At 36.4% G+C, this 72089-nt stretch overlaps 1 protein-coding gene and 1 pseudogene across 2 annotated transcripts; one reads left to right on the top strand and one right to left on the bottom strand.

The window, feature by feature from the left end:
- Positions 1-31380: 31380 nt before the first annotated feature.
- Positions 31381-31477, bottom strand: LOC145278597 (U6 spliceosomal RNA; annotated as a pseudogene).
- Positions 31478-34750: 3273 nt separating this feature from the next.
- LOC145277909 (uncharacterized) lies at positions 34751-47599 on the top strand. Of its 2 annotated transcripts, none has more exons than XM_080129965.1 (2): positions 34751-34892; positions 43383-47599. In XM_080129965.1, the coding sequence occupies exon 2, from the start codon at positions 43757-43759 to the stop codon at positions 47417-47419; it is 3663 nt and encodes a 1220-aa protein (XP_079986091.1). In that variant the 5' UTR covers positions 34751-34892; positions 43383-43756; the 3' UTR covers positions 47420-47599. The 2 variants fall into 2 exon arrangements, with proteins under 2 accessions (XP_079986091.1, XP_079986092.1); XM_080129966.1 differs by having other exon boundaries at positions 34771-34896.
- Positions 47600-72089: the final 24490 nt, after the last annotated feature.

The raw sequence follows: 72089 nt of genomic DNA, 5'->3' as shown, positions 1-72089 counted from the left end.
GCGTTTAGATGGCATTTAGCTACGTCTTTGTACCGGAGTTTTTGCCCACCCACCCTTCTAGTGCCATTCTGTAGCTCTCCATGGAGGAGCATTTTCAGGAAATAAACATACTATATATATGACATTTCTACTACCCCTGGATAAACATACTATATATATGATGTTTTTACTACCCCTGTGAAGCTAATAAAGGGTTTTGCTCGAAATTCCGTCCAAATTTCCGAGTTCAACAGAAACATTCTCAAGTTCGACAAGATCCACCTGAAGAAGGCCGGAGGTTACATCGACCAAAACGTTGTGAAAATCACACCCAAGATGAGAACAGTAGTCTGATGAATCCAAATAATACGAATACTATATATATATATATATATATATATATATATATATATATATATATATATATATATATATATATATAATGAATACATATTATATACGTTTGAAGCCAAAACACGCATTATTACAAAATAAACAGATTTTGTTTGAAATTTATATTGAAATTCATAAATATATTTCGTAAGAAACCTTCATCCTCAGTATGACTTTTTTTTTTCAAACTCAACCAGCGTTTCTAAGGAACAAAAATCTTAACGTGAATTCTGCGTGACCAAACGCACCATTCCAAGATTTAAAAAAACTACCGTATAAACAGCAAATGGACTTATACTTGCTTATTCTCTGCCCAGCAACAACATGGGAAAAAAAAGTCATACTGAAGATGAAACTTTAAAAACCCACCGAATATATGTCAGCCTATGTCACGGTAACATATATTGAGCTAGTTTCTAACAGTATTTTGTATATTTTTTTATTTTTAACTCCTTTTCCCAAACTTACAGTGTCAAAGAGAGAATCGGGCGCCAGTTTTAATTTTCCAATACATCGGTAAACACTGTATGTTTTTGTTACATTAAATAAAAACACTAGAAAATTATCCAGTTAGGTAGAAAAGTAACATATCTTGCCTTTGATAACATTTATTTGTTATATATTTGTTTTTTGACAACTTTTTCGAATCTATGTGTACAGTAATACAAACACGACATCTTTGTTCCATGACGACTATACACATCATAAAGATTTTTTTGTATTTTTTTTTATTCAATCAATAAGCATCATATTTTTTATTACTCAGAATCTATAATATAATTCAACTGAATTTTCTTGATATGACCAATGTTGGAAAAGGGGTGCAGAAAAGGTCTTGCTCTCGCACATTTTTTTCCTCTCAAGTGTCCTGTAGACATTTCTGGGACCACATCAGAAAAATTCATATCGTGCTGAAAGCATGAAACCTACATTTTAGTAATTTTTTTTCAATTTTTATAGGTTTAAAACACCTATTAATTGATGCAAAATTCATAAGGTGTTGCCATTATTTTGTCGAATCCATATATATATATATATATATATATATATATATATATATATATATATATATATATATGAACAAATGATTAATAAAACATGTTAAAAGACATCTTGAAAAAGAGTTAAAAACATATTTAATTTTAAAAAAGGAAGCACAAGCTAAGTGGATAGTCCTTAATCCACGGAGTTTCGAAGAAATACTCTCCTTCTCATCAGAGGGCAGGAATTAGCAAAATGCAGGATCGGATTTTGCACATAAAAGTATTTAATGAAACTACAAGTAAGTCACAGATCTTACTTGGTTAAAAAAAAGGGTGAGGTAAGGGGAACATGCAAAATCCGATTCTGCATTTTGCTAATTCCTGCCCTCTGATGAGAAGGAGAGTATTTCTTCGAAACTCCGCAGATTAAGGACTATCCACTTATCTTGTGCTTCCTTTTTTAAAATTAAATATGTTTTTAACTCTTTTTCAAGATGTCTTTTAACATGTTTTATTAATCATTTGTTCATATTATAAGCTCTATTTCCTTTTCGGTTTTATTGAGCTTTTACATCTGGCTGAGTTTATTTTACTTGTAAATATTAACTCTTTAATATTTATAATATATTTTAAGTTTACCATTTTGATTACCTTGGTAAACTTATTGTAATTTTTATTTTATATATATATATATATATATATATATATATATATATATATATATATATATATATATATATTGAGTAAAATGATTCATAATTTTTAATTTAAAATCAGTTTCAAAAGGAAAACAAACAAAATCAATAGATTGTACGGTCGTTTCGGAAACGATGTTTTTACTGAAATAGACAATAAGTCTTGAACAATAATTTGAGAAAAAGATTTTTTTTTAAACAAAGTCTCCTCATCAGTAAAAATGAAGGGGGGGGGGAGGTTAAAGACACCACAAATAAAACTAGCATTTTTGTAGTAAGGCAAATATTCCTGGAAATATTTTTTTTAAAATAAAGAAAAAGAGGTCACTAATTTTCATGTTGATAAAAAAAATAAAAATAAAATAGGGTAGAAAAGTAAGGTGAAGAGAAAATAGTTTTAATATTTCTAATAAAAACCACCCGCTCTTAAAGCTTGTAATTATTTCAGTTCATCTATTCCTTGGCATTTTGTTAAAAGTTGTCTCAAAATGGTTGAACTAATTATTTATATTACTTTAAAGGAAACGCTGATAAATGTATTATTGCTTGTTTATTGTCTTTGGAATGCTATATTTAAATTTAAAATTATAATTAATTTAGAAAGGGAGATAACTGCTATTTTTGAAAAATGATATTCAAATAAAAAAAAATTATGAATCATTTTACTCAATATTAAAATGGCTCTAGGATATCTATGCCTATCGAGCTTATTATATATCTACATTACAACGAGCACTGTTTTCTTTTAATAGTATTGATACATTTACTAGTACATTAAAATAAACTCTGCTCTTTAGACTCTAAGTCTAATTCCCTCAAAAAAAAAAAAATATATATATATATAGTAGGGCTACTCAGCGTTGCCCAGGATAAAAGTGTAACATAATTTCTCTCTTCTCCCTATCGTTTTCTTTCTTCTCTTTCCACCCCTTTTTTCTCCTTCGCCTAGCCCATTCCTCACTCTGAACGTACACACACACACACATCAATTAAGCATAGGGGAAATAACTCTATGAAAAATCTGAATTGCATCCCTTTGGTTAGTGGTTGAAAAACTATGTGATCACATTAACAGATGTGTGTACGTCTTGATAACATTAAAGGCTAAAAATGGCGATTTGATTCCCAAATAATAAATCTGTTTTTTTTTTTTTTTTTTAATTTTAGATATTATACATCTGCAGTAACTTAATAGATGTAAGTGCAGCATTCCCTTATTTCTTTGACGTTAATAGCTTTTGTAATGCCACATAAATACTGAATTCTTTTTAGACCTCAATATACACTCGATTCAGATTATGTTTGAAAAAATAATTATAGTTGCAATCGCTTTTATTATTTTAAAATTTAGTCTTGTTTGATATTTGTAGTTTCTAATAGCCACTTTTTGGGGTGTGCTGACTTCACACATATTCACCGGGAACCAATTTAATAAGAGACACTTTTTCAAGATTCACCAGTGCCAATGTTCAGCAGAATAAGTATTCTATTATTCTATTACACTATTGAACACAAAGTCTTTGCAAATCAAGAGTCACTCTAAATACTTCATGCGACTAAAATACGATTGTACAAAGATTAAACTGATTTCATGGCTGAGAGAAAGAGATGTTTTAGAATATTAAGAAAACATTGCAAAAATAGCAAATTAGTACATTTATTTTGTACCTAAGCACATGTCTCAGGGGTGGTACTAATGAACTCGAAAATCTAATATAAAATTAATATATAATACCTTTTTCCCCACATGGAACCATAGGGCAACAGGTAAAGATGTTGCATAACAAAGTGACCGGTTGTTAGTGTCCTGGTTATTAGTGTCCCATGTATAAGTGTCCTGGTCATAAGTGTCCTTAGGTCTTAAGTGTCATTAGGTCTTAAGTGTCGTAGGTCTTAAGTGTCCTTTTTTTTACATAGGAATCACCACTTATCAAGGCTCGGAAGCCACTCCAGGATAAGGGCTAATGAGTGGACAGTAGTCACTGGGATAATATCGTAGTAATCGTTAGTCGTGGAAATTTGGTAAATTGGATTACTTAAGGGGACGGTCCAACAAGAATTTGTTTACGTTGGACTTGAAGTCGACTAAATTGCAGTCAGCTGGAAAGCACGCAAACGGCAAGAGGGTTCCACAAGCGTGCATTCTAAGAAAGAAGCTTTGTTCATGGAATTTACGTTTAGGTTTAGGCACAGATAAAGAGTGATGGAGTCCTAGGTCTTAAGTGTATCTTTTCATTTGTGTACTGGTGCTTATGACAGAACAGTGACGTAAAAAATGAAACAAGGCCGATAGCCATTAGTCGCGTGCTCTCATGTAGTGAATGAATGTGTGAATGTAGGATTGACATGAAATTCTTAAAGATAAACTAAAATGACCGAAAAACGGGCTGAAATGACTAAAATAAATAAAAAGTAAATGACTTAGAATGACTTTAATGAACTTGAGGATGAATTGAATGACCTTAAGAATGGCTTGAGTGCTAAAAAATAAATGGAATCCTTCAAAAAACAACTTGAATGATCTGGAGAATGACTTGAATGTCTTTGAGACTGACTGGTTGTAAAGTGGGTGATCATTTTACATTAAATTAATACAGAAAAGTGATCCCCCACTTTATATCACAATAAGTACAGCATGTCGTAAGGACAGATACTACACTTTGAGATATTAAATCCTTTATTCATGTTAAAAATACATTGAAAATCAACAATGAACAAAAAACTTAGGCACATGGCCAACTCAAAAGGGGGGATTGTGGGGGTCGTTGGTCATCCTTGTCACTCCAGAACTAAACAAAATCAAAAGTTTCTCCCAGCTAGTATCTTCTTTCACCATAATACCGCATTCACCCTTTCATACTGGGGACGTCCTACTTAACTTCTAATATTTAAAACATTTTTTATTGACGTGTAAAAACAAAAAAAAAGATAACAATAAAAATGGTACAATAATTCATTTGTGTCGAGGGCGGGGGGGGGTGATTAGTAGGACCCTCCCAATCCTGTCTAGTTGATAGACTGCCCGTTCCACTAGGTTTGTAAAAGGAACCTCGCTTCTGTGGGTCAGTCTCTAAGTGGGGATACCATCTAGATGGCGGTGAATGGAGAAAAGAAAATTTTTTTGTGGGTAAGGAATGGGGGTTAGTTTGTATTTCTTTCTCTCCAAGATGGGTGAAATTTAGAGGAGGGGGTGAAAACAAAAATTGCAAGAAGGACGGGGTGGGGATCTTGGAGGCTTCCTAATCGGAGAGGGATGAAATACACACTCAGCTAGCTGAGAGGCTACTTGTTTAATTTTACTTTACGGAACTGCGCGTTCCACACCTATTCAAATTTGGCTCCTCTTCGTACACACAGACTTGCTACATGTATCCATCTTCTGTCAAATGCCGCGCAATGCAGCCTTCTTCTATCACATCTGATCTTCACCCGTAGTTGGAAAGAAAGCGATCAGATCCTGATCAGAAAAAGACAACACCCCCCCCCCCCTTGGCAACCTTGCAGACGCGACGTCCCAATCACCATTCTCGCCACGGCCAGGATCATAACGTAGACCATTTGTCTTTCCCGGTCCCACGTCGGCCTCACGTTGTCCACGACATTGGATACGGTAATTGGGCAAGGATGCTCAGGATCGATGCAAGCTGTCACCTCGCTGATATACGACCAGTACCGGTGCAGTTCGCGGCAATTGAAGAAAGCATGATCAGTCATTTCTATGGCCTATGTCTCGATGACATTTCAAGTCCGGCATTCCCAAGCCTCCCTCACACGGACGCTGAATACAGACCTGTCTGCTCACCCAGTGTCTTCCTCTGTCCCAAAGAAGCGAGGATAAGAGTTCGACAACAGCTGTTAGGTGTTGTGCAGGCAGGGGAAGTACGGTTAGTCGGTAAAGGATGAGAGGAAAGACGTAAGTGGCGCACGCCTCAGCTCTACCCTTTAAGGAAAGTTTCCTAGGAAGCCATGAATTGACTGCAGCCTCCACCTTTGACCGCACCTCCAACCAATTTTTGTCAAGCTGGAGACCCAATCCGAACCACATGCCGAAGATCTGAACCGGGCCATCCATCCAGCTGAAGGGCGCCGGGAGGTTGGCGTTGCCACTCCAGGTGCCCAACCGCAGTCCTACCGACTTACTGTGGTTTATCTTGGTCCCTGTAATTCTTTCATACTGAGCGAGCGCCTCCGACATGATCTCGATGTCTCTGAAGCTTGACACAAAGACCGTGACATCATCGGCGAATGCGGATACTTTGGCGGCTGAGTCACCGGGTATTGCAATTCCATGCAGGGCCGAATTTGCCTCCCCACGTCTCAGCTTGTGGAGCAGGGGCTCCAAAGCCAGGACATAGAGCAGGGGCGACAGCGGACAACCCTGACGAACCGACCGAGAGATAACAAAGGGTTTTGAGCGCTTTCTGTTGACTTGCACGACGACTGTGGGCTGTCGATACATCACAAAGATCCACTTGCAGAAGTCTGGTTTAAAACCGGCAGCCTTTAAGACAGATGCCAAGAAATGATGGTCGACCCTATCGAAAGCTTTGGACTGATCTAAGTTGATCAGTGCAGTTTCCGTGTCATCATTTATCCCTCCCTCTAGGATCGTGCGGATCAGGTGCAAGTTGTTCTGAATCGATCTCCCCTTCACAGCGTAGTTCTGTTCCTGTTCAACCAACTCGCCGATAACGACCTGCAGCCAATTCAACAGGACCTTGGCCAAAATCTTTAACTCTGTGTTTAGCAGAGTTATGGGCCTGTAATCGTCTAACTCTTCCCCACCATGCCCGTCACCATTCCTCGGCAATGGGATCACTCCCATAGTGACTTGCCCCGGGATGGATCCATGAGCAAACCAATGGTTGAACCCATCCGTCAGAAGAGGCAGAAACATGGGTGACAGCCTCAAATAGAGTTTGTATGGCAGACCATCGAGTCCCAGCGATCTGTCACAGCTGACCTGCTTCAGCGCAGTAAAAACCTCCCGCTCCGTCACCTGGCCCTCGCAACTAGCCGCCTCGAGGCGGGGAGAGTCAGCCAAATAGTCGCTAAACTCAAGGACTGAAAGATTGGACTACTGTGTAAAACGTTCCTCGAAATGTTCTTGAAACCCCTCGCAGATCTCCCGAGTCAATTCCAGGGTGCGTCCATCTGGATGTCTTACCTTAGCAATGTACTTGTCCGAGCCACACCTAGAAATTTCACGATGCGCGTCAGTGTTGGAGTTGACTGCTTCATTGCCTACCTTTCTAAGCCTAGCTCTGACTACTTGACCTTCATAACGCTCGCTATTCTCACGCAGGAGGTCCTGCTTAGCTAGTTCCTGACTAACCCTATCACCCTTCCCCCGTAGTCTGGGCTAGTTTCTGCTCTAGCTTTTTCTTCGTCTTGGCCTTATCTAGTGCGAGGCGCTGAGCATACTTGAAGGTTCTAATTTTGGCTTTTAGACCTAACCACCACTTACTCTCGGTAACCACCCCCATTAGTGCTTTTTGAATTAATTCTATTAGCTTCTCTTGAAAGTCTTGTATCTCCAGAAGGGAGGTGTTTAACTTCCAGTGAGCCATTAACTTAGGCCTATTTCCTAGCTTCAGCCGGGCCATAACTAGTTTATGGTCCGTCTGGCCTAGCCAAGTGAACGTAGGACAAGATAAGAAGTCTACTTTGCCTCTCCTAACTAACATCCTGTCCAAGTAAGTGTTTGGATAGGAGGAAACACTATTGGTCCACGTCCACATCTCCTGCCCCGGATGCTTGACCCGAAACCTGTCGACCAGACCGCATCTAGCCATCAGATCAGCCAGGCTGGACTCGCACCTCTCCGATCCTCTAGCATCACCTCCTACCTTTGATCTTGGCCAAAAGGCCAAGAAACGCTTAAAATGCTAAGAACAGCATCTATTAACAACAGACCTTTGATCTTAACCAAAAAGGCCAAGCACAAAAGTGTTATGGACAGACCGACCAACGGAGTGACTTATAGAGTCACTTGCACACGACTAATAAAAACTTTGTAGCAACCACCACTGTTTTGCTAAGAGTAAAAAATATGGAAGGAAACTTAGTCCCATTTATTACAATTAAATTTACAATACATGTTGTATCGCCATCAAAAAAAGTACATGCAAATACAGTTTAAAATGATTCCAAACCAAGTTTTCAAGCGATAAAATTTATATGTGCGTCAAAATAAAAAGAGTATGTGCAAACACAATTTGAACTTATTCCATATCAATATATTTAATATATATATTTGACAGTTTAAAGACGTAAAAATTACTCAGATCAGCTTGCCCAGTTGTTGAAACCGTGTTAATAAAAAGAAAGTACTTAACTATCAACACATAATAACATCTAACAACTTTTTTTATAAATGGAACATAACAAAATATCGTACAATAAGTAACTGTTACCAAAGGCAATAAAAGTAACGTCTCATAGTTAACTGGTTGATTAATAAAAAACAAAGTAATTTAAACCATTTAACCGATAAATCCTATTTGTCACTAACTGTAACCAAACACAATAGCAGTTACTTTTCTAACGTGTTTGCTTTAGATATTTTTACGATTTTAAATTTACTATTTCAAAGTTTTTTTTTTATTGCATTAGATTCCATAATTGGCAGTTTAAAGACATTAAAATTACTTGCAAATGTTTATTAACACTTTAAAGCTTATGCAAACAATAGCTGTTATTAAAAACGGGCAAAAGTTATTGCTTATGATAAGTGCTTCATGCTATACTGGCTTTCGTTAAGAGTTGGTTGCACTTTTTTGTTTACAAAGCCATTTGGCGGAAGTGACGTCAGACAAAGTTTAAGGTACAGATGACCAACACTGTATATAATGAAGTTTAAAAAAAAAATATATATATATATATATATATATATAAAAATAGAAGTTTTGGTAAATTTTTACTTGGCTTCCGCCTTAACATTTTCCTTTAAAATGACGACTTTTAAAAGTTTTCGGGTATGCTGAAAACGAATACCGCATTTTAAATTTCCGCAAATAAGAAGTTTTTATTGAGCAATGTATTAGTTTATTTAGCAACTTAATTCCTTATGTTAAATTTGGTGGCCGTTTTTGTACGTGCAAACGAGCATATTTTTTGCATTATTAATATACTCACTATTCCATAGCTAGCTCTACCATGTACTGACGACCCAGCGGGTCACCGGTAGTTTAATAATAAATAAGTATAACATAATAATTAATTAACACTTTTACCCTGTCATGGCTGGCAGAATGAGCACAATCTACTCCTGTGGATTAAATAAAGGTTTCAGTTTGAAATTTTGTATAGGTTCCCAGAGATCGCCATAAAGATTCCCACACTTGAAAAGATGCACCTGAAAATGGTCGGAGGTAACATCCTTTAATGTGAAAATAACAACCAAGATGGGAACATATTCCATAATAGTACTTATAGAAGAGACTGAGACTAGCAATATCATGTATGTGAGAAAGATGGCGCAGTGAAGAAGAAAAGGGTGCACTGATTTGTACGAGCATTTATTTTTTAATGCATTGTAGTTCCATATGGGATCGGCAGAATAAAACGTTTTTGTACATTAATGCATTAATTAGTGCATTGATTGAACATGAAATTTATTAAGCAAAAGCGTTTCCAAGCTTTAATGACACTGGTAATAACTCTGATATAAATGGCAACCATTTTGGCGAAATACCATAAATAATTTGAACGTTAATAGCGTACAAACCTCTTTTTATATGTGCCTATACAAGACGAAATAAAAACATTTAATTCTTTCGAAATATTATTTCAATATTTAGACTACCTAGAATAACTATGATAAATAAAAATTCCATGAACAGAGCTTTTTTCTAGAATGTCCCTCATTGCAACGCAATACCATTTGTCTGCTTCCATGCTGACTATAACATGGTCGTCTTCAAGTTTAATGCGAATAAATTCAGTCTTCAATTTAAATAAGCTAGTCTTACCTAAGTTCCACCATGATTGATCTTGTCTCACCATCTATCTAACACTTAACCCTTATCCTTAGGTGGCCTTCAGGCCTTGATAAGTGGTGGCCCTCTAAGTAAAAAAAAAGACCAATCTTTAACTTTGTCGGTCTGAAGTATGATCCTGTGCAGTTCTAGGGGGTCCACTTTCCCAGGCTTTAACTTCTTGCTCTTTGAGAAGCGGTTAGTTTATTACTAATTGTTTGTGGCACATCTGCAAGATGAATGCTGATGGGGCTGCTGAGTCAATTTGGGTGCTGGCTTTTCAAATCTCACTGCCCTGGCCCTTGTGTCACATCATCCCGCCGTGGAGGTGGGGGGGGGGATAAATAAAAACTTTTGGTTTTGTTCCAGTTTTATCATGGTAATTTCATGGGGAAAAATAAAATCACATTTTTATTTTTCTGTTGAGAGCGTGAGGGCAAAGCGTACAATTTTTCTTATACTTTTTACCATTTAAATACTTATGGCCATCCTCCACGCCCCCCCCCATAATGTAAACAGAATGTTTGTAAAATATTAAACGGTTCTTCGGTAAATGTTACCTTACGCTACAACAGAACAAGGACCACTCTAACTTGGATTTTTTAGGGGTATTCGAGGTCGCTGACAACGAATATAATAATCAAACCCGTCGCAAATTTATCGTTTGCATGGTATTAACCCCTGGACCCTAGGACTATTTTGCATCATTTCACTGCCTTTATTAACGCTACACGCAAATGCGTAGTAGTGTTTTCTTACATGATGCATTCGTGTGCGCACGCACATAGTAAAGTCACATCGCCCAGGAATCTTTAGCGGACGTTTTAAATAACACGAGCGGTTTACAAAAACATATTTTTATGTTTTTTGTTCTTTTTGGAGGCGTATTACATTATAGAACTTGCATAGTTTAACAGGTGCTTCTGCAGTTTAATTAACCGTTTTTCCATAATGTGCCGACATTTACCGAATAGAATACCGTTTAACATTTCACAAAAATTCTGTTTTTACATTAGAGGGGCGACGGTGGAATGGCGGGGGGGGGGGGCGCCACCGCCCAATGTAAATACAGAATTTTTGTGAAATATTATACGGTATTCTACTCGATAAATGTTGGCATGTTACTTACGGAAAAATGGTTAATTAAACTGCAGAAGCAGCTGTTAAACTATGCAAGTTCTATAATTGAATATCCCCCCCCCCACAAAAAAAAAGAATGAGAATGAAATCCGACTGTGAAATGAACCTACTTCGTCTCGACAAGGGGCGCGCTCATCCAACCAACTAATAACGCCAAGTAGATGTCTCATAAGTAGGAGTTTTAACTCGAAAGGACGATGCCATCCAGCAATGCTAACCAAGCAAGTAACTTATGATAGGATTAGTTGACTGTCATGGCTCTCGTGGCCTGCGACATTGTTTGGCTGTGTAATTTATTATATACAATCTCTCACATTCTGAAAATCCTATCATAAGTTGCTCGCTTGTTTAGCATTGCTGGATCGCATTGTACTTTCGAGGTAAAATTCCTACTTGTGAGACATCGGCTTGGGGTTATTAGCGGGTTGCATGACCGCGTCCTTTGTCGAGATGAAGTAGGTTCATTTCACAGTCGGATTTCGGTGCAGTTTGCGTGATCTGTGTTGGTTAATAGAAATTCTTGTGTGCGGGGCATTTGCTCAGTTGGTAGAGTGCTTACCTCGCATGCAAGAGACTCGGGTTTCGAATTCTGAGTTCAGATGTGTCTAACTGATGAGCCCAAATGAGGGTGAAACTCGAGTCTTGGACTTCTGGTTCGTTGACTGTCATGGCTCTTGTGGGCTGCAACGTTGTTTGGCTGTGGAATTTATTATATATAATCTCTCACATTCTGAAAATCATATATATATATATATATATACACACAGGGTGACCAAAAAAAAACAAAAGCTAAATGGAGGCCATAAATAAAATCTACCTTTCTTTTCCCCTATTTTGCATGCAGGTTAGACATAGGCAGTCGGCTTGGAGGTAAAGAGAAACAATTAATTCGTCGTGATTCGGAATTCATATTTTTAGGCAGTCATTAAGGTTGGGTTGGGGATAAGACAGCATATCTATTCAGAAATAAGTCCTAGTGCCACAGCTAATATCACTGTAGATTTCAGTTACAATTATAGTAAAAGTTAATTAAACGCTATATCCAGTGGTTTAGTAGAGATATCAACGAGGCCTCTTTATTAATACAAGCATGTGGACCTGATCTCATCCCAGCTGTGCTATTAAAAAAGTGCTCAGCCGAAGTAGCTCCAGTTCTCTCCAAACTCTACAACAAATGCCTTAATGAATCCTGCTTTCCGGGCTGTTGGAAAACCGCTTCTGTGGTACCAATATACAAGAATTCTGGTGAAAGAACTGACCCATCAAATTATCGCCCCATTAGCCTCCTCCCACTTTTCGCCAAAATATTTGAGACCATAATTAACCATGCTCTAGTCCGGCACCTTACAGATGCTAAACTTCTGACTGACAAACAATATGGATTTAGACAAGCCCGTTCCACAGCTGACATCCTCACTGTAATCTCTGAACGTATATACCATTCACTGGACAAAGCGGGGGAGGGCAGAGCGGTAGCTCTAGATATATCTAAGGCTTTTGACAGGGTATGGCATGAGGGTCTCCTCAGGAAAATTAAATCATACGGTATCACTGGTAGAATACTTAGCATAATTAAATCCTTCTTAGATAAGAGAAAAATCCAGGTTGTCCTCGACGGTCGAACATCTAAACAATGTGATATAAATGCGGGAGTGCCTCAGGGGTCTATTCTTGGACCTCTATTGTTCCTGATATTTATTAATGACCTCCCCGGCAAAACTGCCTCTGAGAGTGGTATATATGCTGATGACACTACACTCTATAACAGGCATGACAGGAAAACAAATGAACACATATCTAAAGAAATGGCAAAAACACTAGAGGATGACCTCCAATCTGTAGTGGAATGGGGACATAAATGGATGGTCACATTCAATGCTGTCAAGACTAAACTGGTTTCCTTCAATAATTACAAGAAACCTTCTCTGCCACCAATAGCAATGGCCAGTGACTCCCTGTCTGAGAGTACATCTTTCAAACTGCTTGGCCTAACGTTCACAGGAAACATGAGCTGGAACAATTATATTGAAAACATTGCCAGGGCCACTGCAAAAAAGGTAGGCTCTCTCTACCGTGCTAGAAAACTAATGACACCTGAAAGTATCCTGTATCTCTATAAGGCCACCATTCGCCCATGTATGGAGTATTGTGGTCACATCTGGGCTGGTGCATCTACTACTAGTCTCTCGCTCCTAGACAAGGTTCAAAAAAGAGTCGCCAATCTGATAGGCCCTGAACTGGCATCTAAGCTCCAGCCTCTGTCCCATCGACGAAACGTTGCGTCCCTCTGCCTGTTCTACAAGTATTTTAATGGTGAATGCTCTGACAAACTGCAGACACTTGTGCCGCCACGACGCAGACACTCTCGACAAATCCGACAGGCAGCTAAATCCCACCCCCACACAGTAGAGATCCCTAGATGTAAAAGATCTTTCTACTCCAGTAGTTTCTTCTCTAGAACTGCTAGACTCTGGAATTCCATTCCAGGATCCTGCTTCCCTAACTGTACTGACATGGAGAAGTTCAAGTGCAACGTGAACCGACATCTTGCTGCCCAAGTCCCTATATAGTGCCCCAGTAGTTGCTGACCCTGATAGTAGCCCCCTACACCAAAGTGGCAATGTGCCTTGTTTGGGGTGAAAATGTAATAAAAAAAAATAAAATAAATTTTTAATCTAAAATATATGCTGTAGAACGGAGAAAAAAAAAGGCCAAAGACCCTAGTGTTTTGATGTGGTGTTTTGAATATAATAAACTAGTTATGACCAACGTTTCATTTCATTCGGACAAAACACTAAGAAACGGGGCCTAATTAGAGTTGGGCCCGTTTTTGGGGGGTCACCCTGTATATATATATATTACCCCGTTTTTGCTTCATCGGCTACTGTAAATGCGTCGATAAATTATTTTTTAATAAAACTACAAGTGCATTTGAAGTGTTGAAAGGTCAATTAAAATTCAGTGTAGTAACAATAACATCATTGAAAAGGTTAAAACAATTATTAGTAGAATTTAAACTTGAAATAAATGTTAATTAAATTCATTAATTATACTGCCCTTGAAAAAATGTTAACACCATTATTTATTAATATTTATACAGAATTTAAAGTAGAAAGAAAACAATTTATAAAATTATTGAAAAAATTACATACTTAACAAAAATACAAACTTACGTTTTAATTTATCGGAACGTTTACATGAAATTTAAAGTTGACTGACAAGCGTATCTGAAAATGACGTCGGGTAGTTGGAGAGGGGTGTGGGGGGGGGGGACCGACGAGTTTTTCTTTGAGAACTGTGCATCCGTACTTACCGACATGGAACGTTCGTATAATTTTTACAATTTTTTACTTTAATTATTTTTGTTTGTTCCTGTTTTTTCAATATATTTTTTTTTACTTTATTTTCCAAGATTTTATAAAGATTATCTTACATTGATTATTATAGGTTCATGCGTGCAATGAAAATGTTAGAATCTTACATATAAAGATTGCGCTAAGTGTAACCGTAAAAAAAAGTAGAAATATTTTGGGCAATTATAATTTTTTCAGTGTAGATATTAAATAAACAATGCTTAATTCAATGCATATATTGGTAGTTCGAGAAATTAATTTTTATTTGAGTTATATCGATTTCGTTAATACGGACTTTAGAGGATTTTTTTTCTTATTTTCCTGTAAAAATTAAAAATTTTTAATTGTTATAATTTACGATGCTTTATTTTCATAAAAAATCCAAATAAATTTATGCATTTTTTTTTTTTTTTTTTTTTTTTTTTTACTACAGAAAACCATAACTTTAGTAATGGTATTTTTTAGTTTAAAAAAATAATACATTTCTATTAAGATTTAAATAAAAATAATAGGTTAATTATATTCTGGGATCATTATTTGATAAATACTGAAAATTTCATTAAAAGTGGGTAATTTCCTGATTTTTGGTGGATTTTTAAGTAAAAGGCAGGGTCAAAATGTTTATACATTTTGAGCATCGGCATTCATTTTGCGCGTACCTAGTTTTTGTAAACCGCTCAGGTGTATCAGAATTTTTGTAGGAATTTTTGACACCCCTAACACGAAACTGCGAATACAATATAAAAATCTCGTAATTTCTCTGTTAAAAGTGGGTTATTTATTTTCTTTATGGATTATACTTCCAAAATAAACTATTACAGTTGTTTTAAAAGTAATAGAAATATTTTTTTTTTAAAAACAGTAATGAATTTTCCGAACTCAATATTTTTCAATTTTTAAACTTTAAAAATCTATCAAAATTTTTCTATTGATTCTATTTTTACGATATTTTCAGGGTCAATGTGAAATTTTATGTTCTTTCTAATAAACCGAATATAATATTTTAGACAAACGTTTTTTTTTTTAATTCACGCCCCCCCCCCCCAAGTGTCACCCATTTTCAACTTTATCTTAAAAAGTAAATAATTAATTTATGTCGGGGAGTTTTATATATCACAAATTGAAGAGAAAAGGTCAATAAATAATATATTCAAATTTAAAACAAAAAAAAATCCCTTTTTAAGAAATTTACCTGTAAAGTCCGAAGTTTAAAACCTTATTTTATAAGAACACATTGTTTTTTTTTTGTCTTTTTTTTTTTTAATGAAACCTTTAATTGAAAAAAAAATTAGGGCTTGAATTACATTTTTCGAGGAGTTATAAGCTTGGAAAGACAGGGGGTCGAATAATTCACGCCTCTCATTTTGAAATGTCTATTAAAAAGTAAATAATTAATTTATGTCGGAGAGTTTTATATATCACAAATTGAAGAGAAAAGGTCAATAAATAATATATTCAAATTTAAAACAAAAAAAAATCGCTTTTTTAGAAATTTACCTATAAAGTCAGAAGTTTAAAACCTTTAAAAAAAAACACATTGTTTTTTTTGTTTGTTTTTTTTTTAATAAAACCTTGGTCCTTGCTCCTTTAATTGAAAAAAAAATTAGGGCTTGAATTACATTTTTCGAGGAGTTATAAGCTTGGAAAGATGGGGTGGAATTATTCACTATTTTCACGAAATTTCTGACACTGCTCGTGTAAACTGACTTACAGCATTATTAGCGTCCTAATTTATGAGATAAAAAAATGAACGAATCTCTTAGTAAAAGAGTTGTCTCCCTCAGAACAATGACAAATTGTAAAATAGCGCCCTGCGCCCTGCTTACTTAGTCTGGTAATTATATTTTATAAAAACATTCGTATTAAAACGCAAGCTCGAATATTTATCAAAATTTTCAAGGGAGGTTACTCATAAGCGATACTCGCTTCGTCTGATTTTCGTATTAGACTTATGGGAAGATAACTCTGTCTTTTATAGAGAAAGAGTTGTCTCCCATGATAAGCATTAGTTGGGATTTTGCTTTATAAGCAGGATTATAAAAAATCTACTCAACCAATTTTCACTTTAGAAATGATGGTTTGTAACGTAGTGACACTAAAACTGTCCATACTTATTTAAATGGGAAGGAGTGTAAGTAAAATTGTATTTTTTAAATCAATTTTCACCCTAAACAAGGTACAGTGCCACTTTAAAGTAGGGGGCTACTATCGGGGACATAAGTTGCAGGGGCATTATGAAGGGAGATGAGTAGCAAGATGTTTGTTCACATTACACATGAACTTCTGCATAGCAGTACAGTTGGGAAAGCAGAATCCCGAAAGCGAGTTCCAAAGTTTTGCAGTTCTGGGGAAGAAACTATTGAAGTAAAAGGCTTTCTTACACCTAGGGATCTCTACTGTAAAGGAGTGGGACTTAGTTGCTTGTCGGGTTTGTCGAGAGTAGTCAAGTCGAGGAGGTACAAGTGCTTGTAGTTCGTCAGAGCATTAACCATTAAATTATTTGTAGAACAGGCAGAGGGATGCAACATTTCGTCGATAGGACAGAGGCTGAAGCCTAGATGACAGTTCAGGACCTATCAGGTTAGCGAATCTCTTTTGAACCCTGTCCCTGTGAGAGACAAGCAGCAGATGCACCAGCACAAATGTGACAACAGTACTCCATGCATGGGCAAATGGTGGCCTATATAAAGAGGTACAGGATACTTTCAGGCGTAAGTAATTTTCTAGCACGGTAGAGAGAGCCCACCTTCTTTGCAGTAGCCTTGGCAATGCTCTCAATGTATCTATTCCAGTTCATGTTCCCTGTAAATGTTAGGCTAAGGAGTTTAAATGAAGTACTTTCAGGTAATGTGTTCTTGGCCATTGTTATTGGTGGTAGAGAAAGTTTCTTGTAATTATTGAAGAAAACAAGCTTAGTCTTGGCAGCATTGAATGTGACCATCCATTTATGTCCCCATTCCACTACAGATTGGAGGTCATCCTCTAGTGTTTCTGCCATTTCCTTAGATATGTGTTCATTTGTTTCCCCCCCCCCTGTGCCCATTATAGAGAGTGGTGTCATCAGCATATATACCCATCTCCGAAACGATTTTATCAGGGAGGTTTATTTATGAATATCAGGAATAATAAAGGTTCAAGGATAGACTCCTGAGGTACTCCCGCATTTATATTATACTAGTAACAGGGGACAGAGCGAAATAGCGCAAATCTCATAAAAGTCGACGTAAATAAATGTAGAGGCAACCCGCATTCCCAAATCGTAGATATTATTATCTAGGGGCTATATAAACAGTTGTAAGTGATTGTAACCCCCCCCCCCGGGAGCATGTGCGAAAGAAGCCTTTGCAAGACGTACACGAAATGGTCACACACATTTTGCCTTTTATATATATAGATTGTTTAGATGTACGACCATAGAGGACAACTTGAATTTTTCTCTTACTTAAGAAGGATTTAATTACATTATGTATTCTTCCAGTGATACCATATGATCTAATTTTCCTTAGAAGACCATCATGCCACACCCTGTCAAAAGCCTTAGATATATCGAGGGCTACCGCTCTACCCTCTCCTGTTTTGTCCAGTGAACGTTATATACGTTCAGAGATTACAGTTAAGATATCTGCTGTTGAACGGGCTTGCCTGAATCCATATTGTTTGTCAGTCAGGAGTTTAGCAGCTGTTAGGTGTTGGACTAGGGCTTGATTAAATAAGGACTCAAATATTTTGGCGAAAAGCGGGAAGAGGCTAATGGGGCGATAATTTAGTGGGTCAGTTCTTTCACCCAGAATCCTTGAAGACTGGTACCACACTTTGCCCTCACATTCTCAATAGAAAAATAAAAATGTGATTTTATTTTTTTCCCATGATTTTACCATGAAGATACTGGAACAAAACCAAAAGTTTTTATTTATCTCCTTCCCACGACAGGATGATGTGACATAAGGTTCAGGACAGTAAGATGTAAAAAGTCGGCACCCTACTGGAAGAATCTTGACCGAACAAAACTTGACTCAGCAGCCCCATCAGCATTCCCCTGCAGATGCACCACAAACAATTAGTAATAAACTAATCACTTCTCAGAGAGCAAGAAGGTAAAACCTAGGAAATTGAACTGCCTAGAATTGCACAAGATCATATTTCACACCGGCAAAGAACAAGCCATTTCTGGCTCTACTTCATTATTTGTTTTTTTTTTTTTAATTATTATTCCTGTTTCTAAAGAGCTGAATTTTGATATGCTTCCATCGACTTATTCCATCCACACCACAGAATCACTAATTACAAAGAGCCCTCCAAAAGTACAAAGAATTCTCTGAGCATTCCAAAAGTATGAATTTAACGTGAGTCTCTAGTCTTGCTAACATTCACTCTCAGACCTTCAACTTCAGTTTTCAACTTAACAAGCAAACCTTTTATTGTTTCACAAGCAAGCACTGAATCACCAGCATGAAGCATCTTTTTCACGCAACCTGCTAAAAAACTACAACTGGACAAAACTTCTAAGATAAAAATGAAAAGCAATGAATTTAGTACAGATTCAACTTTAAAGCTGTAACTAAATGAGTTATTAATTCTAACATGACTTTAAGTATTTCTGTACATTTGCTTTTAATTTATGCAAAGCCCACTAGGCAACCTCTCTTAGCACTCTTTCAAAAGCTTTCTTCAGCTCCACAAAAAGCAAAATACAGATTCTTTCTCGTCTTACATCCCTTTGTATTTGTCTCAGGATAAATATAGCACCAGATCCGCTTCCCAGATAACTATAACGTGGTCATCTTTAAGTAAAATGTAAACAAATTCTTATCAAGTCATCAAGTCGCTTATCGGCCTTGATGTGACGATTCTATAGTAAAACAAATATGTAACAAAAGTAAGCAATGTAAAATCTTTGTTTTGTTTGTTTCAAGTCATCATTTATAATCAAACTTGCAACCGAAATTCTTTCAATGTGGCCAAACTAATGGAGTCTCCTGTTTTGCACATGTATTCCTATACTGTAAAGATTCAATCTTTCTCTAAAATCACAGATCTAAGCCCATCTTTAAGACTTAGATCACACATCCATCATATTATTCTTATAGCATTCCTGTACATTGCTTGAACAGCCTTCAGCAACCACCCATTTGCTTCCAATTTATACAACCTCCCTTGACACTTTGTCCAATTTTTTCTCCAAATCCACAAAAAAAAACAAAAAACAATACTTGTTCTTCTTCTTACCAAGATACTTTCATTTGTCCCAGGATAAATATAGCACCAGTGGTAATTTACCGAGGCATAAAATTAAACTGTATTACAACCCGACTAGCAACAACAACTATCAGAAATTCCCTTACTCCCTATCAGTACCTACAACTAAGCAAAAATTCCATGAGCAAAGTTTATTTCTAAGAACTACTCGTCTACTAAACACAATACCATAGAGCTGCTTCCCAACTGACTATATCATTTTCAAGTCCAACATAAACAAATTCTTGGTGAGCCGACCTTTAAAATAACTTAACATATCCAATTTCCACCATCATCGACCATCGCCATACCCATTAACCTTCATACTTGAGTGGCCTCTGAGCCTTGATAAGCGGTGACTATATGGTAAAAAAAGAATTATGCTTACCTGACTTTGTGGCTATGGGGCCTCCTGAGTTTTTTTGGATTTTTTTTTTTTAAGTCTTCACTTAAAAAATAATTTCTCTTTTAGGCAGGAGTTAGAAGCTTTTTTATTAGTACTCTGGAGGCCGCCTTTTATTTAGTTCTTTCAAAAGCACTCTGAAAGTTTTCTTAGTTTTAATTTTTCACTACTCACTTTAAAAAATGTTTCCTCTTCTAGGGGTGGGCGTAAAACTTGGTTTTATTAAGTTATTGAGTGCTTTCAGTAGCATTACGGAGACCATCTGAGTTTTTTTTTTTTTTTTTTTTTTCAGTGTTCACCTAAAATTCATTTTTCTTATAGCGGGGGTGAGGTAGGAATTTTCTTCTAGTATCTCTGTAGGCTGCCTTACTTTTATTTTATACATTCTATAGCGCTCTGGAGGCCTTCTAAGTGTTATTTTTTCAGTACTCACTTAAAAAATAATTTCTCTTCTAGGGGGGATAGAAATTTGGTTTTAGTAGTGCTTTGCATGCCTCCTATATTCAGGGTTTTCAGTAGCCTACTGGAGGCTTCATGAATTTTATTTATTTTACTTCTCACTTATGAAATTGTTCTTGTTTTATTCATTATATTTTGCTTGAAAGTAGTACATAAACTTAGTTTTAAAACAAAGGCGTTCAAGGATAATGAGAGATAAAGAAATAAGTTTGAACAGAAATATGTTAAGCATACTTTTATAATACTGCGTTGTTATTTATAGCCCCAAGTCAATAATCTGAAACAAACTCTAGAACAATAAATTATTCACACAGTATGACATTCAGTAAATATTATATATTACATAAAATAGTGCTCAATTCCATAGGTGCGGGCAATAATACAATAGGCAACTTGGAAGGCGGTAGATGCTGAATCAAAATGTGCTCAATACTCTAAATACTGCTGGTATGTATAATAATATAATTTTACTCTTATTGCGTCTTATATTGAATTAGACAGTGCTCAATAACCTAGATAGAATATATATATGAGAGCTGAGAAAGAGAGCAAGAAAATAGAAATACAAAGGAGAAATAAAAGTAAAGAAGAGAGGTGAAAAGACAGACGAGTAGATTGAATTTAAAAAATTTTATTTTAAAACTTTTATTGAAAAGATCAATCAAAAAAGGTAACTTGATTATGTAGTAGAGCTGACATCTATTCAATGTGGCCGCCTTCAGCTTCAATCACTGCCTCAATACAGGTCCAAAACTTGGAGCATAACTTTTCCACAAGTGCCAGCAGGAGCTTGGCGATCAGGCTAGCTTTGGTGTTGTGAGAGGTCTTGTTGGTGATGTTCTCAACATGATTAAATGAAGTAGCCCAGCAGGTTCAGATCAGGGAAGGAGGGGAAGGGCAGTGAGAGAAGAGTACAAAGTTGTAGCATTCCTTCTGAAGCTAAGCCTGGGTTTCTTTGGACTTGTGGACCGGCGCCAAGTCCTGCTGTCACACCCAGAGTCTGCCAGTGGCCACCTGATTACACCAGGGGATCACCACACTCTTCAGCACATCCAGATAGATTTTGGTGTTGACTTTAAAGCTGACTTCAAAGATATGACGTGGCATGATGTGGGCCTCACTTGAAACCATACAAAAGACCATAACCATGACCGGAAACTTCATTGATCTGTGCCCATCCAGATATGCATTTTGAAGGTGCTGGCAATGGTCCTGTTGTCATAACTTGGATCAGTAGAGAGCATGAGTTGTACAGCAAATCATCTCCGATCTTGCTCGTTGAACATTGTGTCACTTTTAGACATGATAGAAGACTCCTTGTACACAACCGGTCAACTAGTAGACTGTCTGCAACACCAAAAAAAAAACGGTTTTCATCAAACGGAAATGGAATCATGTCGTCTTTTCTGAGGCGATAATTTTATCATTCCACCCTATACACAATACTAACATTGCCATTTCTCTCTTCTATGTACACACACAAAACCGATACATTATATATATAAGTGCAAAATCTAACGTGGCCACATTGAAAGAATGAGTGCTTGTGTTAGATGTAGAACAGTTGAGGTAACAGGATTAGTTGATAACGGAAAACATGGGAGGAGATTATAAGGGTGCATATTGAGAGAAAAGGGGATAAATGTAATGTTGTAGTTACAGATTAACATTGACCCACATGTTACATGTAGGAACCAAGGAACAAAAAGCCAAGAAATAAATTAGACTGAACTTTTTTCAGTCAAAATAAAATACATTTATTCATAGTTCTTCCAAAATAATGCATTGCTTCTTATTTTAAAAGTCTAAGTTTATCTTGTCTGCCACGTAGTTTACAAAACCCTGCCGTCTCACCATAAAAGTCTTTTTCCACCACAGGCCACACGTTCATCTTATGTTGGCATCCACTTTTTCCAGTCCTCTGTCGCCCACGTATTCCCTTGCAATCTCTCCACATGTGTTTTTTTCCTCTCTTTTCCTTTTTCTTTTCTTCATCTGTTATGATGTCACTGCATACACTGGCTCGGTCATTTGCATATGTGTCATGCAGCTATTGCTATTACCAGCACTAGTGACTCTGTTACATAAAGACTGTCCAAAACATAAAACAGACATTAAATTAAATTAATATTATTATTATTATTATTATTATTATTATGATTATTATGATTATTATGATTATTATTATTATTATTATTATTATTATTGATATGTCATGTATAACGCTAAGCAAGCGTTCAACAACCCCCTGTTCTAATTGGTATCAGTTTATAAATATGAGCTATCTGCTCATATGTAAATTATACTTAATTTGCATATCACTACATCTCGGAGGGGCTTTATGCCGCTTGTACTTCTTGTACTTTTCTCATGCCCTCCTGTACATCTTCCTTTATTTCTCTCCTTTTCCTTGGAGACCTGGATCTATCACGTCTTTCTCTATAATTGCAGTGTTCCTCCTGCATATTCTGATCTTCCTCTTCTGCCTTGTCCCATTCTACTTCTTCCTCTTCGATCTCGTCCCTCTCTACTTCTTCCTCCGCAGTCTCAGTCTGCAGTAACTCTTCTCTTACATCAATAATGGGCAGCTCTGAAGGCATTTTCTCATCCGATTGTTCTCCTTGGGATCTTATTTGGTCAGCATGACCTAGAACACTGTTCCCATTTTCTTTATTTAATATTGCAGTATTACATCCTTTCTGCATAATAATGTCTGCTGTCTCAGCTTCCGCATTCCTATTTCTTTTGTATCACATCTTTGTATTTGTGGCATATGACATAGTTAAAGGAGATCTTAATTGTCTGCCCATTAAGGCAGAGGAACTTTCTGGCCTACCTGTATGTGGAATTGTTCTATAACTTAGTAATAATCTTGGTAGGAAAGCACCGATTTTCTCCTTCTGTTGCATGCATGCTTTTATGCCATTCTTTACCATCTGGCCCATCCTTTCCGCTATCCCGTTAATTTGAGGGTGGTAGGGAGGGGTCTTGTAAGGTCTGCATCCTATTTTTCTTAACCATTCATGCAAATCAGCATCCGCAAATTCTGGCGCATTATCCGTCACCAATGTTCTCGGTATCCTGTTTCTCGAAAATATTACTCTTAATATTTGTTTTATGGTGGTACTTCTTTATCAGATACTCTCATCACTTCAGGCCAACCTGAATATGCGTCTACTAATATTAATAACAGTCCTATCTCATTTACATAGGCATGATCCTTGTGTACTCTGCTCCACGGTTCTGCTTCTCAGAGCCACACATGTATTTTCTTTTGCTTGAAATTCCTGAGTTCTGTCCATTTTGTGCATCTTTTTACATAGTCCTCTATGTTTCTTGAGTACCCTGGCTACCATAATTCCAATTTTAATCTTCTTTGCGTAGCTGCTACTCCACAATGCATGTTATCATGTACACTTTTTATAACCTGTCTCCTTTGTGTTTCTGGGGGAACTACCAAGTCTCCATTACATATTACCCCGTTTTCTATAGTCAGTTTATGTCATATTTCTTTGAATGGTCTTTCAGCCATTGAACAATTTCCCCAGCGATTCTTTTATCCTCAACACTATTCTTTTTAACACTGGGTCAGTTGTAGTTTCAGTAGCCATTTTATCTACAGATATTACATCGGTTCCTACAAGGTGCAGGAATGTGTCTTCAAATTCCTCGTCGTTTTTGTCCTTATCCTCTCTATAAAACCTCAATCTAAATAAGGCATCAATGTGCGGTATCATATTCCCTTTAACATACTCAATGTCAAAGTCGAATGCCATCAGTCTGATCGCCCAACGTAATATTCTGGATGTTGTAACTTTCGGTAGTGCTTTTCTTGGGTTGAAAATAAATTCCAATGGTCTGTGATCACTTTTCAACAAGAATTTTTTTCCCATCAAGAATAGTCTTGCTCTGTCCATTGTCCACACTCTGGCTAGTGCCTCTCTTTCTATATTCGAATAATTGTGTTGAGTCATTGTTAATCTCCTCGATAAGTACATTATAGGATCACTATCTTGCGACAAAATACCAGATACGAAATGCTCACTAGCGTCAGTTGTTAGAGCTATGTCCATCTTAGGGTCAAAAATTCGTGTATTGGCTTTTATGCCAGAATCTGTTTTAAGTTTTCAAAGGCTTTCTGTTGATGTTCTAACCAAATGAACTCCGCATTTCTTTTTTTTAACTTTGCAAATGGTTCTGTCAACTCATTATATTTTGGTACATATTTTCTATAAAAATTTACCAAACCGAAGAAAGACTCCAACTCTTCTTTATTTTTTGGTGTAGCCACTTTTAGAATTTTCTCTATTAGTGCTTCATCTGGATAGATCCCTTCCTTTGATATTGAGTAACCCAAAAATGATATTTCTACTACTGTTGGTTACACACGTTTTTGTATTTACTGTCATGCCAGCGTCTCTTAGCCAGTTCAGTATATTTTCAGTTTTTTTTTTTTTCTTAAAATCATCTTAATTTAAATCTCCAACACATATGTCGTCTTGATAACAGATGGTATTTTCAACATTTCCTATTACTTTTTCAATAGCTTTGTGAAAAATTGCACTTGCATCCTTTTCCACCTTAACAGGTCTATAGGTGTGTTTATCATTGTCACTTCTTTAAAATTTTCATCTATGGGAATTTGGTGGTGTAGCAAAATATAGTAGGCAAAAAATCAGGGACAAAGATAGGAAATAGACAGTTTCGCCCTGCACCGCCCACCTCTAGAAGAGAGGGATTTCTTGGCTGTAATAACCATAGATAAAGAAGAAGGAGACAAAAACAAAAAAAGGCAGAAGAAAACTCGCTTCTCGCAGATACGTGGTTCGTTACAAAGAACAATCCAATCGCCAGATCCACCTACACACAATCTGCAGGACACTGCCTGACTGCTTTCCAGTGCCCTGCCTTTATAGTGGCCGGGAATTATATATTTGCATAATCGCGTGAGAGCAGACGCGATTCTGCGTGAATTGCATAGGGTCAATGGCAATAAAAAACCATGGACGCCATCTTGGAACTCTCTTCCTCTCAGCCCGCAACACAGGCATATCCGAGGTAAGCTCTTTATTTCCCCTCATTTCGGTTATTGCTAATTCTGCTACACTCCCCCCTAATCTCATGATCACAAACAGGGCAGGGGGGAATTTGTCTTTGTCAGGTACTTCTTTGAAGAACCGGGGGCAGCATTTCCTCTTTGCCATCTTCCACTTTACCACCGTTATTGCCACCAGTCTGTTCCAAAGGCGGTGTTTCACAATCAGGGCAGGGAGGCAGTATCTGTCTTTGTCGGGTACTCCTTCGTAAAGGCAAGACGGGTGGTCCTTCTTCCGCTTCTTCAGTATGTGCATTATATGGCTCAAAATCCTCTCCATCGTCCTGAATTATACTCTCTGTCCTTTTAGAAGATATCATACTGTCTGAATCTTCCTCTTCCTCCGATGTAACAACATAATGGCAAGGGCACAGATCTTTCACGTGGCGAGGCACACCATCCACCAAAATCGATTGAGGGCTGATTACCTTGGTCACCTCACCCTTGCCGAACCTTGTGGTACATCGATTTTGCAATCTTTTGACCCACACACGATCTCCAACCTGGTAAGAACTGTTCTTGGGACCTGGGGACACAGTTGCGAGATTGGTCTCCTTTACTCAAACTTTGTATTGATAAATCCTGTTTGCAGGTGCAGTGAAGGGAGATGTGTCATCTTTTGGTGTGATGCTATACCAGTAGACAGCCTCCTGTATGAGACAGTGCATTCTAGCCACTATTCATTTCACCGTATGGTGACATCGCTTTGCTATGCCATTCCTGGCTGAAGTGTATGCACAACGGAATTGCAAGTGAACTCCCCATTTATGTGCAAATGCTTGGAACACGTTGCTGCAGAAAGCCGTGTCATTGTCTGAAAGGATTTCATACGGCGAGCCATGCTTGAGGAATACTGCCTCCAACTGATGAATCACGCTTGCCGAGTCCTGCCTCGCCAATTTCCTCCAAATGGAGAAACTCTGTTAGAGTTAAAAAATGGAAGGTGCCATAATGCGTGATATCGATTCCAATTCTCTGCCAATTCTCGTTCATTTCCAGCTTTCCCTTTTCCCACTTGACCAGCGCTAGGTCAATGGATTGACATTCCTCACAAAATTGACTTAAGCTAATTTTAGGTCTATCTTCAGAAATACTTTCATTCCGGCAAGTTTATTTAAAGCTACTTCCACATTCAGAATAGGCTACGAGTTGGCACAAACTTTATGGTTTACCCCTATTTTATAATCTCCACAAATTCTCAAGTCACCGTCTTTTTTTTTAATACCACAATGAGCGATGCCCATTTACTTCCTCCTGAAGGGGCAGGTTCTAATAAATCTTCAGTTATTAACTTTGACAATTTAGCTATTACTAACAGCAATAAATGCACTGGTACTTTTCTTGCTTTGTAGTAGGAGGGGGGGGAACATTTTCTTTTAATTTCAGACTAGCTTCATAATTCTTTAATTTTCCTGTTTTTTCCATTTCTATCTCATTAATCAACTTTGTTGGATTTATTTTTAATACGTCATTCCCAAATAGCCCATGCGTTTTTCGGCAATTTGTAACTATAATGGGTACTACTTCATATTTTTCTTTTAGTTCTATTGAACCTTCAAAGTAACCCGTGATTACTATAATCGAGCCATCAAAATGACGTAATTGTACGTTGCTTTTTTTAAAATACGGTTTTCCCATTTTTCCCCACAAATTTTTTGGTATTATGGTTACTTCACTGCCAGTGTCTATTTGCATTTCAACAACACCATTGTTGATTTTGATTTTGATTTTTGTATCTCTATTCCTTGATCCAATACATTATCCTTCTTTACATTAAAAATTTGTCTATTTTCATCCTCTATTCTTGCCACATTTTTCGTTTTACCTACTCCTTTAAAGTTATTCTTTTTTAAACACTTTGAACAGGTTTTTCCAAAGGCTGGGCATTTTTCTTTTTTCCTTTCATGAATTTTTCCACAGTACATACATTTTTTTCTTTTCGTTTCTACCATATACGTGTCTGCCATTATTTCTTTGTAGGAGTTTTTTTTTTATTTTGGTTGTAGGTATGTATTAATTCCTGCTGTTGTATAAATTCTAAACACATATTCAAGAGCATGTTTGTAAGTTGTAACTGTTCCATTAGCTTATATCTATGTACCGAATTATGCATACTTTCAATTAATCTTAGTTGGATTAAGTCTTCTTCTGTTGTCTGTTCTTAGTTTTTCAAATTCACAGTATTTACTCGCATTTCTTAACCGGTGTAAATATTTTACTATCAGTTCATCCACTTCCTGCTTTATTGTCATAAACTTGATCCTTTCTGCAATCATCAGTCTTTTCTTTGGCCTCATGTTTCCCTTGATAACCTGACTTATTTCTTCTAAAGTCATTTCTTCTAGTTCTCGAGGGTAAATCATTGTAGCAACCTTCATAATTGCTTCACAACCAGCGTTAGCCATGAACAAGTCGGTGATTTCATTCTCCCCCTCCTTGTTTTTTGTTGTCTTTCAACTTTTTGCTTCTTGCATTAGCAGCAAAGCAACGAATTCAAGTATCTACGTATTCCGGGTGTTCAAAGACCAGAGAACATCCTATTGTTGACGCCATTGATATGTCATGTATAACGCTAAGCAAGCGTTCAACAACCACCTGTTCTAGTTGGTGTCAGTTTATAAATATGAGCTCATATCTGCTCATATGTAAATTATATCTGCTCATATGTAAATTATACCTGCTCGTATGTAAACTATATCTGCTCATATGTAAATTATACTTAATTTGCATATCACTACAATTATCATGTTCGTTAACTTCATAGTGTTATGATGCTTTTACACCAAGGCTAGTTGGCATAGTCAAATAGTCAATTAGATGGCAGGCACCTGGCAAAGGATGCTTGCTGTGCCAAGAACTGACTTTTGTAGTACAGTGATGTTGTACTTGATTCTCAAGGAGTTCAACTCAAAATCATCTGGAATTAAGCCAAGTGCACCTATGATGATGGAAGTTTTTTATTCAACAATCTAGCAATCTCTGCCCTCAGTTTCTGATAGTTCTGGTGTTTCTCCTTCTTGTTTGATAACTTGATGTCATTTCAGCAAGCCATTTCAATAATTTGGCATTCATTCGACTTTTTATTCATGGCCTAATATCCGGTTTCCTGTGAGTTTTCTCTCAATCACAATGAACCATAAAATCCCAGACAATCTTAACGTCCTCATTTTCTCCTTTTATTATTTACTCACTAGGAGTAGTCGCACAGGCTATCATCAAAGATTTCTATTTAACAACAACTTGTGATGTTCACTGGAGTCTGAGTGACAACAAGTCTCTTCAGATTTCCAGTACTCTCCACCTCTTTTGATAACCTTTGCAGATGAATTTGTGCTATCACAACAGCCACTTACCATTGATTTCTTGGAATTTGGATGGCAATAAGCCTCCTCAAAGTCCCAGTCCTTTTTGCACTCATCCAGTGAAAGTTTGGTTAGTGCTTTCTCTCCTCGCTCTTTCCATCCTCCTTGACCCTCATTATTTGGTATGGCAATAGTTTATGGAGACATGAGAAAAAAAAAAAGCGAGGGGGGGATTAGCTTAAATTTCTGCGGTTTCAGTTTTCATGATTCAGTATGGTGTTTCTTTGTGTTATATCTCTATAACAGTTTCTATATGTCCAGCAAGCATCTGTGGATCGTGCATCTTAGTCTATGCATTCAAGGGTTTTCCTTAATATTTCAGCAGTTGTAATCATTGTTATCCGTTGCATCTTCTCGGCTATTCCTCTAATTCCAATCTCTCCCATTCTTTTTCAGAGGTATTCGGTTTTGCTCCTAGTGCACTTCCACTATTAATGGTGTTATCTTGACTTTCGTCATCTTCCAGGTTTTTTTGAGCTGTCTGTTCAGTTCCGTGTATTTGCTCTGCCTCTTTGTTCTTCACTCTGTTGTCTGCTGGAATGGTAATGGACTTTTCCTTCTTGTTAACTATTATGACATCCTGTCTTCTTGCTTGGATGGGTTTATCTGCTTGTGTATCCATGTCCCATTGAATTTTGTGAGTTTTATTTTCAAGTACTATTGCCAGTTTGTGCTAGTACCATTTGTCAGTGTGTTCAAGATACAGTTGTTTGCATAATTCCTAGTGTACGGCCTTCCCCATTTGATTGTGTCTATTTTTATATTATTTTTGTGCTAGTTTGCTGCATTCGCTTATTGTTTGGTTTATTGTTTCGTTTCTTTGTCCACAGAGTCCGCATTTGTTGTTTTTTTTGTATCTTGTCAATCCTTGCTTTGATGTGGTTGGTTCTAATAGCGTTATCTAGTGCTACTTTCATTAGGGATTCAGTTTCTTTGTTCAGTTTTCCTTTTTGTAGCCATGTCCAAGTATTTTTGTTAGTTTCATCTTTTGTTATCTTTATGAATCGTCCATGTAGCTGTTTCTCTTCTTTTTCTTTTTTTTTTGTCTTAGCCCTCATCTCTTCTTTTTTTATCTTGTTTGTTTTATTCAGTATCTCTTGCTGCAATAATAATTCTTTCGATGTTCTGCATTATGTATTTTTCTCATTCTTTTTTTGTGTTATTTATACAGTCTTCTATACAAACCAGCTCTCTTCCTCCATCTTTCTTTTTCAATAGAGTCGGTCAGCATCATACTTTGGGTGTAGCACATTGTGTATAGTCATGAGTTACCTGGTTTTCTGGTTGAGATGCCTCAGTTCTTCTTTGGTTCAACCTATGAACGGTGAGCGTATCTTACTAATGATACTGCCCATGTGTTTATACCCTTAATTAGATTTCTATTATATAGTTTCATTTCAAGGAGTTTTCTTGTTCTTCTGAGGTATTCCTTTTCAATTTTCTCTTTCATTTCTATTGTTTTGATGGTGTTTGCTTTCAGAACTCCCAAATATCTGTAGCTGTCATGTTCATCTAGTGCCCTCATCTCCGTTTGGTTGGGTAGTATCATACCTTCCATTGCTTCCAGTTTTCCTCTGCTCATGATCAACAGTGGATACTTTTCCATACCAAATTCCACTCAGATATCCTGTCGGAAAATTCTGGTTGTATTTATTAGCATCTCTAGTTCAATTTTGGTTTCTGCAAACAGTGTTAGGTCATCCATATACATTAGGCAGTTGATTCTTTCATCTGAATTAGTGAACTTGTAACTGGCTTAGCATTTTCTTAGTATATTGTTAAGGAGCATCATGGGTATGATGAACAGTAGTGGTGATAGGGAATCACCTTGTACTCATTAGGAGTTCTCACACAGGTCATCATCAGAGATTACTCACTAATAATACTCACTGGTGTTCCCTGGAGTCTGAATGACAATGAGTGCCCACATATTTCCAGTACTTTCGACCTCTTCCGATAGTATTTGCAAACGACTTTGCATTATCGCAACAATCACTTACCATTGATTTCTCATTGGCAATGATCTTAACTGGAATTTGGGTGGCAATAAGTCTCCCCAAGTTCTCAGTACTCTTCACACTCATACAGTGGAAGTCTGGTAAGTGATCTATTTCCTCGTTCTTTCCATCCTCCTTGATCTTCCACGACTATTTTGTGTGGTGTCAGTTGAGGCTGATGCCTTTTCGTTTTTTTTTTTTTTTTTGGAGTGAGAGGGGCACAGTTTATAAGATTTCTTGTAGTTTTAGTTCTCTTGGATTCATATGGTGTTTCTTTCATCCTTCTCTTTTACTTTTGTTCCATTTTCAAAATATGGAACGCTTTACATGTCATCCTTGTGCAGAGGCCATACTAATCTTGTCTGTATTCTTCCAACTTTAGTACATGTACCACCGTTTATTATTATTATTATTATTATTATTATTATTATTATTATTATTATTATCATTATTATTATTATTATTATTATTTATTATTATTATTATTATTATTATCATTATTATTATTATTATTATTTATTCACTAGGAGTATTCACATAAGCCATTATCAAAGATTGTTCTTTGAGAACAACTTGTGGTGTTCCCTGGATTCTGAGTGACAACAAGTCTCCTCAGATTTCCAGTACTCTCCACCTCTTTTGATAACCTTTGCAAAATATTTTTTTGCGTTATTGCAACAGCTGCTTACCATCGATTTCTCATTGGCAGCGACCATTGGTTTTTACTGGAATTTGGGTGGCAATAAGCCTCCCTCAAGGTGCCAGTCTTCTTTGCACATCTCCAGCGGAGGTCTGTCTAATGCTTTCTCTCCTCATTCTTCTCCTCCTCCTTGACCTTCATTATTTGGTGTGGTGCCTGTTTATGGTGACACTCATTAAAACAAAAAAAATGTGGGCGCGGGTTTTTTTTTCATTTATACATTTTCAGTTTTCATGATTTCATTATTATCATCATCATTATCATCATTATCATCATTATTATTATTATTATTATTATTATTCTGATAATGTTGATGATGCTGATGATACTGTTGCTGCTGCCAATAATGATGATGATTTTTCTTTCTTCTTGCACACATAGAAACAAATATAAACAAAATATCAAATTAGATCTTTCCCACATAAAAATCAGACCTAACAAATTGCCCAGAAATTGCAGCAAATGAGTTTGATTTCTTTACTGATGAGTGTCACCACTTATCAAGGCCAAAAGTCGCTTGAGGATAAGTGTTAATGAGATTAAAATGATAATAAATCAAAAGTCGAGTAACACTATGGGAGTATTGTTCTGTGCAGTTTGGAGAATTATGACCTATAGCAAGCGCCGGAATTCTTTGCAAGTGTGACCTTTTTCCTTGATTACTGTTTTGCTCCATATGCATGTGCATTTTTTAATGACGGAGCTTTACATATCAAGCGTGAGTGAAATGCTGACTTCTTTCCCTTAGAGTTTGGCCCTTTATGTTCAGTGTTATATAATGGTGTTATCATTAACGTATATTGTATTGTTAGGTTTGAGTGTGTATATACACTGCATGGACATAATGCGTATGTATGTGACAAAGGGTTCATCTGAATGTGTGTATATGTCACTAAATGTCTACGGTGGTTCTCCACTATTTGACCCCTAAGTTATTTTTTTGCAGTCTATTTATGTTCTGTGGTCGTCTAGGTGTGTGTTCTTAACATTTTCTTAGTGTGTAAATAGCTAGATAGAGTTCAAAATAGACTTCGTAGCCTCGTAGGAGATGTCCTTTTCTCTTCCTTGCAACCTCTATCTCACAGAAGAGATGTTGCGAGTTTGTCTCTGATGTATCGTTATTTTCATGGAAAGTGTTCGACTGAGCTTCAATCTATGGTCCCCCCTCGCCAAACTTTCACAAGAAACACTCGTCTAGCTGTAAACACTATCAATAATTCCCCCCACTCTTTATCACTGCCTAAACCTAAACGTAGATTCCATGAACAAAGCTTCTTTCTTAGAACTGCACGCCTGTGGAATTGTCTTCCGTTTTCCTGCTTTCCGGCTGACTACAATATGGTTGTGTTCAAGTCTAACGTAAATAAGTTCTTGATGAGCCGTTCCATATAAATTATCAAATTTACCAAATTTTCATTACTAATGATTACTATATTGTCCAATTTCTACTGTACATTCTTTAACCCTTATCCTTGAGTGGCCTCTTGGCCTTGATAATGTGGTGATGCCTATGTAAAAAAAAAAAAAAAAAAAACTCTTTTAGTGTGTTTGCATGTGTCGACATATGACATAAACACCTTTATTCAAAGACATAACTGGTTCTACTGTCAGCCTTCAGAAGATTTTCAGCAATTCTTGGGGAGAAGGATTCTATGTAAATGAAGACGTTTCAACAGAGATACCAAAACACTGTATATTTTTACATGGTTTATTCACTCCCAGGCATGACATCTAGCAGAGGAGTGATCGACGATCTTTAATTGGGTGACTAGTTCTTACATGTCCCACGTCTGAGACGCTTTGAGAGGAGACCCCTGTCAGACCATCTTCTTCTGTTAACGTCCTCAATTCAATTCATCTATTTAGTTCTCAGCTAGCTAGAACCACGTGACTGACACGTACTTCCGGGTCAGTTATCAGACCCTCTTTCGGTGCAATTGATCGGTCACAGAGTTTGATGTGACTTAGACATGTTTTAACAATATATCAAAACACAGCTCACACCTCCTCCACCACCACACCAGTCAGATAGATAGATCAATAGATAAATAGATAAAAAGATAGATAGATAACTAGATCGATAGATATATCGATTATAGACATAGATATATAGATAGTTCAACAGACAAATAACAAATAATTTCTTGTGTTCCCAACTACATAATATCAGTAACTCTCGCCACTTCACATGGCTTAGCTCACTCTCCTCCATAACACACATCACGCCTCTTGCATTTTCTTCTTCTCCTGATTTCCCTGTGCTAGCAGCAGAGGGAGCACACCTTTTGCTTCTTTGAGATAAGGTTGTTTGCAGCATTACAACTACAAGTACTAAAATTAATCAATTGTATGAACTAAGTTTATGACAAATATTTGTTGACATTAGATTTGAAGACGACCATGTTGTATTCTACAGTGAAGCAGTCCCTCAGTAAAGCCTTCCACAGAAAAACCGTTGCAAAGAAACTCTGCCAATGGATGATTTCTTTTTTTCTTTCTTCTTACAATTTCTGTAGATAAAGCTTACTTTGCAAGGATTACCTGCCCGTGGAACACATTATGGAGGGACTGGTTCCCTGTTGGTTACAATTTGTTTGAGTTCGAATCCAAAGTCAACAAATTATTTTCATAAACCAACCCATAAATAATCAAAAGAAATTCATACGTTTGGCCAATGTTATCATTTCCATAGTTTTCGCTAATCGTTTGGCTAACAATTATGCTGTCTCTTTAACCGTTATCCTCGAATTACTTTTAGCCTTGATAAATAATGACAAATAAGTAAAAAACAAATTTTTTTTAATGGAAATATCAGCGCCTAAAACGATCAGCAATAAACCTATCCTTCTTTCAGAAGGAGGAGGTAATGCCTGGGAGACGGCCTACTAGAACCGAACAGAGCAATACTCTACTCTGATCCAAGCGTTTGAGTTGATGAATAAAATAAATGCTCGACTTTACGCTAGGGGGCGACAAAATTTTAAACAAGAGTTGCTTCCCTTGATACGCCATGTTTAAACATTTCAGTAACTACGATATAAAGAGAGGACCGCGCTTGTGATACGCAGAAACGCGATCCTTTTTTCGCAATGATTAGCATCCAGCAACATTATGATTAGGTAGGTAAGGTTGCTTTTCTATGCAAACCTTTCGATCTACCCTACCGAAGAGAATAAGCATGATCCCTCTACACATACTCAAGATAACGCCATAATAATAATAATAATAACCAGTGCGTTTGTCCCTTTGTATTGCACTGGTTATGCTATTGAACGTCTGTCTGTGTTTCTATGTTTTTGTTTTTGTTTTTGCGTTTGTTTTGCACGATGTTTAATTTATGCAAAAACGACTACGCATCAGAAATAAATGTCGAAATTATTTATTTTACTTATTAATTATGTTTTATTATATATATGTATGTGTATATATTTTCTTCTTGTTTAATAAATTGAGCCCGTTTTGTTTCTGTGTAATTTCTTAAATCTGAAAAGAAGTTTTTATTTTGGTCTGCTCATTAATTTTTCATTTTGTTAATAATTGCGTTTTTTTTTAATTTTCTTGGAAAAAGATGAACATATTGCTAGTCGTAAGGGAAAGTCTTCCCTTCTTAGATGGACACAATAATAATAAAAATAAAACATTCTGGCTTCGTTTAGGACTAACATTTAGTTAAATCATCTCCACCAATCCAATCCAATCCAATCCAAAAATTAGATTCTACTTTTTCTTTTTTGCGATTACGTGTAAACACCCAGATTAACTTAACGAAAAAGAAAAAACTTTGCAAGAAAAAAAAAACAAAAACAATAATTATGTATAGAGGGTGGTCGGTTTCGCATATAAATTTGACGTAAAATGATCCCCCATTTTGTTAAACCATTCTAGCATTTTTAGGGCAGTTAACCTAATTTTGCTGTGGGAGGTAAATTCTGTGCGTGTTTTAGGAGGATTAGCTAACTATTCTAAAAAGTTACAATAACCCGGAAAGGCAGCGTGTTAATTTTACGTACAAAACTGACACCCCCCTCCCTCACTGTAATCCTAAAATAATGTTTTTGTTTTGTTTTGTTTTTTGTTGCTTCCGCCAAGTTTTTCAGGGTGTTTACACGTAATTACATAAAAAAAAAAAGGTAAAATCTGGAGGGGGGGGGCATTTAGCTGCGGGCTTTCTTATATATTTGTAGATATATTCTGAAATTTGATAACTTAACACATCCAATCAATGCTTGCATTCGTTGTAAAAATGTCAAATTCTAAAGTTGTCATGTAATATTTCCACTTTCTTTTTTTGGGAGTGCTTGTTAAGATATAGTCAACAGATCGATTTTTTTTTAATATGTGGTTTTAAACAAAAACAACAGTACTTACCTGTGATGTCGAAAATAGTAATATTTTCAAAAATTACGAAAATTAATCGAGTGGAAAATTATTTATAGTTAAAGATAATTTTAACGGAAAATTGAGAGGAAATTGCATTTCCCTAGATGTGAACACCTTAAAGATTGTGAATACAGGGGACATACTTATCCCTTTTTGCCACTTTAATGGCGACCAACATTTTAACCTTATAACGATAGACTTATTTTTACTAAAAACACAATAGCAGTTGGGTTACTTCAATGAATTTTTGGATATATTACTATTTTCGACATGCCAAGTAAGTACTGTTATTTTTGCGTAAAACGATACATTTAAAAAAATCGATCTGTCGACTATCTTAACATGCACCCTTTTTTGTGTGTATTAAATTATTTATCCTCAATAAAAGTAATAAAATAAACTTGATAATATTTTCTGTTTAAACTTGACATAAAATAAACTTGATAATATTTTCTGTTTAAACTGTTTAAATCTTGACATAAACTTGAAACTTGTGTAGTTTAACATTCCCAAGCAAATTTAGATAGCCGTTCTTAACATGGGCGAGGAGGGAACTTTCCTAAAATTAAAACAATTATTTTGTTTAATTAATCTCGGCACTAGTGCAGATGCAGAATGCTAAACTGCATTAGTGCCGAGATTAAATTATTACCTGTTGGCGAAGCAAGCATCCTCATCAAGATATGTCGGCGGGTTCAGACATAGCTATTTTTGCACCCATCCGTAATGCCCTTTTTTCTTTTTCTTTTTTCTTTTTTTTTTGGGGGGGGGTATGGACCTTGTGTCACATCGCGCACTGATGGAAATAAGAGTGTCTATCTACTTACCTCCTCAGAAGGATAGAGTTAGACACAAGATTGGTTTTAACAGGGGAGAGACAACCAGAAATTAATATTGCCTCAGTCTAGAAGGCTTTCCCTTTACGAGTTTCCGTTTTTGTTTTTTGTTTTTTTTATCAAAATGGAGTATTTGTGGTGTCGTCAGGGAATGAGAAATCCTTCCCGACTGAGGCGTTTTATTTTTTATTTATTTATTTATCTCAACAAACCAGTTGTCCTTTTCTGGTCGGCTGGATTCTTCGCATTTAAAAACCCAACCTTGTATCTAACTTTGGTCTCGTGGGGAGAGGTATACTTTTATTTCGACTATTTTATTTTTAAGATCTTACAACCACCACTACTACTACTACTACTACTACTACTACTATTACTTCATTTCTTTTCTTGTATATTTCGCTTCTAAACTTTAAAATTTCCATTCTACTTCTTCGGAAATCATTATATTTGTATTTTTTATTTATTTTTTTTTTGAATGCGCCATTTAATCAAAACAAAAAATCGATCGGATTAATTGATTTGCGCAAAAGCAAATGATTTCTCAGATAGATTATTTCGATTAAGCATCCATTATCCATTTCTCTTCCTTCATTCTGAAGTATTAATAAAATTGGAACAGCGGCTTCTTATTTCTGCGATTAATTTTAATGAAAATTTCAAACAAGATGTCTGTATGTGTTTTGCTCGCCAATACGTAACTTTGATAAATACACGTAGGATTAAAAAAAAAAAAAAATTTTTTTAGCTATTTACTATTCATCGAACATTTATTAAAATCAATAATAAAATAGGGGAAAAAGCTAATGAATGTTTTCGATTGCGGTTTACAGAACAGACCGGAAATTTACGATTTGATACCCGCGAATTTTATTTTTTATTTTTTTTCAAATAAGCAGACAACATACAGGCTTTTAAAATCCCATACCCCAACTATTGTGTTACATCGTCCAGTTGTAGAAGGGAAATAAATATCAGAAACATTATTGCTAATTGCCTGAGGTGCTCCTGTCCAGGCGTCTTTTACAAGCCAGAGTGTTATATTTTTTTTTTTCCTCCAGGAGGGCGCTGGCTCTTAAAATCCCACTTTCCGACCCTTGTGTCACATCATGCCGATATGAGAAAGAGATAAATATGCCAAACATTTGTGTCGATAAGTGTACCGTTCTGTACAAGTACCAAAAACTAAAACGAATTTTTCAAAATCCTAAAAAAAAAAAAAAAAAAAAAAATTGAGTCGATACGTAATAATTAATAATATTCACTAATCCTATCCACCCACCCACCCAAGAAAAAAGAAAAATAAAGAAAAATCGGCGCTTCTACAGAATTGGGACGAGATTTTGTAGTCGATAAATGGAGTTTTCAGATTAAAAAAAACAATGGTTTCAACTGATGTTTTTGTCAATTCTAACAAGTTACAATAGTAGCTTCCAAATCATGCAGTTGAAATTACTTGAATATTACTGAATTATTAAACAGAACAACTTTACTCGTGTTACCAGGTAAAAAATTGCTGCCATCTTGTTTAAATCAAAACGGAAAATTACCTCCCCCTCTTTGAACTCTCCTGTGTCTTACGATCGTTTTCATCAAATTCTATTTTTATTTTCTTTAATAAATAATTTTCTACCTTATCAATTTTCGTAATCTTTGGAAATAATCATCTTAAAAATGTGAGGAATGTGTAGATACCATTGTTTGCATGTGAAATTCAGTATTACGATTTTCGGAAATCACGCCCCAATAGTGTAGAAGTGCCGAAAAATCTTTATGATGTGACATAACGAAAATATCGTACAATAAAAATCATGTGATACTACTTGATTAATTTACAACAAACTTGACGCTACTTTTGTTTCAAGATAAATAAAACACTTTAAAATAAAATAAAACATACAAGCACTTATCCAAGTTGGTAGAAATATAACTTATTCTTGTCTTTGGTAACATTTATTTGTTGCATTTTTTCGGCCTTTTTTTGTTTTGTAAAACATACTTTTTCTTTTCTTTTTTTTCTTTTTCTTTTTTTACTATTTGGAAAACAGCCACATTCAGTATACATTTTCAAGACAATTTTGAAATTTTAGAAACATTAGTATGTTTATTTTTTAGGTGGGGGATCAGAGTTAGATAGGGTTGTGTTCTTTCGCCCGCAATTATGCCATTTACTGGCTCACCCACAATGCACTTGCCAAGTTTTCCTGTGTCTCTGATGGCCGCAACCTCGTCCTGACTGCCTTTGATTACGCTAACTGCATAACCATTCTCGGAGAAAATTTGTCAACATCCAATCAGCCATAGACAAAATACACCACTTTGCATCTAAGATTGGTATAATGTAAATGCTATGAAAATAAAAATTCTCTCCGTAGGATTAATCAGAATTGGAATCAGCAATCGAAAAAATCGAAACTTTTCGTGGTATCGGAATCCGAAAAGCTGTGCTTATTTTCTGATGCCAAAAACGATTCCTTTAATTATCTTTTTTATTTGATTTCGTTTGAAACAAAATCTGCCACTGCTTGTAGTAATAATGAACTAATAAATATGTATTGATTTTAAATCACCAGTAAAACTAAAATCTATAGATCACCCCCCTCCACACACACACATACACGCATACACAAACGCATACATGTGTGTTTTACGTTTGAAAAAATATATGCTTATTAATCATATGATTTTATGGTAATCGGGGAAAATAGAAACTTTAAAGTTAAATATTTAGAGATTTATAAAAAAATCGGAATCGGTAATTGTATCGGAATAGGGAAAAATATTGGAATCGTCCCATTGCTAGTTCGTACCCTCCAAGAAAAGCACAATTCTTCTCAATGGGGAAACACTAGAAGAGGTTGATTGCTCGATGTTCGTCACCACGGATCAGGGGTACAATGATATCGACATCCGAATTAACAATGTCCAGCATGTTTCCAGTCACCTACAACCCGATCTGTGGTCTCGTCCTGAGACCATAATAGACACAAAAGTTCACATTTATCAGCTGCTCGTTTGATCAATCTTTCTTTACAACCACAAGACCTAGTTGACGAGAGCTGCAGATCTCAAAAGGTTGGTAGTGTTTGGCCCATATTACCTCAGCCAAATTCTGCAGGTTTGCTGGCACCATTTTGTCTTCAATGCGTAAATCTGGACGTGATGTATAGTCATCCTCCTTAACCAAGCTCTTAAGGAAGAGACTTTGTTAGTTTGAGGCACGCTGCGCATTGCAGCACAGAAGAATTCATCCATGAAGCAATAACTCCAGAACTACTTCAAAATTGGTGAAGATGCTCAGGAGGCCAGCAGCATAAGTCTGCAGTGTTCGTCACTGATCCCCGGACTGGTTGCTCATAACTGTTTTGGCTGTGTGTGGTGTGTGTGCATTTGGGATACTGTGTGTAGAAGAGCCGGCTCAACTCATCCTCCAAAAGTCAGGTGGCGGCTCAAACTATTTTTGTGTATTTGCTTGTGATACCAAGTTATCAATTATGGCTTCATAGGCATTCTCAAACATTTCAGTTTTTTAATTCCCTATTACAGAATTATGGCACAATCATGTTGACACACCGGATCACCAAAGTTAAGCAACAATAAGCCTGGCCAGTACCAGATGGGTAACAATTTTGGAAGGTAAGGTGCTGTATGTACCGCACCAAGTCGTAGAAATTTCTAGGTTGGTATCTAGGGGCACATTTAACTCATGGGGGGTAGGTACACCCCCAAATCAAGGCAGAAAGCAACAGGGAACTACTGTCTTTACTTGTCTTCCCAGGATTACCATAGCTCTACAATTTGTAGAGCCATGGTCACCAACGCTGTTAAAAATTCTGTTAAAATGCATGCATTAAAGAAAGGTAAATTTGTGGATTAACACTCTCAGCTAAATCACCCTCCCACACAAAAAATGAGATTCTACTTTTTTATGTGATTTCATTTGACATTTCAAAAATCTGAAAGAAAACAAAGCAAAATAATTATTTTAGAAATGGGGATCAGTTTTGTATATAAATTTAAATGAAAATAATCGCCTATTTCCAAGCCATGCTAACTTTTTGTGCTGTTAATTAATTTTTTATCACTAATCCTAAATTCAAATGGCAAGGTCGTAAACTTACATATAATCATGTAAAACACAGAATTTATCTTCCATAGATAAAAAAAATCTTTGGCTAACTGCCCCAATGCCCCATGCTAGAATAACCCCAAAATAGGAGATCATTTTACATTAAATTTATACATGAAACTAATCAGCCATTAGAAATTCTAAAATAATATTTTGATTTTTTTCTCTTTCTTTCAGGTTTTCAGGATGTTCACACATAAATTCTATGCATTTTTTTGGGGGGAGGGGGTATTTTTTAGGCGATTATGTATAGTGTTATTACCTTGACACTTGAATATAAGTTAAGTGATAAAAAAAAGCAGGATCTCACTGGGGTAAGATTTAATTGAGAGTGTAAAAGTGCCACAAAAAATAGAGTTAAAAATTTGTGAAAGAAAAATAATTCAATACGTGCCAGGCATCTTTGGCTCTCTTTTATCCCTTGGAGGACATAAAACAATTTATAGATTGGCAAATAGTTCTATTTTAGCTAACGACATTCCTTCACTGTTAAAAATATCACTGGTAAAAATGTCAGTTGATAACTTGGTAGTCATTTTGCTAAAAGTCCACAACTCATCTCTCAATAAAAAAAAAGAAAGAAGAATCTTTTGATATACATGCCCGTAACCAAAAGAAAATATCATACACAAAAAAAAATTACGTAAATTGATCAAGTTCTATTTTTACAAAAATCATTTCCAAGAGAATTTGAGGTTTTCCAATACTCCCTCCTTATGGTAAGAATGGCTTTCTGAAACTTTACAAAACTTTGAATTATTTGGAATTATTTCCTTTGTCCTGCAAGATGATGTTATATATTCATAAAAATAGTTTGCGGCAGTGTGCAGGGAGGTCATTTGAAGCCATTGTAGTTTATTTTATGCAGATTGTTATTACCTAAACAAATTACAAGGTGCCTTAAATAAGTTTCCAGACTTTTTTGTATGGGCACTTTTATTGATAGTACACACATAAAACTTTAGTCCTCTTCAAAGTAATCTCCTCCGGCTGTAATACATTTTTTGTACCATTCCAACAACTTTTGAAAGGCCCCACAGAAGTTCTCTTATGTGAGCGTGTCAATTACCCTCGTCACAGCCTCTTTCATCTCCTCAATTGCCTCATAACGGCAGCCTCTAAGGTTTTCCTTGAGCAAAGGGAATAACCAAAAGTTACAGGGAGCAAGGTCTGACCTATAGAAAGGGTGAAGAACCGTCCTGATGCCCATCTTGGTCAAATAATCTGTGATAAGATGGAGCTGTGGATAAACTTAGGATAAACTTCACGCAAATCTTCCATATATTTAATTCTTCGCAAATAATAGTGTGTACAGTTCCCACACTGACATCAAACTGTGCACTTATTGTCTCTATAGACATTGGTGTTCTGACTTCCTTACTCCTCCCACACCTCTCATCATCCCTCACAGACTCTCTACCTTTCTTGAATCTTTTATGCCACTCAAAAACTGATGCTCAATTTATGCTAAGATGGTCCAAAAGCAATCTGAAGCATTCCATACGTTTCTGTGGCATTTTTTCTAAGTTTAAAACAATTTTATTGCAAATCATTCTTCTAAATTGTCCACATGTTCAAATTGCATTTTTGAAATTCGCCAGCTGTGACAATCAGGTTTTAGTAGGGTGTATTCCAATTCCTGCTGTAGCTGTTCATTTGAACCTGAAATTATAAAAATTGGTCAGTTATCTTATAAGATGTATTGCAATACTATACTAAAATTTCAAGGGTTTATGACACTTTTAAATGTCTGTATAAAAGAAGTCTGGAAACTTATTAAAGGATTCTAATACCATGATTAATTTATAACTTTTTCTTTCAAATTATTAAAGCATCATTCATATTTTACAGCAATATTTTCACTCATGTTGACCCAAAAAACGTCCTTCTTTGGTCAACAGAAAGGGAGCCATTTTCATGATAATGCTTGTCCTCACAGAGAAATATTGACCAAAGATCTGGGAGAATTTGGTTGGGAAATCTTTCCCCATCCTGCATATTCTCCTGACCTTTTGAGGATTACACAAAAGAAATCGAACAAGAGTTAGATTCATATTTCACATCAAAATCTAAAGAATTGTACAAGCGAGACATTTTTAAGCTCGTTGACAGACGGAATTAACTTAAAGAGAGCAGAGGTTGTTATGAATAAAGATTTTCAAAAGGATACAGTTTTTAATTTTCAGGATGAAATTTTAAATCAGCAAAATCTTTGGCACTGACCTAATATTTTTTCTCAAGTTTCTTTTGTATTTTTATTGTTTCAGTTTCCATGGAAGATGTTATTGTAGAAGTGGATGCAATATGGCAGCAGCAACTGTAATTAGGAGTCACGAGTGAGGAGTAGAGGTTAAAAATTAGAAAACCTATGAATGGAGGAGGCGGAAGAGAAACAAGAATGTGGGATTTTGATATTTTAACTTATTACATCTGTTTATTTATTTATCGATATTGAATATTTTAGATGATTGTCCAGACAGATAATTGAAATGCATACATACGCGGGCAAATAATAAATTATTTGGATTATAAATTCTCCAATCACTTAAAGAACGAAAATAAGCAACAAATGTAATGCTTAGAAATTGACCCTTTTTTTTTTTTTTTGTTTACGAAAAAGAAGAAATAAACCACCATTCTGATGGCAGACATTAAAAAGAAACCATTGGCAAGAGCTGCAACTAACTCTTCTGATTCTGAAGTATCTGTTTCTCCGAAGAAAGAGGAGAATGTTGGTGATTCTTCAAAGCACCACGAGAAAAAGAAGAAGAAGAAAAAGAGACAGATCTCGCTAAAACGGGCCACGTCAGGTGAACGTCTTAACGATTCGGAAAGCAGAAAAGATCCACCAATTGCTGTCACCATCCGACTCACTCGCTCGCACGCCAATCCAAAAAAGGTGATACCCGTGATAAAGAAATCGTCACAGTCATCGGCAGTGTCATCTTCGTCGTCATCATCGAAAGGTCCTTTGAAATGTGAGTATTGCGAGAAAATTTTTACGAAACCAAAGCAACTGTCGATTCATACACGTGTCCACACGGGTGAGAAACCTTATAAATGCGAACGATGCAAAAGAACATTCACACAATCGAATCACCTCATTACGCATATGCGAACACACACCAAAGATCGACCGTATCCATGCATCTGCTGCAAGAAAGCCTTCACCACGTCAAGCAGCCTGACACGGCATGTGAGGACCACCCACCTGAATGAGAGACCCTTCAAATGTACCTACTGCACCCGGACGTTTGCGTTTCAGGAGGGCTTGGACTCGCACACGGCTACACACACGGGCATTCGGCCCTTTCAGTGCCCACAATGCCCTCGCGCCTTTGCCGTGTCCTACAGGCTGTCATCGCACCTTTTGATTCACAAGCACGGCAAGCCACACAAGTGTACACAATGCAGCAAATCGTTTGCTGTGAAGTCGCATCTGACTAAACATATCCGCGTCCATACGGGGGAGCGTCCGTTTAAGTGCGACCAATGTGACCGTGCTTTTACGCAGGCATACAACTTGACGATCCATCTACGGAACCACTCAGGTGAAAGGCCTTATAAATGTACGGAATGCTCGGAGACGTTCAAACAATCCGGGGATCTCCGCGCCCACATACGTAGGCATACTGGAGAGCGTCCTTTTAAGTGCAAAGTCTGTGGAAAACAGTTCGCTCAGTCGAGCAACTTGTACAAGCATCGCAAGACCCACTCGTCCGAGCGACCGCATAAATGTTCGTACTGTGGCCGCGGCTTTGCGAAAAGGAGCAGCATGAGAACGCACGAGCGGCTACACACTGGTGACAAACCTCACAGTTGCAGCGTGTGCCAAAAGACATTCCTCACGACGGCCAGCCTCACAAAGCACATGAAGATCATCCACAATGAGGATGGAGGGATTAATCTGGACGACCCATCTGTAAGATGCTACCGTTGCGAATTCTGTCCCGCCGCCTATCGTAGACGTGCAGAATTGCGTGAACACTTCAAAAAGACTCACTCGCAAGATCGGCCATACAAGTGTGACTTGTGCAGCGACGCTTTCACTCAAAGTACGCATTTAGCTGCACACAAACGGGGTCATGCTCGCCTGCACTCAAATACTTTTCTAAATCACAACAATGGAAAATTAGTCGAAGCGCAAAGTAAAACAGTAAATTCAAATGTAACTCCTCCTCTTAATAGTGACTCTGGTTTTAAGAATACCCCAACAAATGTGCAAGATTCTGGTTATACTGCAAATGCTACAATTCGGACTTTCTATGAGGGTTTGTTATCGCCCTCAAAACCCGCAGACACATTGTCCAATACAATCAACACAGAATCTAAATCCTCTTCAATTTTAGAACCAAAAACTTCTCAGTCAAGTTCTGAATTAACTCCCCTTTCATCAATATCCAGAACAGATATGCCGACATCTTCAACTACAGTTGAGTCTACTTTAACTACAACTTCCCTTTCCACAGCATCTTCATCTCCCCCCACATATAATGCCAGCTTCCTTACATTCTCCACCTCCTCACCATCTGAAACAACTTCCTTAACCTCTTCTTGTCCAGAGAAAACTATAAATACCTTAGTGTCTGTCCCCATTACATCCGACGCAGCCTTGCCGTCTACATCCGCATCAACCGAATCAACATTCACAACGTTGACTTCATCATCATCAACAACAAAATCTTCTCCATCAACGGCGTTGTTGACGTCGTCAACAACAACAACACCAATATCTTTACCATCAACATCAGCCGTAACTGAAGAACCGACACATGTTTCGACCGAGACAGACACAGATAATGAATCATCAGACAAGCCGTTTAAATGTGATCTTTGTCCGTACACGTGTCGTAGACGGTATGATCTTACGAAACATTTGCGAAAACACACCGGGGTCGCGCCTCATAAATGTGAGTTTTGCGACAAGACGTTTGCACAGCGGGGGAACCTGCTTTCCCATCGACGTATACATACTGGAGAGAAACCTTATAAATGTGATTATTGCGATGGTAGGTTCCGGTCAAGTAGTCACTACAGCATCCATCTGAAGATTCACACGGGTGACCTCCGCAGGTGTGAGCACTGCGGCAAGCAATTTGCAAAGCTTGACCACTACCAAAAGCATCTCCGAACACATACTGGGGAAAAGCCCTTTCGATGCGAATATTGTGGAAAGGGATTCTCGGCATCGGAATACCTAAACGTACACGTGCGTATTCATACAGGGGTGAAACCATATACGTGTACTCACTGCAATGAGACATTCCGACGGGTCGGAGATCTCCGCGTCCATGAAATGATCCATACTGGTTACCGACCTTACAAGTGCCAGTACTGCGATAAGGGCTTCCGTAAATCCTATGGCCTCACTGCACACCTACGCACACACACAGGAGAACGCAACCACAAGTGCGACCAATGTGATAAAGCATTCGGCACTGCTGCCCACTTAAAGAAGCACCAGTTGACTCACAGTGCGGACCGAGCCAACAAGTGCAAATATTGTAAAAAAATCTTTCCGGATCTGATTCAGTTAAACGAGCACATGCAAACTCATGTTGGTGACCGGCCGTTCAGTTGCTCAGCATGTGACAAGTCGTTCACTCGGCTAGATAAGCTGATGATCCACCAACGTATTCATAGCGGAGATCGCCCGTTTATGTGTCGCTACTGCAACAAATCATTCACCGCTGAATACAGCCTCAACAAACACTTGAACACGCACGCGCATGAAAAGAAATATGCATGCCCTTGGTGTAGTGAGGACTACCTGCAGTTCCCAGCCCTTAATGCACATATGCGCAACCACACAGGGGCTGGAGAAAACACTTGCAATCTCTGCGGCACCGACCACGATGATCTTAATGAACTCGGCAAACATCTGTGGACGTGTTTCTTAAATCTTGGTCCGTCACCTTTTGCTTCAGAGATATCCTCAGCCGCCATGCAGTCAGCAGCCTCAACATTGTCATCATCATCATCATCAGCTGCTGCCACTGCTACTGCAGCAGTGGCAGCAGCAATTGGACAAGTTTTGGAGCCACCTAAGCATCCAGAAAGCTTTGATCAAACAGGCATGACCCTCCAAACGGGTCGGCCAATTGACTTACAGGATAAAACCTTTAGCCACCAGGCACATCTACATAGCCAGGAGGTCCGAGATGTCTGGTCTGAAGACATAAGGAGGGATGTTCGTAATTTAAACCTACCCTCAATGACACTTCCAAGACCTACTGGGGACTATGTATTCCCAGATAACCATCTAATGATGTATAATTATGCCGATCGTATGTACATGCTGTGAGCCACATGACAGGTTTTAGATCGGAAAAGAGAAAATAAGACGTAAAAGGCTTTGATAATAATTCATTTTACATATCCAGGTAAAACATAGTTTTTAGCTGTATATACAGAAACAAATCTATTTATAAATTTTATTAAAATTACTTATATCTATATAATTATAAAACTCTGTGGATCATGATTGCTTGCATCTTGTCTTTGACGATTGGGCAATTCCATTTTTTTAAAAATCAGTATGACAGGTGAATTTATATATATATATATATATATATATATATATATATATATATATATATATATATTATATATATATATATAAATATATATATATATTATACAAATATTTATATAAATATGCCTTTTCACAATGGGGCAATTCCATCTTTTAAAAATCAGTATGACAGGTGAATTTTTATATATATATATAAATAATTTTTATATATATATATACATATACATATATATATATATATATATATACATATACATATATATATATATATATATATATATAATATATATATATATATATATATATATTATACAAATATTTATATAAATATGCCTTTTCACAATTGGGCAATTTCATCTTTTAAAAAATCGATGACAGGTGAATTAATATATATATATATATATATATATATATATATATATATATATATATATATATATATATATATATATATGCATATGGACATGGCTCAGAGGCTAAGGAATGCAGGTGGAGAGTTGTAGGTTTGGGTTTCGATTCTAGCTGATGGCACCCACGTCATATATATTTTTTTTAGTTTTGATCTTACTACTATATATTAAGTTTAATATGAAAATCGATAATGAATATGTAATCTGCATGAATTATGCTATTATATTTAAGTGTACCTTACGACCGGGCAATGCCAAATGGTCTGCTATTATTCTCTATTTCTCCTTGGCCAATGAGAGTTGAGAACATGTGTTGCATGGAAAGAAATGATATGAGAATGATATAATGTATGTGTAACGTGAGTCTTAAAAACAGTTCTGATAACCTCAGAGAAAGATTAAATACGGACAGTAAAGAGAGATGTGTGCAAAAGAGGAGACTTTGATGGTGTGGTCACATTGAAAGAATGGATGAGAATTTTTGGATTAATGGATGTAACAGTTGAGGTAGCAGGTTTAGTTCACAGTGGAAGGCCAAGGAAAAAATGACAGAAAGTAATAAAAATGAACCTGAGGGAACGAGAGAAACAACCTGGCTAGAAATAGGTTTCTTCGGAAGTCGATTTCTTAAAACTAACCAACACATGCGAGCATGGAAAACGGACATTATATCATTATCTCATATTATTTGGAGTCTTCAGACTACTGTTCTTATCTTGAGAATCATTTTCATAACATTTTGATTGGTGTAATCTCTGATCTTCTTCAGGTGTATCTTGTTGAACTTGAGAATTTGGATGGAATTGCAAACAGGATCCTTTATTTACTTCACGGGGGTAGCATGCTCTTATTCCGTCAGTCATGACTGGATAGAGGTCCTAAGTAATTTGCAATTACTGGATAGAAATCCTAAGTAATTTACAACTGTCTAGTCGTGGCTGAGAGAACAAGAGCATGCTAACCTCATGAAGTAAATAAAGGTTTCCATTCGAAATTCCATCCAAATTCCTGAGGTCGACAGAAACATTTCCAAGTTTGACAAGATACACCTGAAAAAGGTTGGAAGTTACACTGACCAAAACATTGTAAAAATGATGCTCAAGATGAGAACGGTAATACAAAGAATCGAAATAATACGAATAACCAATCCTCATCTCAAAAATTCAGAAACATAATATCATTATCTCTAACACAAAGTACTTTGTTTTCAATGTATTAATTATAATTTACCAATGCTATTTGTTCAGCTATATTGGCAACATAATTGATTCCAGTGAAGGAACTGACACGATTGTAGGATGACATATATCTGCTGTACAAAGTGTTGTCAGACAGAATGTTTAGAATTTAAAAAACATAGGGATCCCATTAAATGTGAGAAAGGCAGCATACATGTGACCCTAAACCTAACCCCAACCGCTGATGGAGGAAATTACTAAAACTATAAAGACTCTCATGAGAAATTGTTTTGCATAATAATGTCTCAACTGGTATGAGTCGTCCACTATCAGTCATCCGAAACACTCTAAATGTTGAGAATTAAAAAAAAAAACACAGAGATCTCATCATATGTGAAAGAGGCAGCTTTCAACATACATTTTCAACTTGTACTCTTGTACGGCTATGAGTTGTCAACAGTGAAACTTCAAAGCAACAAGATCGTGGCTGTACTGCCTCTGACCCTAATCTTTACCTTAACCTCTGATGGAGAAAATTGTCAGTCACACTGTAAAGGCTTCCCTGAGAAATTGCACTGCACAATGATGTGGACACTGGTATGGCCATACCGCCCACTGTCGGACATCCAAAATATTCCAATGTGTTGTACACATCAATTTTAATGGTTCAAGTCCCTGCAACAACAACAACCACCAACTTCACCATCAGAACCCATCCAGCTGTTCCAGCACATCCCCAGCTCTCCTGGAACTCCTATGCCTCTGGAGTCTCCAGTTGACATAACACCGTTCACAAACTCTCTGCTGGGAGCCCCACAACCACCGACCCAGGAATCTACATCACCTAACAGGACACCATCACCTGAATCACCACCACAATCATCTAAGACATGAATGGGTTTAGTCGATGACCTGTTTCGTAGTCAGGGAACAAGCAAAAATGGTAAATGGGGAATTTCAAAGTCGTTCCCAAAACGTCTACCCTCAGTAGGAGCCGGCAAAATAAAAAATGAGAATAAAAATAATTTGTGATCTCAAGCAAACCATTTTTCAAAGTTAGCGCTATGATGTTAAATGTATGGTGTTCATTTAGCAGACATACTAAGAAGATACCAGATTATGCCATACTATTTACAGACAATAAATCTCAGCTATGTTTTTTTTTTTACAAGGGAATCACTGCTTATCAAGGCCCAGAGGTCACTCGAGGATAAGGTTTAAAGAGTGTACATTGGTCAAAAGGACAATATAGTAATTGATAGAAGTGTAAATTTGGTAAATTGGATTACTTAAGTGGAACAGCTCATCAAGAACTTGTTTACATTGGACTTGAAGACGCCCATATTGTAGTTAGCTGGAAAGCAGGGAAACAAAAGAGAGTTCCACAGGTGTGCAGTTCTAAGAAAGAAGCTTTGTTTATGGAATTTGCGTTTAGGTTTAAGCACAGATAAAGAGTGGGGGAAATTATTGATAATGTTTACAGCCAGACGAGTGTTTCTCATGAATGTTTGGTGATGGGGTACCATAGATTGGAGCTCAGACAAGCACTTGCCATAAAAATAACGATAAAACAGAGACAGACCCGCAACGTCTCTTCTGTAAGAAAGAGGTTAGAGGGAAGAGAAAAGGGCATTTTCCACTAGGCTACAAAGTCTATTCTGAACTCTAACAAGGCAAGATAAGCTCTTCCTAGCAGCTTCTTCCCAGATGTGAAAGTAATACTGCATCCTTGAACGTACCTGGCTCTTATATAGGTAGAGAATTGCATCAGCAGGTAGATATCTACTGGATCTATTTTCCAGTGACCTTGGCAACAGATTTGATGTACGTGTTCCATTTTAGATCAGGACTAAAGGTCAAGCCCAGAAGCTTGTCAAAACATGGAGCCTTCCTGAGACAAGAGCCATTCATGCTAATTCGTGTACTAACCATCTGCAAAAAAAAAATCAGCTTAGAGCTTTTCTGAGTTTTTGAGATGAGGATTGCTTATTCGTATTATTTGGATTCTTCAGACAACTGTTCTCATCTTGAGTATCATTTCCACAATGTTTCGGTCGGCGTAACCTCTGACCTTCTTCAGGTGTATCTTGTCGAACTTGGAAATGTTTCTGTCAAACTCGGGAATTTGGACGGAATTTAGACAAAATCTATCAATTGAAAAAATCAGTTGTAAAAGTGATATTCTTCTGAAAATTGGAGGTTCAATTCTCAGTGTGGACGACCGAAAAATAGAATTGCAAATTACATAGGACTTCTATCTAATCATGGTTGATGGAACAAGAGTATGCTATTCCTGTGAAGTAAATAATGGGTTCCATTTGAAATTCCGACCAAATTACTGAGGTCGACAGAAACATTCTCCAATTTAACAAGATACACCTGCAGGAGGTCAGAGGTCACATCGACCAAAACGTTGTGAAACTAAGACTCAAAATGAGAACAGTAGTCCGAAGAATCCAAATAATACAATCAGTTGAGAATTAAATATTTTAAAATTTCACTTTTTTGCGTCATCTACATAATAATACACAAAGTTCGGTAATGTGTAGACACAGCTGCTTAGAAAGAAAATGGCCGCTGAGTTCAAGTTTTATGTAAAAACTGAAAGAAATCCTTAACTACATATAAACATTATATTTGTAAGGAAAGTTTGTTTTGCTCAAAAATTTTTTTTTTTTTATATTGAACGATGAAGTCCATCTTTTGAACATTTCCATATCCAACCATCAATTAACAGCGAATAACAGTTCAATTTGCATGTAAAATTATAGATCTCACACCTCCAAGTATTATTAACGGATACTTGGTAATCCAATCAATCATTTCAAAATTTTCAGACAGCTTCATGACAAGTTAGAATATTGCTCTTCAGTTTGCATGAAATCATTGTCATAAATATTTACAAAACTTGTTGGAAACATTCTAAGAATTCAGTGACCATTTTCTTTCTAGGCTGCTGTGGCTACACATCACCTACTAAGGCAGTTTATGTCCATATATAAATTTTTTAAAAGATTGGATCACCCAACTATCGAAAATACAATGTAAAAAAAAAATTCATTTTAAAAATTTCATCTGATGTTGCAGTCATGTTGAAACTCAAATTAAAATAGATTTTCTTGACATTCAGGCAAGGATCGAAGTGTAGTTTCTGTTCTGTTGAAAGATGGTCCAATAGTATTGTAGTGTCAGTGTTAGACGCTGCAAACAGTGACAAGGTTATCAGAGATAGACTCTTATAGCAAGATATATTCTGAAACGACATTAACCACACTATTTAAATATGTATGTTTCGATTTGAATAAAGATGGTACAATAATATAGCGTGGTCAGTGTTCGTGTCGGACGTCACCATCTCCTATGAGTATGCCAGAGTATTTAGAGAAGTATGTTTCAATTTGAACAAACGTGGTACTATAATATCTTGGGGTGTGCGAATAGGAAGTATTTAAGCATGTCAGCAATATACAATGTATCAAGGACACAACTGTGAAATTTCCACAGGTCCTGCTAGCCATTTGTAGATTTATATCCATTTTTGAAATTGTTCCTTGACTCTAAAAAATTATCGTCAATCTGATTTCTATATTGCTAGGAGGGTGGGTCAGACAGTGGGGTATCCTCTATTATCATTTCTCTATAGTTTTTTTGTCTTTTAATTATTATTTTTAATCAAATGGATTGTTTTCCTTATTATCTCTAATCAAACCAAATGATAAAATCTTAGTGTGACAGATTAGCCACTGGACAATCGCTTTTCAACTTTATTGAGGTCTTTTCATATATATTTAAAAAAAAAAAAAAACAAGCAAAAAATACAAAATTTGTAATTTCATTTGAATACACCTATCAACACGTATTTCATATCTACCTGTCTATTTATGTAAAAAGAAACCCGTATTAACATTTATTACATATTCTTCTTCATGTTACCTGGCATATTTAAATATTTTAATACTCTCAACTGGTCAATAACCAGTTTCAACACCAATACTATGGGATAACGGATTTAGTTGATTTGGACAAGTCAAAAAAGATGTGGGCGTTCCATCTTCTTGGTTGATTCGGTGACTAAGAGGCTGCTGATCAATATCATGTTCATACTCTAATAAGCTACAAAATGGATGCAATTTGCTGTGATGGGATCTGAGATGGAATTAGACATGAGCTGTTTGTTTTTATCTGTGCTGACCAGACGTTGGGTGGCGATCAGAGACCAAATAAAGATTAATAAATAACACTGTTAGTAATCTTTTAAAACTGAAATAAAGGTTTTTTTTTGGGGGGGGGGTTCTCTCTTGATTTGAGAAGTTCAGAAAACATAGACAAGAAGATGATGCATTTGATGCCAGAGGAAAATATATAAGTTTTAAAGTTTGCTCTTCATGATGATGATCATGATGCTGATGACGATGACAATTATGATGATGCTGATGAATATTAATGTAAAAAAAAAAAATATCCGCCTATATTTTTCATATGTTGTGTATTACAACCTGCTCGCTTAACTTTTTTATTTATTATTTTGTATCATATTTGCTGTTACCTACTTGGCATTGTTCGTCGGTCTTTTTACTTTTATTTTCGTTACACTGTTTTTTGTTTTTTTTTTAAACAAAGCTGTTTGCTTTTCTTACCAATTTATTATTTATTTTATTTTAGTAGAAATTTGAAAGTTAAATTTAATTGTTACAGTATTGTTTGGTCATTAAATTATTACTTAAACTGAATTGTTATCAAACTATAATTTTATTTAAGATATTATTGCTTTTATCTCTATTTATGTAATTACTAGATATAAAAAGTTTCCAAAACAACGCATGAAAATTTGTGAAGAATTTGAAAGCCAGAAATGACTAAAAACTTCCAAATTCCTTTCAAATTTCAAAGTATCACAAAGTAATTGATTCTTTTCTTCTAGCTCTTTAAAAAAATTGAAATGGCTGACTTTTTTATGAATAAATCGAAATACATTCTGGTGGATTTAATTTTGTAATTAAGTTTGTTTTTCTATAATAGGATTTGCAAAAAAAATTTTTTTTTTTTTTTTACTTTTTGCTATTGCATTTTGGATCTTAAATCATTGATTAATAGTAAATAAAAATAATAATTCAGATTGTAATTATTACATTTATGTTGAAACAAAAAACACACACACAGACAAGAAGTGGCCTCACAATTTTATTAGTATAAAAAAATGAATGATATTCTTTAATGTTCGGTTGAAGTGTGCTTACTAAGGGTGCACCAATTAATCAGCAGATAAATCAATAATCTTCCAGTTTGCCAATTAATCGGCCGATTAATTACTTTTCTCTTTCCTATTAAATTTAAACTTTTTTTCATCAATGCCAAGTGACTCATCAGATGGCTTTGACACAGTAACACAATAACTATTATGATTTTTTTACCGTTTTTTGCTTTATTAAATGAAATTACAAAATACAAAGTACAATTTCCAATTTTTAAATGAATATAATTAAACAACAAACTGGGAAAAAAAGAAATTATAAAAAACTACAAAGTACAAATTTCAATTCTTGAGTGAATACCTTTAAGTTCTGCTTCCACTGGAGCATGCTGCGATGGTTACCTTTGCTCCACACTTACTGCTGCTCTGCTTCCTCTTCTATTCTTGCTACCTGCCTCCTTTGCTCTCATAATCTCATCAGTATTTAAAGTTGAATATTTTTAAGTTGTAATGTAAAAACATTAGATTTTCTCCATTCTCAGAACACGTGTTTCTCATAGGTTCATACACATTACTAGTGAAGAGCCTCACTCTCTATAGATGGAGGTGCTGCACTTAAGTATTCTGAAGCCAGTTTACTCAACAGTAATAAGGTCTCCTATTCTTTTTTTCATCACTGAAAAGGATCATCACCTCATATGAGTCGCGGTAAAGCTACATAATGATCAAGTTCTTTTGTGCACTTAAGCATAAGGGATTTACTCCTTTTGAGTTTAGATTGTGATTCCTGTATTTCTGTTGTAGTTGCAGTTTCCAGGTTTAACTCAGCTTCTACCTGCTTTAAGTTTGGATTTGTTACTGTAGGCTTATTCGAAGCTAATTCATCCAACAGGCTTGAAAGAGATACAGTTTTACTTTTACTTTAATCTTTTTGACCCTCAACAACGCTTGAAGTGTGTATCTTGATTCTGCTTCATTATCATCAGTAGAAAATAGAAAATGTAGAATTCAGTTCTTAATGGTGTTTTCCATGTTATTCTTTTGAAATTTAAATTTGAATCTTGGATCTAAGAAAGTAGACACACACAAGTTTTTATCATTTAGATAGGACTAGCAGGAGTACCCGGCGTTGCTCAGGTGTTTGTAGGTGTGTGTGTCTGGGGGGGGGTAAAGCAGAACAAAAAGGAAACAACCCTGTTTAAATATAAAAAAGACGATGTTAAATAGTGATTGTAAAAATTGAAAATAAATCTTTTGTAGGTGTAAAAGAAAAAAAGTGGGGGGGGGGGGACTGGTGGCAGGTAGGCTCGAACCCGGAGCCTTGAGGCCAATAGGCTGAGTCTGAACACCTGTGCTAAGGTGACAGTAGCAATGTAAGACCGATTAAAAAGTGAATTGAGGTCAAACATCATGATATTCCGCAGTTTTTAAGTACGTATTTAATGAGATCAAATCCTTTTACTGTGGGATAGTTGTTTTATTTCTTTACCCAACTTTGGAAGTGTTCAAATGAAAGCAATTGTCTGACATGACAGTGAAAACCAATATTGACCAAACGTCCATCGCTTTCTGAACGTTGTTCCTGGGTTAGCCGAGAATAGCTTGTTAGTTTTACATCAGTTTTGCTTTTATACAAAAAAGCCAAGCGAACATGTGAGAGGCCAGAATAGCAATAATTTTGTAAAAGTTGCTGTAAATAAATCTAGCTGCGATACATGTTTTCAAATCGTACATATTATGGCCTAGAGGGTATATAAAAACTTCTAAGAAATAGTACCTCCCCCCCCCTGAGAATCCCGGTGAAAAAAGCCTTTTGCAGACATACAGAAAATATGCACACACATTTTGCCTTTTATATATATAGACTAGCCTAGGTGTTTGGAGGTGTGTTGGGCAAAAAAAAAAGTGGTTGTAGGTAGGCGGAAAAGAAAGTGAAAGAAATTCTGACGTCTTAGCAGATATATATATATATTATTCCTTAATTGGAATTCATTTTTTGAGATGAGCATTATATATTAATTTATTTTTATTTCGGACTATTAGTCCTCATCTTTATTAGTTGTTGTTTTTTTATCTTTTTATTGGTTTGTTTATTCACAACGTTTCGGCCAACTATTCCTCTGGCCTTCATCAGGTGGTAACCGCGACGGATAGGAACTTCGAATCTCCTAACTGCATTCTCAGCCATCACTGCCATCCGTAGTTGTTGTCGTCTCACCACATTTTGACCAATTAACCTCTGGCACGCTTTGGGTGGGATTTAAACCACTATCTTCAGACAATGCTCATCTGGAACCGTAGAGATTCAACGTCTCTATCAACTGCGCCACGGGCCCCGAAGGGCGATCAAGGTTGGATTTTTTGATCTTAGCAGATGTCTTCATGACGCGACCAGAAGTCAAAAGCGTTGAAATTAACCAAAGTCAATCCAATGGTGAAGATGACTTGCTAAAATGTTGGCGAAAAAAATCGACCCCTCCTTGTACAAAATGGCCAAGTTTAGGGTAAAGGAATTAATATTTTGGGCCAATTTTTCGATATTTGTTGTCCGAGACGTTGAGCTTGTCAGGATACGTCATCTCTGTCAAAAGTTTTTGCGAGACATACATACATACATACATACATACATACATACATACATACATACAGTGTACATTTAAACAGACAGGTGAAATTTATTTTTAATAGATGAAAATCTTATTTCCATTGATTCATTGAATTATTCACAGTGGTAAGAAGAATTCTACTAAAGTCAGAAATATCAGAATTAGATTGGACATCTTTTGACAGAAATAATTTCAGAGCTAAAATTGTAGCTATTATCATTGATATGATTGACGTTCTGTTACTTGCTTTTTTGGTGATTTCTTCAAATGAACTCAATAACAGAACAATTTTCTTAAACAACTCCTCATTGGTAGGAATCTTATTAACAACAGCATACCTTACAAGAGCTTTTCGTTATTCCAAATTCCTTTTCAGCATATAATATGTTGAATTCCACAATCTGACCACATCTTGAATTACTTTATGCTTTTCCAAATAAAGCTGATCCTGTATTTTAGTTAATTTGATAATTGAAAGCGATTAAAGTGAGATGCTATATTTTTGTTAAATGTAATGATTGTCTTCACAGCCTGTTTGGAAAATAATGAGTCATTTATTGAGAGTTGCAATGTATGTATGAAGCATGATAGTAACCAAGCAACATATTTGTCCCTTAATCCCGCAAGACTAAAATCATTATTGGAAATTTTATACTCATCCACAACATTGTGTAATTCTTCACTTATTCTTGCATCTGTGTATGTACCTGGGAATGGAACATCCCTAAGCATAATTTTGCACTGTTCAAAGTTATTTGAAAACCAATGACCTGTCAAACTCAGAAAGAGAGCATTATTTGTTGTAGCTGTTCAAATGTTTGTAGTCAAAGACATGCTGCTAATTTCATTAAGAGACGATTGCATTTTTGTTTTTACGTTTGTAAATATATCTGAAATTATTTTTTCAGTGAAGTAGTTTTTTGATGGATACTGTAATTTGAATAAAGTTTTGCAAATAAGCCTATTAAATCCAATTTCAGGTCTTACAGAATATGGTTGAATATCAACAGCAATCATTTCTACAATCAAATAATGGATCTTTTGTGACCTGTGGTCATTAATATCCCAATTTTTTTTCTTTGCCAATATTGTATTTTATAATAGTTTGGTGGTTTGCGTAAGGTTGGTAGTTGCTGTCATTTGTTCCTAGAATGTCTGTTTCTGGACATTCATTATGTTTCCTTTTCTTATCTGCAAATTTTGCTCCTTCTGACCGTTTGTGTGTGTGTGTGTTTGTATGTCTTCTAAAAACTTTTTACAGACGCATCAGACCGTGACAAAATTGGTATTGTTAGAAAAGATTGATCTCTCAAGCGAAAAATATTAATTCTGTGCTGGTCAACTGTGCCGTTTTTTTTTTGCAAGGAGGGGTTCTATATTGCATCAACATTTTTGCAAGTCTCAATGTATGTTTAAAAAATGTTATTCCGGCCTGTCATGACGTCATAAGTCGCCGTGACCGTGAAAGCTAACATGTTAGCTTTATTCACCTCCTTTTGCTCTTTCGTGTTACAGGTTTAAGCCTGCCTACTGTGGCTAATTTTTTTTTTTTGCGCTCGCACTGGCACTTGCTGCTCTTTTGATTGAAACAAAAGTTTTTTTTTGGGGGGGGGCTGAATATCCTAGGAATACCTACCAACACCAGGTGTCCACGCTAGTAACACATAAAGAGTGCATCATCTGCATCTCCTTGCGACTAGCCGAATCTAATAATATCTAAACCAGTAGTGACCATATTTATTGGCAACTGTCTGTCTCGATACTACCAGGCAAGATGATATAGGGGAATAGCTGTTACCTGTACAGCAGTGCCCACCTCTCCGCAAAGCTAGAGGATCCAAGTGAAAGACAGGATCGATACAGCTTGATTCTAACTATGCCGCAGGAGTTGCTAGTGATGGCAATATAAAGTCAGGCCGCCTTAGGGATTCTGTCTCCAGATTTTCTGTCAGGTTTACTACTTAGCCTTTTCCCTGATGGGGTAATCTCGCAAGGCAACAGAGGTTTTGAATCAGTGTTGCCTTCTATTGGATGAGCCACTATCCATAGTTGATGAGCCCCAACTGTCCGAAGTGACTTGTTTTAAGGCACCAGTGGATTGCCTTTGCCCTTTCTCCCAGTTGGTATAAACAGTTTTGCCAGGCTTAGTGACCATAGTACACATATATACTGAATGTTCTTATGTTTTCGTCTGTTCACTTTTGCATTATCTTGCTTTCTGTTCCATTTTCGTTGCATTGTTTTATGATCAAACGCATTCATTCCCCCCACAAAAATTTATTTTTTACAAGTGGCTCACCACTTATCAGGAGTGAAGACCACTCGAGGATAAGGGTTAATGGGTGTACAGTAATCATCAGGACAACAGCATAGTAATCAGTAGTTGTGGGAATTTGTTATAATTTGATTATTTAAGGGGATTGCTCAGCAAGAACTTGTTTATATTGGATGTGAAGATGATCATGTTGTAATCAGCTGGAAAGCAGACCAGCAGAACAGAGTTCCGCTGGTGGATAGTTCTAGGATAAAAGGTTTGTTGATGGAATTTGCATTTAGATTTAGGCAGAGATAGAAAGTGGGGGAAATTGTTGATAGTGGTTGTAGTTAGACGAGTGTTTTCTTTATCATCAGATGTTTTCTATGAATAAAGCAGAATACAATCACTCATGTATTAACTGGAAAGATATTTCGATACTGTAGAGGACAATGCTATGGAAGAAAGAATTAATGGACGTTGTGTTTGACACGTTCTCCAAGTTACCAGTTAGACAAATAATTTCTCAGAGGCAAACATCAAAAAAGTAAAAATACTAACTTTATAGAAGTCAATCTGAAGAGGAAAAAATATTGACTCTTTACAGAGCATAGTCTTAAAATACGAGGGGGGGGGGATTCTGATGTTAACTGAAAAACTAACCAGAAAAACTGAACTTACGAAGATTAAAATAAATAGGAGGTGCCTTCAATAAGTTCGTTTAAAACTTATGTATTTCAGACATTGTTTTCTATTAATTTATATATTTTTTTCCAGGTTTGACTAAATTTCTGAACATTTCAACTGCACTTATCTTTCTTTTGCTCTTTTTTTTCTGTTGTTTTTTTTTTCTCCAAATTATATCTGCATTATTAACTAAACACTGGAAAATGCTTTTTTCTCAGCAGTATGCATTATTTCTTAACCAGTCTAAACTTAGTACCCAAGCCAAAGTGCTCTACTCTTAACCAGCTTTTAAACGGGTTCTTCCAAAGTAAATTAATACAAAAAAAAACGACCTCACAAATTGAAAGTTCCATTTCGGTATCGTATAAAGGTAAAGCTCAAATGCTCAAATCATTCTCTATCGAGGTTAGATGAAGCCAAAAAGAAAAAGTATATATTTACGCATAACTATGTAAGGGAAGATTATTTTAAAATATTCTCCTAAACTAAGAATGGAGTAATGGACTTATATTAATTAGATATTAATAAGTCCTTACATTTTTATTTTATTTTTATTTTTCTCTATTTATTTATTTATTTATTTATTTTATTTTATTGTATTACTTTATTTTTTTTTAAATGGAGGGTAGATAATACACTGTGGTTGTGTTATCGGCAGCTCCAGTAACTCTCGCTTCTCCTTTTTTGTCCCTCAGTCCTCATTTCCAATGAGTGATTTTTTTGACAAAGGGTGAAGAAAAAACTGCTTACCAGGTCGGTAATACTTCGTAAACAGAAGCCTGAGATGTTGGAAATTTTTCTGTTTCTATGTCTATCCTTGTGGCCACGTCACTAGTAAGGGTGCTGGAGGTAAACGTTTTATCTGGGCTCACGTTACCCGCCTGATAGTCAGGGACCCGAACCTTGGTTAACTACTAAGGAGGCTGTCCTATCAGCAGGTGTAAAGTACTGGGGCTGCTGTATTGTCATTTGGTGAATGGATTCTGGACCATGCAGAAGTTTCTGGTGGGGCCTCTCGATGCCATACTAGTGGGTAATTGTTACGGCTTTACCTTATCATGTACTACAAAAAAAAAAAAAATTTTCTCTCTCTCTCTCTCTCTCTCTCTCTTACTTGCCCTCTCTGTCCTACTCTAACCAAGTCTGTCGACCTGTTCTACAAACCCCAAAAACTCAACATGAAATATCTCAAAAAAAAAACACGAATAAACCTAGAACCCCATCCTTCAACGTAGACCCCTACTACCATGTCTCCTTCTCTAACATCAGGGGTCTACGTTCCAACCTTCCAGAGGTTGAAACCCAATTACAAGAGACGAAACCGGACTTACTCTTTCTAAGCGAAACTGGCATAGGGCCGACAACTTCCCTAGATGAGTTCATAATAAAAGGATACTCTAACTTAACATCTAAATCTGACCCCCAAGATCGCCATGGACATGAAATATGCGCCTACATTAAAGATGGCTTCCCGTTTGGTAGAGATATCTCCAGAGAAGACCCTAATTTACCTTATATGTGCTTCCGGGTTGCACTTGCTTACACCACCGCATTCATATTTGCTCTCTATCGCCCTCACAAGAGCGGGTTACTGTCCTTAAGAGTATAGCTGAGAAAATGGAGCATATCCTGTCTGCTCATCCTTCGGCTAACATTCACAATTGCAGTGACTTCAATGTCCATAATGTGGAATGGCTGACCCACTCAAATAAGACAGGGGAGATTCTGTCATGATTTTGCCATTGCCTATGACCTCACTCAGATTGTTCATGAACCCACCCATGTGCCCGATACTACTGGTCAGGATGCAAGCCTTCTAGACCTTTTTCTCATAACTTCCCCTGAGCTATGTTCATGTTCCGTTCTATCTCCCCTGGGATCCTCCGATCACACAGTTGTATCAGTTAAGATAAAAATGAAATTCAATAAGTCTTCAGATGTACCTCTCCACCGTACAGTATATCGATACTCTACGGCTTACTGGGATAGCTTCCGTACATTCATATCTGATCTACCTCTGCATTCCATGCTTAAAAAGGATGTGTCCTCCATAGTATCAGACCTTACCGAATGGTTAATTGTAGGCATAGACTGATTCATACCATCTAAAAAATTCCAACAAAAACCTAACAGCCAAGCATGGTTCTCCCCAGAATGTGCCGCTGCCATTGTGCACAGAAATCACTTTTTCCATAGCAACGTAATAGATATACTGAGACTAAAGCTGCCTTCAGGACTGCCAGCAACCACTGTAAAAGAGTAATAAAAAATGCAAGAGAGCTATATGCTTAATCCGCCAAATCCAAAGTAGCTGAGCAGCGGCTTGGTTTCCACCAGTTTTGGCAAATAGCAAACAGGATCCTGAACAGAAGCGTGCGTTCCATCCCAACCATTATCAATGGACATGAGGTCATCTCATCAGCATCAGACAAAGCCAAACTATTCGCCAAGAACTTTGCAGTTAACTCTACCCTCTGTGACGAAGGCCATCAACTCCCCGTATTTCCTCCTACAACAGACAACACCTTACCCAACATACAAATATCTGTGCACGAGGTCGCCAAACTAATCAAGAACCTTGATTCCAGTAAAGCAACTGGCCCATATGGCATTCCAATTATAGTTGAAAAAGCTTCAACCAGAACTTGCCCCCATACTTACAAAACTGTTTAAGTGTTGCCTTAAGGAGAAGTGCTTTCCAACACCCTGGAAAACCTCATCAGTATGCCCTGTATTTAAGAACTCAGGTGATAAATCATCTCCCTCTCAGTACAGACCAATAAGTCTCTTGTGTGTCATGAGTAAGTTACTGGAATCCATATTAAATAAAGAAGTAGTCAACCACCTCAGCAGAAATAACCTCCTTAGTGACATGCAATATGGTTTCCATTCTGCTAGATCTACAGCTGATGTGCTAACAGTTATATCCCATAGGATTAGTGAATCTCTCTACAAAGGCTTCCTTTCTAGGGCAATTGCTCTTGACATATCAAAGGCTTTCGATAAGGTTTGGCAGATGGGCCTAGTTCACAAGATTTCTAGCTACGGTATAACTGGAAATGTTTTCTCAATAATTAAATCATTTCTCTCTGATAGGTTCATAAGAGTAGTGGTTGATGGGCAAAAATCAAAGGCCCACAGTATTAATGCTGGAGTCCCCCAGGGGTCCATCCTGGGCCCAACTCTCTTCCTGATCTACATCAATGATCTCCCAAAACACATACTTAAATCATTCGTTGAGATCTATGCTGATGACACGACCATCTACGGCAACAGATCAAAGACCGTAAATGACAAAGCTCTCTCTGATTCCCTCTCCTCTGATCTTGAGCACGTCATTCAGTGGGGGAAGAGATAGTTGGTTACTTTTTATGCATCTAAAACCAAGCTAAAATCTAACTTTACATCATCAACACTCTGTTCCTCATCTAGCATCAATTGAAATGGATGGCTCTCGTCTTGGGGAGGCTTCATGTTTTGACAAGCTCCTGGGTTTGACCTTTACTCCTGATCTGAAATGGAACACATATATAAAGTCTGTTGCCTGAGCCGCTGGGAAAATGGTAGGATCCTTCTACCGCTCCAGAAGATATCTCACTACTGATGTAATTCTCTATCTCTATAAAAGCCAAGTACGTCCAAAGATGGAGTACTGCTGCCACATCTGGGCTGGAGCTTCAAAAAACAGCCTATCCTACCTTGACAAAGTACAAAATAGACTTCATGGCTTACTGGGGGATGCTCTCTTCTCTTCCCCGCAACCTCTCTCCCACAGAAGAGACGTTGCGAACCTGTCCTTGTTTTATCATTATTTCCATGGCAAGTGCTCGTCCAAGCTCCAATCTTTGGTCCCCCCTCGCCAATCCTTCATGATAAACACCCATCTAGCTAAAACCACTGTCAGTAATTTCCCCCACTCTTTATCTGTGCCTAAATCAAAACGTAGATTCCATGAACATAGCTTTTTTCTGAGAAGTGCACTCTTCCGTTTGCCTGTTTCCCACCTGACTACAACTTGGACGCCTTCAAGTCCAACATAAACAAATTCCTGATTAATCACCCCTAAGTAAGACGCTTTATCAAATCTTAAATACCAACTATTACTACGATATTATCCCATTGATTATTGTACACAAAATAATCCTTATCCCCGAGTGGCTTAAGTGGTGATCCCCATGTAAAAAAAAAAAAAAAAGGTTCCAGATTTTTTTTGTACAAGCATTTAAAATTATTATGGACTCTGGAAAATTCACGATGTTATTTCTATACATCTTATGAGATGACTGACCAATTTTTATGATTTCAGGTTCAAATGAACAGCTACAGCAGGAATTGGAATACATGCTACTAAAACCTGATTGTCACAGCTGGTGGATTTAAAAAATACAATTTGGACGTGAGGACACTTTAGAAGAATGATATGCAATAAAATTCTGTTTTCAACTTGGAAAAACTACCACAGAAACGTATGGAATGCTTCAGACTGCTTTTGGACCATCTTGCATGAATCAAGCACAAGTTTTTAAGTGGCATAATAAATTCAAGGAATACAGGGAGTGTGAGCGATGATGAGAGATGTGGGAGAAGCAAGGAAGCCAGAACACCAGAGTTGATTGGCCAAATAAAGAATTTCATGGATAAGGATCGTTGTGTGTCTATAGAGACAATAGGTGCACAATTTGATGTTAGTGTGGGAACTGTACACACAATTATTTTCAAGCAATTGAAGATGCGGCAGATTTGTACAAAGTTTGTCCCAAGGGTCCGCCATCCTTGTCACAGACTAATTTGACCAAGATGAGCATCAAGACAGTTTCTTACCCTCCCTATAGTCTAGACCTTGCTCTCTGTTTGGTTATTCCCTAAGTTCAAGGAAAACCTTAGAGGCTGTCGTTATGAGACAATTGAGGAGATGAAAGAGGCAATGATGAGAGTCATTGACACGCTCATACAAGAGGACCATTTAAGTAGTAATGGTGGCAGCGGGAGATAAATACTGCTTTTTAAAGTAATAATGATCACAGGCAAAAACAAATTATTCTTTATATTATTTAAGTCGTAGTGTGCACAGGGGAAGAAGAATTATGCTTCACAGTATTTGATTTTGTAGCGGACCAGGGTATAATACCCTAACTCGCCACAAGAAAATAATGAAACGAATGGAATTGAAGGAAACAAAGACTCAATTGATGGATAAGATAAACGTCGTTTATTTGCTGTTGAAAGAATGAACGTTTTAGTTATAACATGTGTTCATGTCCGCGCGTGTGTAACCAATGTTCATTGCGGGGCTGGTGTTGTAGAAAGAATAGGAAATGTGTGTTCATCTCAAGTTCGGGTCACTATCGTTTGTTCGCACGTGGGAATTGAAGTGAGTGTTGTAGTGGAAATGAGAATCCAACGTGTAGACAAAGAAGAGGATATTAGAGTTGTCATCAGTTAGTAGTCAGCTACGCGAAGGTGTTCTCAGGCACCAGTAGTAGATAGAAAGAGAAAGAGTGTGAATGTGTACATACGGTCTGTTAGCACGGGTCCCATACATAGTCGCAGGGGTGTTGACGCGCTGGTTAGCCCAACCTCTCTGGTCGAGAGTTGGTCCTAAAAGGGTTAGAAACAGCTTGTCTCTTTGTTTTATACTCGTTTCCGGTGGTCATTTGCTCATGTGCATAATTCCTTAGAAAGCGTCGTCCATGTGTGCATTCGTGTGCGCGTGTGTGAGTACATATGTGTGCGTTAGCATATGTATCTATACACATGAATTTGGGTGTATGTACGCGAACGTGAATATGTGTACATGTGTGGACGTGGGCGCGTATGTTTGTGTGCGCATGTGTATATGACATAGCTTGAAATGTGAATGTGTGTTTTTGTGTGAAACTTGAAAAAGGCTCGTACAATTTGTAGTGATAACTAAGCAAATCACGTTTTATATTGTTTAAGTAATAATGATCACCAGGGGAGACAAATCATGCTTTGCATCAATCATGCTTTAAGCTATTAAAGTAGTAATGATAAAAAGGAGAAAATAAATAATTCTTAATATTATTTAAGTCATAGTGATCACTAAGGGGAGACAAATCATATTTTACGTTTTTGATTTGTAGTGATAACTAGGCAAAACATGTTTTATATTGATTAAGTAATAATGATCACAAGTGAAGATGAATTATGCTTTACATTAGTTAAGTAATAATAATAATCCAGTTCTGTCCAAACTTTACAATAAATGCCTTAACGAATCCTGTTTTCCCGACTGCTTGAAAACCGCCTCTGTGGTACCAGTCTTCAAGAATTCTGGTGAAAGAACTGACCCACTAAATTATCGCCCCATTAGCCTCCTCCCGCTTTTCGCCAAAATATTTGAGTCCTTAGTAAATCAAGTCCTAGTCCAGCACCTAACAGCTGCTAAACTCCTGACTGACAAACAATATGGATTCAGGCAAGCCCGTTCAACAGCAGATATCTTAACTGTAGTTTCTGAACGTATATACCGTTCATTGGATAAAACAGGGGAGGGTAGAGCGGTGGCCCTTGATATATCTAAGGCTTTTGACAGGGTATGGCACGATGGTCTTCTAAGGAAAATTAGATCATATGGAATCACTGGAAGAATTCATAACGTAATTAAATCCTTCTTAAGTAATAGAAAAATCAAAGTTGTCCTCGACGGACGTACATCCAAACAATATGACATAAATGCGGGAGTGCCTCAGAGGTCTATCCTTGGACCTCTATTGTTCCTGATATTCATAAACGACCTCCCTGATAATATTGTTTCGGAGATGGGTATATTTGCCGATGACACCACTCTCTATAACAGATATGAGGGGAAAACAAATGAACACATATCCAAGAAAATGGCAGAAACACTAGAGGATGACCTCCAATCCGTAGTGGAATGGGGACAAAAATGGTTGGTCTCATTCAATGCTGCTAAGACTAAGCTTGTTTCCTTCAATAACTACAAGAAACCTTCTCTACCACCAATAGCAATGGCCAAGAACACATTGCCTGAAAGTACTTCTTTTAAACTCCTCGGCCTAACGTTTACAGGGAATATGAACTGGAATAGATACATTGAGAGCATTGCCAAGGCTGCTGCAAGAAAGGTTGGCTCCCTCTACCGTGCTAGAAAACTACTTACGCCTGCCAGTATCCTATACCTCTATAAGGCAACCATTCGCCCATGTATGGAGTACTGTTGTCACATCTGGGCTGGTGCATCTGCTGCTTGTCTCTCGCTCCTGGACAGGGTTCAAAAAAGAGTTGCCAACCTGATAGGTCCTGAACTGTCATCTAGGCTTCAACCTCTGTCCCATCGACGAGATGTTGCATCCCTCTGCCTGTTCTACAAATTCTACAAATACTTTAATGGTGAATGCTCTGACGAACTGCAAACACTTGTACCTCCCCGACGTAACTACCCCCGACAAACCCGACAAGCTACTAAGTCTCATCCCTTTACAGTGGAGATCCCTAGGTGCAAGAAAGCCTTTTACTCCAATAGTTTCTTCCCCAGAACTGCGGGTCTTTGGAACTCCCTTCCGGGATTCTGCTTTCCCAACTGCAATGATATGCAGAAGTTCAAGTGTAATGTTAACAAACATCTTTCTACTCTTCTCCCTTCATAATGACCCCGTTAATTAATTCCCTAATAGTAGCCCCCTGCTTCAAAGTGGCACTGTGCCTTGTTTGGGGTGAAAATTGAATAAAAAAAAAAAAAAAACTAGCGAGACCGGTGGAAATTCCTATGTAATATATTGATGTTGGCATTCTGTAAATATTCAGTGTAAATGGAGACACTCTGATATTATTGTAGTTTTTGGTTAAAACTGTAAAAGTATTTATCTAAGCTAGCACAAGCGAAGCCTGATCGTAAAGTACACTTAAATATGATATTTTAATTCTTGCGTATTTCGTATATATTATTATAGAGTTAATGTTCTATCAATTTTTATATATACAAAAGTTGCGATTTCAAAAATATGTCCATATGACTTGGGTTCATGCTTGAATCGAAACCAAAATAAAAACTTATAAAAAAAAAAAAAATATATATATATATATATATATATATATATATATATATATATATACTCGGGTTTTTTTATTAAAAAGTAATGGACTAATGAATTCAACGAGGTTGTTAGATAGTGCTCAATAAAAAGAGCTGATAATACTTGTTTATTGTTATATAAACATGGTCACATCCTGCTGCTACAAATAGCCACTTGTTTCAATCAAACAACAGATATCATCAGGCAGCGACTTGACTATTCAAAAGTTCAATGAAAAAAGATTATTCATTGAACTTTTGAATAGTCAAGTCGCTGCCTGATGATATCTGTTGTTTGATTGAAACAAGTGGCTATTTGTAGCAGCAGGATGTGACCATGTTTATATAACAATAAACAAGTATATATATATATATATATATATATATATATATACTAGCAAAAGTACTCGTCGTTGACTGGGTTCAAAAACAGCCTACAGAAAATGGACTCTGATTTATGAAAGTATGATAGGTAATGAAAAGGAAGGGTTGTAAAGATATAGCTTCAAATTTGGGAGTATCAAAACCAAAGAAAAATATGATGAAAGTAAAAATAAAATAGATAAACCCCATAATTTATTATACCATACCTGTTCACACTGAAACACTTATCACAATATTCTGTGGATCTACATTAAAAAAACCTTGTTAAACTTTGTGACATATTTCCATTCTATGGAGGTCAGGTGCGAACAAACACCCCAATAATTTTATTATACCATATTTCTTCAAACTGAAACATAATTATCAAAGTATACTTATGTAGATAGATATGAAAAGTCTTTATTAAAGTTTGTGCCTATTTCCATTCTATGGAGGCCAGGCGCGAACGCAGACCCTACAATTTTAATGAATCATCATTATGCCAGATCAAGCATACCCATTCCTGTGTCTCGATACATCTATCATTATATGTGATCAGTTTTCTATAATAGTCAACTATATAGGAGCCTATTCATGACCAGACACACACACACAGACGTTCAGCTTTATATTATAGATAACTAGAGTTCCTTCAGCCATAATCGAAACTGAAAGCAAAACTTATGAAGAATTCTTGCTAAAATTATTTATGACGAGAAATGGAAGTACATAACAATTAAATGACCTAGATGTAAGCGTGACACAGAAAAGAACACACGCTATAGTATTAATATATAGACAAATCATGCTTTACATTATTTAAGTAATAATAATTACTATCTTTAGGCCAAGATCATAGTGTAGTGTCTGTTCTGATGATACACTTTACCTTTTCTGTCCTCGGTCAGTGGAGGAGAAATCCTTTGTGGCTGTGACAATTTTTATTTTTGTTCCTATCCAGCTGGATTTTCCCCACATTAAAAACCGACCTTGTGTCTAACTATGCCCTCGTGGGAAGGCAAGTAAACAGGAACAATAATCACCAGGGGAGACAAATCATGCCTTGCATTATTTAAGTACTAATGATCACTACAGGAGACAAACCGAATCTTCATTATTTAAGTAGTAATGTTTACTAGGGAAGACAAATCATGTTTTACATTTTTAGAATAGTAATGACCACAGGTGAGGATAAAGAATGCTTTACATTATTTAAGTAGCAATGATCACGGTGGAAGACAAATACAGCTTTACATTGAGTTGTAGTGATCAGTTATGTTTTAGATCATTAGCTACTGCAAACGATTGCAACGAATTGTGAAGAACATAGTGTTACAAGAACAAGTCCTCTGTTCTTGTAAGTAAGTAAAAATGAGATAGGATAGACCAAGAATTTGAACCTGGGAAGCTAGGTTTGGAATTAAGATTCAGGAGAATTCCGATTGTTAGTTTTAAAATAAATAGCAGATATGTTTGTTTGAAAAGGAATTTGATTGTTTAGAAATGTTATTGTGAAAAAGGAATTTGATGATTCAGTTCTGTTTATGAAAATTGAATTAAAATAAGGTTATCTAGAAGCGAACAATAGAAAATGAAAAACATATTGAAAAATAGGTTAGAAGAATATATGTGTGAACAGTGCACGTAAGTTCAGGACCACATGAGTCAAGCACATGCTCGGACATGGGGGAACGAGACACATGAAGCATGTCCAGGTCATGGGATCGATATGCACGTTTTTGGCAATGTGATGACGTCATGGCTGGGAGATGAGTTCTCAATATAGTTAGCTAGTTTTAGCGAGACAAGAGACAGGGTCGGACAGAGTCGACAGACAGGATAGTCGAGTCCGGATTGAATTCCCCTTTGGAAGCGAAGGGTTAAAAGTTGAAATCATGTAGTGACTTTGAATTCTTAGATGTGAAATCATTGACCGGTCGAAGAAATAAAGGAATGTCATCATTTTGTAACTGCGTGTTGTGTTGTGTCATTCTACCAAAACAAAGATAAAGTGAAATTGTATTTATATGAACTTTGTGTATAAACCCATCTAAGTAATGTGTCTCTTCACCATCTAAGGAATGTATCCCTCTCAATCATAACAATTGACTGTTCCCCTTGTGTCATAAGAACCGATTCTCCTTTCTAAAATATATGTTATAGAAACATTCACAGAACTGTATAAATGTATCTCATCTATCCCCCTCTCCTCGTGTATTACATGTCCCTGCCACTCTTTATATATATCCGATCTAATATGAACACCCAGCATGCAACAATAGTTCATAATCTCGTGACGTCAGACTTGTGTTAACTATATGAAGTATGGGAAAGCAGAAGCGACATAATGACTTTTTAAAATCTTTGTTTATCTTCTTCAAACTGCAATTAATAATTAATCTTTGTTATAATTTTGTTAGATTTTAAGATTTACTCAGTTTAATGATTAATAATATTATAAACACTTGTATATTAAATATGAAATACGGTTTTACTAAATATGTACGATTGTTCATTTGATTAATTACCGGTTTCCATACTTTTATTTGGTAAAAATTGACAAACTAGATATCGTAGTGGTCTACAAAATGTTTTTTTTTTTTTTGTGCAATAATATTTTTCAATCGGTTTTAATCTGGAGATAAAATAGAAGAGCCATGTTTATATTAAGACTTAATATTTAAAAAAAAAAACTTAAACACCATTAATTAAAACCTATGTTGTAACAGAACATTTTTAAATAGTGGAATTTTAATCGTTTTAATCCTTTAAAAATTAATTAATTTTTAGGAAGTTTCTTTTTCTTAGCAGTACAACTGATTGTAGTATATATTGATTAGAAAAAAAAAGCTGTTTAAAAAAGAACATAATAATATTAAATTTATATCATTTTTTAATTGCAACTTCAAGGTAATTTTTGTGTATTTAAACTTTTGAAAAAGAAATTTTTTTTTTATTTATTTGAACTCTTATGTTTCATTATAAATAGAAATTTCGATCAGTTTAAATATATTTTGTTCAAATTTAAAAAAAAATAAACATGTGGGGAACACGCACTGAAAAAAATATTTCCCCTCATATATTTTACAGAAACTGCATTTGATATGCAATTTCATTTTAAAATGGATAAGTATAAAAAATTTCATGAAAATCTGACCATGAGTTGATTTTTGCTACATTTATTAAACACGGGTATATTTTCATGGTCGGAATGCTTACTACATAGGAACGTTATTTTAAAGTGTCAATTATGTGAACACGATTTTCGTCTCGCAATTTCATTATTTTCGTACGATGAAAATTTTTTCTTAAATTATTACTAGTTAATTTTGCCCTTCTTTTAAATGGTACAAAAGTTATATTGATAATATTAACTTACTAGCAGTTCATCCCGGCTTTGCTCAGGCCCTATGTACTGTTCATAACTTGTCCAACATGTAAGATTTCAAATGTTTAAATCAAAATTTGTATGATTAATTTCATAGAGATCGCAAAGGTCAATTTTTTTATATTTGACCCCAATTTTGACCCCTTAACATTTATTATTTTGGTCTCAAATCAAAATGCAAAGTTTTACCCATGTCCAAGTTACCTACATCTAAAATTCCAAGTCTTTAGACCCAAAATTGGCAGAGGAATTTGGTAGAATCTGCAAAGGTCAACTCTTTCAACTTTGACCTTTTGGTAGCCAAAT

The sequence above is a fragment of the Euprymna scolopes genome, chromosome 6 (genome assembly GCF_053919585.1).
Source record: "Euprymna scolopes isolate OS-2025 chromosome 6, ASM5391958v1, whole genome shotgun sequence".
In the NCBI taxonomy this organism is placed as follows: Eukaryota; Metazoa; Mollusca; class Cephalopoda; order Sepiida; family Sepiolidae; genus Euprymna; species Euprymna scolopes.
The sequence above is the reverse complement of the archived record's forward strand: the minus strand, read 5'-3'. Positions and strand labels throughout refer to the sequence as shown.

Coding starts and splice junctions, on each gene's coding strand:
- LOC145277909 (XM_080129965.1), top strand. CDS start 43,757: ATGGCAGACATTAAAAAGAAACCATTGGCAAGAGCTGCAACTAACTCT.